Consider the following 71,818-nt stretch of genomic DNA (forward strand, 5'->3'; position numbering starts at 1 on the left):
CGTTTTGAAAAATACACTGATAATTCCTGGGCGTCCCCCCCAATGGGTGTGGGCAAGGGACGGCTTGGTACGCTGAGTGTTTTAGCCGGCTGTTTCTGAGTAGTAATGTGATGGGACGGCAAGTGTAATCATATCCTTTGCGCTGTTGACTGGAGTCCCAATGGGTGTAGTGTTGCGTGAAACGGCGTCAGCCGCCTGACGTGTCTTCAGACGGGTGGAAGTGCTTATTGAATGCTTTTGCGACTGTTCGGTGACCACGGTTGTAGGTGAGCGGTTGCCTTTCCCTTCTATAAATAACGTCGTTGCTCCTCTGGTTTTTTCACATCTCTTCGCTGTTCTTTACTGCATTCTTCTCTTCCCTTCTGTCTGCTTCCGCCATGGGCAAGGGTAACAAACGCAAGCGTGAGCCGACTCCTCCGTCGGAGGACTTCGGCGACTCGGAATACTCGGAGGAGGAGTTCTCCTCCGAGTCCGAGGGGTCTCCGGCTCCCGTCTCTCCCCCGGCGTCGTCTGATGATTCAGACGACTCCCAGGGGATTGCCGCGGAAGTCTGGACGTACATCCGGGCCGTCGAGCGCTCCGGGCTCGAGGGCTCGGATGAGTCGGAGTTCTCCTCGGACGAGGAGGACTCGGACGGCGGCGAGGACGAGGATGACGACGACGACGACGACGATGACGACGGTGGCGACGGCGACGGTGACGGCGGCAAGGGCAGCACTAGAGGCAGCAGCAGCAAGGGCAGCACCAGGGGCGGCGGCGGCAACGACAGCACCAGGGGCGGCGGCGGTAGCAGCAACAGCAAGGCCAGTGGCTAAACGCCACTGGTCTTTAGATATTAGTATAGTGTAGTTAGAATAATGTAGTAGTAATGTAGAGTAGTATAGTGTAGTGTAGTAGTAGTAGTAATGTAGTAATAGTAGGGAAGCACCAACTCGCAAAGAGTTGGTTTGTAAGCTTATTATCTTCCCTTTAATGAAAAAATGACGTTGGCCCCTTCTCGATGACTCGCTTTCCCTTATTATAGAACTGATTTTTTTGAGACAGTAGATGAATAACTTGTGCATCATACTGACGCTTTCAGAAGTAGCTGCCGAGTAGTCTTGCAGTCGGTATCGGTGTTTTAGAAGCAACGCCGAACGATTGAAGGTCGGCGTCAGCATTTTAGAAGTAATACCGAGCAATCGAACACGAGATCAGCGTTTTAGAGGCAACGCCGAGTGAGTGAAGGTCGACGTCGGCATTTTAGAAGTAATACCGAGCGATTGAACACGAGATCAGCGTTTTAGAGGCAACGCCGAGTGACTGAAGGTCGACGTCGGCATTTTAGAAGTAATGTCGAGCGATTGAATACGAGATCAGCGTTTTAGAGGCAACGCCGAATGATTGAAGGTCGACGTCGGCATTTTAGAAGTAATGCCGAGCGATTGAATACGAGGTCAGCGTTTTAGAGGCAACGCCGAGTGATTGAAGGTCGACGTCGGCATTTTAGAAGTAATGCCGAGCGATTGAATACGAGGTCAGCGTTTTAGAGGCAACGCCGAGTGATTGAAGGTCGACGTCGGCATTTTAGAAGTAATGCCGAGCGATTGAATACGAGGTCAGCGTTTTAGAGGCAACGCCGAGTGATTGAAGGTCGACGTCGGCATTTTAGAAGTAATGCCGAGCGATTGAATACGAGGTCAGCGTTTTAGAGGCAGCGCCGAGTGACTGGAGGTCGGCATCGGCTTTTTAGAGGTAATGCCGAGCGACTGAATATGAAATCAGCGTTTTAGAGTCAACGCCGAGTGATTGAAGGTCGACGTCGGCATTTTAGAAGTAATGCCGAGCGATTGAATACGAGGTCAGCGTTTTAGAGGCAGCGCCGAGTGACTGGAGGTCGGCATCGGCTTTTTAGAGGTAATGCCGAGCGACTGAATATGAAATCAGCGTTTTAGAGTCAACGCTGAGTGATAGCCGACCGCATGAGTTATTTTGAGGATGATAACCGAGTGATAAAGTGGCACGTCGGCTTTTTTGGAAATAACTGCCAGATGACCACGTGGCATGCTGGGGTTTCGGAAATAACCGCCGGGTGATGACTGGGCACTTTTTGAAACGGTATCTGGCTCGAGAATATCCCATAAGAGTTGCGCTTTTAGCCGCCTTTGCTTTCCGTGCCCTAGTTCTTGCATTCCCGCATCTGAATCTTCTCTGCCACTCGCCTCCTACTCTGTTCGCTGGTGAGAAGCGAGATGGCGCCCAAGAGGAAAACTGCGAACTCGTCTGCTGCGGTGATCCCTCCAATCGACCCCAACAGCCAGTTGCCCTTCGCAGGTAACCATATGTCCATTATTTCCGAAGCTGAACTTCTCCACCTCGTCTCCATCGGGGTTCTTCCTCCGCGGGAACTCTGTTCTTGGCGGATTTGCCACGAGACTACTGTCCCAACAGAGGATACCCACGAGTCTGTAGTTTACGCTCCTTTTCTTCTCCGCGGCCTCGGCCTTCCCATCTCTCCTTTTTTCCGCGGCCTCCTTGATTTCTATCACATCAACTTGACCCATTTGAACCCTAATTCCATTCTGCAAATCTCCATTTTCGTTCACCTATGCGAAGCCTTTCTCGGCGTGCTGCCGCATTTCGGTTTATGGAAGTATCTGTATCATTGTCGCCCTGGGATGGCCGGGGGACAACATCAGTTGGTCGGAGGTGCCAGTTTGGAGATGCGCCGTGGGCGGAAAACTGAGTATCTTGAGATTCCCCTCAAGGATAGCATTAAGGGGTGGCGTCTAGAGTGGTTCATAGTTGATAATTATGGAAATTCTCTCCCCTCCCGGTCGGGAAGACAGCCAGACGTTCGCACTCCGAGCTGGACCGAGTCTCCCACAGATCAAGAAGTGGCTGAGGCAGGTGTGTTGCTAACTGAAGTTGGACTGCTGAAAGAGAGAGGTCTAACTGCTGAAGCTGTGGTCACTGACTTTGTTTTCAAGAACATTCAGCCACTGAAAGACAGGGCCTATCCGGCATATCTGTATCGAGGGCTGGCCGACTCAACTTGGGTTACCAATAGGAGAATTCCTTCTGTAGACTTGGTAAGCCGACTTGAAATGATCCTCAGGGGTAAGGTTTCAAATGTTGGTGCTCCAGTGGCATACTCGGCCTGGAACCTACCTCCTCCCAAAGCTTTCACCCTTTTTGTGTCAAATCCGCCTGTGACTGATGACAATTTGGGCCTTAGAGTGCGACCCTCTGCTGAAGAAGTGCCTGCAACTGGCCTTACTGACGCTGACCCCAATGGGTGTACCCAAACCGCTGCTGATCCCAATGTGGGTGCTCCATCTGTTGCTGATCCCAATGGGGGTGCTGCTTGTGTTGCTGATCCCAATGGGGGTGCTGCTTGTGTTGTCACTGTGGAAGATGAGGAGGAAGAAAATGAAGCTCCTTTAACTCGGAAAAACAGTCGGCAGTTTATCGCCAGCGGTGGAAGTAGTGGAGTTCCTTCTCCTGCTTTGTCTGCCCTCATTGGTCTGCAAGAACTGTCCCTGGCCAACTTTGATCAAACTCTTGAGGATATGGTTCCAGAGGACTTGTTATCAGAGCCAGCGGATGATAATGCAACAGAGACTTGTGCTGCCGTGCCTGATGCTGGGTTGAGGTCATCCCGTGCCTCGTCGACCTTAGAGCGCGATCTCGAGGGTCGGGATGCTGACTTGGATTGTCCTGGTTCCATGGAAGTGGCTGAAGGCCCGTCAACCTTAGAGGTGGTTACTGCGGAGAGCCTAGACCTCAAGAATGGTGCTGACACATGCCCAGCCCCCGAGGGTGTTGCCGGGGATGACTTAGCTTGGGTGAAGAATGTAAGCCACTGCCCAGCCCCCGAGGGTGCTGCCGGGGATGATCCGGCTCAAGTGGGTAGTGCCAACTATGACCCAGCCCCCGAGGGTGCCCGAGCAGGGTCTCCTTCCTGCACCTCTATGGACGTTCATGCGGGTTTGCCTCCACATTCTGGCTGCATGGTGGTAGCCCAAACTCTGGATCAAGGAGTCGCTTTAGAGGGCAGCATCCCCGCTGATCTGGCGTTTGGCTCTGTTGAAGGCACTGAGCTGATTCCTACTGGTCCGTTGCAAGCTGCTTCGGGTGGTGGTCTTGCGCCTGGTTATCAGCTGATTTCTCCTGATTTGGGGATCCCCTCGTTCTTTTCCAACCTCCAGGTACTGTGTTGTACTTTAGCTTGATCTTTACGTTGCATGGACTTTTGTCATTATGTTCACCTGTTCTTCTCATCAGGCTTTGGTGGATGGGATGGCCAGCCAGCTGAGATCGCAGGGTGCTTCCATCCCAGAAGTGGCTTCGTCTCTTGAGCGTTGGAATCCAGTGTCGCTTCATCGTCGTGTATCCGAGTTGGAGGCGACTAATGCTGGTTAGTGCCCTTTTTCTTCTTCTTCTTTGCCTTTGTTCGTGGACTGTTTTACCTTCTGACCTCATTTTGTTTGATTACCTCTTGATAGGAATGACTCGGCAGATTGCAGTTCTTGAGGAAAAACATTCCCGAGATCATGCTGAAATGGTTCAATGGTGCGCTGACTTCGAGGAGAAGTACTCTCAGAGCCAGACTGAACTAAGTCAGGTCTCCGCTGCTTTGGATGACGCCAACGCTCTGAGTTCTTCTCTTCATGCTCGGCTTGACTCTGAAAAGGTAACTTACAAAACCGTGCCTCGCCTTGCTATGCTCTTATTACTTGCTTGGATTCTGAAGGAGTTGATTTTTGTTTGCAGGAAGAAAAACGTATCCTTGCTGCTTCTCGTGACAATCTAGACAGATTGTATCGTGATTCTAGCAACTCGCCGACCATCTTGGAGAGGAGTCACCGCTTTACAATGGAGGAACTGGACAACCAGCGCTGTAGGCTGCAAGAATCTGCGGACGAAGTGACCCGCCTTAAGCAATTGATATCGGCGAAGGATGCCACCATCAAAGGACTCCGAGCTTCCAAGAAATCCATTGCCCAGGAGTTAGAGGCTGCTCAGCTGGCTGCTAAAGTTGCCGAAGAAACTACGACTACTCTCAAAGCCCAGCGCGATAAAGCCATGGATAAGGCTATTCGTGCTGGACGAATCTTGATGAGGAGACCCGGCGTGGTTGTTCCTGAAGACATAAAGGCTGACGTGAATGCTGCCCCTAATTCCTCGAATCGCCCTTCTTCGTCGGTCGTTCCTGAGAAAGACATTGGGAAATAGAGAAACATTTTGCGTGCTCTGAGCGCGCGGTTAACATGATCGAGTATTTAGAAGACATCTGTTTATCATTCGAATGATATAACTACTCTCTTATTGTATCAGAATTTATTGGTTCGTAAATTTGTGGTAATGACGCATGATGATTATGAAATTTGTTCGCGGGACTATGGAAGTCATCCCTTGAATCGCATAAGCGCGAGTATGTTGCACCGGCTTAAGCCACCACTGACTTTAGCCGATAACTCCGTTAGTAGGGCATAGTGGTCACCCTGAGTTAAGTAAGCGTGAGCATGTCGCACCGCCTTAAGTCGTTGCCGACTTAAGTCGATTGCTCCGTTTGTAGGGCATAGTGGTCACCCCGAGTTAAGTAAGCGTGAGCATGTCGCACCGCCTTAAATCGTTGCCGACTTAAGTCGATTGCTCCGTTTGTAGGGCATAGTGGTCACCCCGAGTTAAGTAAGCGTGAGCATGTTGCACCGCCTTAAGTCGTTGCCGACTTAAGTCGATTGCTCTGTTTGTGGGGCATAGTGGTCACCCCGAGTTAAGTAAGAATGCAAGTCAATCGTAAATAAGCCGAGTATCTTTGAAATCTCTCTTTATTGATGACACATTTCCACTTTACAGAATACATTGTCGCCCCAGCAGTTTTGAAATACAGCCTAGGGATAAAACTTTCTGAGGTGCTCTATGTTCCAGGAGTTCCCAACTTCTGTGCCATCCATCTGAGTGAGGCGATATGATCCGGGCCGAGTGACTTCTGCCACTATGAAGGGTCCTTCCCATAAGGGTGATAACTTGTGCCGTCCCTCTCCCGTTAGAATTCGGCGGAGGACGAGGTCTCCTATCGAAAAGAACCGTTGCCGCACAACCTTGTCGTGATAGCGCCTTAGAGTCTGCTGGTACCGTGCTGATTGGATTACTGCATTCAGCCGTTCTTCCTCAAGTACATCAACGTCCTCCAGCCTGGTGGCCTCGGCTTCTGCTATGCTTTCGAAGATCAACCTTGGCGCCCCAAACTTGAGATCAGCAGGTAGCACTGCCTCCAATCCATAGACCATGAAGAAAGGAGTGTTTCCATGCAGGGCTCGGCTAGGTTGGGTTCTTAAGCTCCAAACAACATAAGGCAGTTCTCTTATCCATTTTCGTGCGAATTTTTCATTCTTATCGAAGACCCTTTTCCTGAGTGCCTCCAATATCATTCCGTTGGCTCGCTCAACCTGCCCGTTGGCTCTTGGATGTGCTACAGATGCGTACTTGATCTGAATGCTCTTTTGCTCGCAGAAGTCAAAGAATTCTGAACTGGTGAAGTTGGATCCCAAGTCAGTGATGATACTGTTTGGTATCCCGAATCTGAATATTATGCCTTGTATGAATTCCACGGCCTTAGCAGAGGTTAAAGAAGCAATGGGCTTGAACTCTATCCATTTAGTGAATTTGTCAATCGCCACCAATACATGAGTATATCCCCCTTGAGCTTTCTTGAAAGGTCCAATCATATCCAGTCCCCAGCACGCGAAAGGCCAGGTTACTGGTATGGTTTGTAGCCGCTGTGCTGGCATGTGCTGTTGCTTTGACAAGTATTGGCAAGCTTCGCATCTCTGAACTAACTCGGCTGCATCGTTCTTCACCGTCGGCCAATAGAATCCTGACCTGAAAACCTTCCCGACTAGTGTTCTGGATGCTGCATGTATCCCGCATTGCCCTGCATGGACTTCCACCAGAAGTTGTTTCCCAGTGGACGGGAGAACGCACTTCATGAGGATGCCTGACGCGCCCCTTCTGTACAATTCCTCCCCAATGAGTGTATAGTGAGCCGACTGCCTGACAATGCGCTCTGCCGAGTTCTTGTCGTCTGGTTCTTCTTCATTCTTTATATACTTAATAATCGGTCTTCTCCAGTCGTCAGAATCTGACTCGAGTTGATTTATGATGTTGCACTCTTCTTTTTGATCCATTGAGATACTCGGCTGCAGAATTTCTTGCACGAAGACTCCGGGTGGGACCTGAGTTCGACCGGATCCGAGCTTGGACAGTACATCGGCTGCTGTGTTCCGATCTCTTTCTATATGATGAAATTCCAGACCCTCGAATTTATCTTCCAGCTTTCGGACGGCAGCGCAGTATTTTCCCATTGAATCACTTGAACAATCCCATTCCTTGTTTATCTGGCTGATGACTACCAGAGAATCTCCGTATACCATCAATCTCTTGACGCCCAGTGATATGGCGATGTTCAATCCGTGTATCAAAGCTTCATACTCGGCTGCATTGTTAGAAGCCGGGAATAGCAACTGGAGAGCGTACTTGAGGTGCTCGCCTCCAGGTGCGGTGAGGAGGATCCCTGCTCCTGCTCCCTGCAGCTTCAGCGAGCCGTCAAAATACATTCGCCATACTTCTGCAGTTTCTGGATTATCTGGTACTTGCTGTTGTGTCCACTCTAATACGAAATCAACCAGTGTTTGAGTTTTAATGGCAGTGCGAGGTCGGAACTCGATGTCGTGGGATCCCAGCTCGCAAGCCCACTTGGCTATTCGGCCAATGGCTTCCTTGTTGTGAAGAATGTCCCCTATTGGAAAACCAGTGACTACTATGACTTTGTGGTCGTCAAAGTAGTGGCGCAGCTTGCGGGCAGTTAGAAGTACTGCATATAATAGCTTCTGAACCTGAGGATACTTTTTCTTCGAGGGGCCTAGAACTTCACTGATGAAGTAAACAGGATGTTGCACTGGATAGGCATGTCCTTCTTCTACTCGCTCGACTACCAACGCGGTGCTTACCACGTGAGTCGTGCAAGAGATATACAGCAGCAAATCTTCAGCCGGTTGAGTCGGCGTAGCTCGCCGGGGTGGTTTCAGTACTGGTGGTGTTGTCAAGAATTTCTTCAGTGCGTCTAGAGCTTCTTGTGCTTCTGAAGTCCATTGAAACTTATCCACCTTCTTGAATAGCTTGTAAAATGGCAAACCTTTTTCTCCCAACCTGGATATAAATCTGCTCAGAGCTGCCATACATCCAGTGAGTCGCTGAACCTTCTTTTGTGACCGAGGAGCTTCCATCTTCATGATAGCTTCAATCTTATCTGGATTAGCCTCAATTCCCCGGTGGCTGACGATAAACCCGAGCAACTTTCCTGCTGGTACCCCGAAAACACATTTTTCAGGATTGAGCTTCCATCTATATCTTCTCAAGCTGTTGAAGACCAGCTGTAAATCTTCGATGAAGTTTTCCGAATTCTCCGTTTTGATCACCACATCATCTACGTAAGCCTCCACACGCTTGCCCCAGTGATCGGCTTAGCATGTTTGAATGGCTCTCTGATAAGTCGCTACAACGTTTTTGAGGCCGAACGGCATGGAGGTATAACAGAAAGCACCAAACGGAGTGATGAACGCCGTTTTTTCCTCGTCTTCTTTTGCCAAACTAATCTGATGATACCCGGAATAGCAATCTAAGAAAGACAGCATAGAACATCCAGCGGTGGAGTCCACCACCTGATCTATCCTCGGGAGCCCGAAGGGATCCTTCGGACAGTGTTTGTTGAGATCAGTATAGTCGACGCACATGCGCCAATCCACTTTATTCTTTTTGAGTACAAGAACAGAGTTGGCTAACCACTCGGGGTGTAATACTTCTCTAATAAATCCAGCCGCGACCAAGCGAGCTAACTCGACACGAATGGCCTCTCTCTTGTCGGGCGTGAAACGACGTAGCTTTTGCCGGATTGGCCTCGCTTGGGGGTAAACCTTCAACTTGTGCTCGGCCAGTTCTCTTGGGACTCCCGGCATATCCGCAGGTTGCCATGCGAATACATCTCGGTTATCTTGCAGGAACTGGACGAGCGCGCTTTCCTATTTGTCGTCCAAGCTGGAGCTGATGATGGCCGTCTTGCGCTCATCAGCGAACCCCAGGTTGATTCGCTTGGTTTCTTCAGTCGGCCGCATAGAGGTCGCGGCCTGAGCTTCGTTTGCCGGTACTGCGAGGTCCTCCTCAGGCTTAGAGTTTGCCAGTGTAGAAGGAACCGTTGACGGCTTGGTGGTGAGGGCTGCTTGGATGGCCACTCGGAAACATTCTGCGGCGCCTTGGAAGTCGGCGCGCACAGTTATGATTCCTTGCGGTCCTGGCATCTTCAGTATCATGTATGTATAGTGCGGAATGGCCATGAATTTGGCCAATCCCGGCCTTCCGATGATGGCGTTGTACCCGCAGTCGAAGTTTGCCACTTCAAACCTCAGGAACTCGGTTCTGTAGTTCTCCGGAGTTCCGAAGGTGACCGGCATGTAGATGTGGCCCAACGGGTATTCCCCCTCCGTCGGCACGATGCCGAAGAAGGGAGTGTCCGACTTGTGGAGATCTTTGAGGTGAGCCCCCAAGCCCTGGAGTGTCCGGGGGAAGGTGACGTTGATGCTGCTCCCCCCGTCCACTAGCACCTTCTTCACCCGGCTCTCTCGGATCACCGGATCGACGAGGAGCGGGTATTTGCCCGGATGGTCGAAGTTGAGCCATTGATCCTCCCGAGTGAAAGTGATCAGGTGTTCTGACCACCGGTATGGGGCGGGAGGACCGGTGGTCGCCACCAGTATCTGACGGTCGTTGAGCTTTTGTTGTCTTTTGTTCTCCTGCGACCCATGTCCGCCGAAGATGACGTTGACCTCCCTGTCGACGCGTGGGAAAGCTCCTCCTCCTCCCTCCTCCGGATGATGAGGTTGTCGTGGTTCATCCGGTCCTCCCCTCGGCGGAGGAGGAGGTAGAGGTTGGAAGGGTCGGCCATGCCCAACGGAGTGCTTGAAGTCCCGGCAGTTGCGAAGAGTGTGGCGCATGTCCTTGTGGTATGGGCACTGGGCGTCGAGGATGTCATCCAGCGTGCGCTCGCCTCCGCGAGGTCCTCCTCGGGCGCGAGAGGCAGGTGGTCCGGCAGCGTGTACTTCTTCGCGAGGCCTCTTCTCCCAGCGTTTGTCAGGTGGTTGGTTCGCGTCACGTCGTGGTGCTGCCGGTGCAGGCTTCACTCCTCCGATGAGGTCCTGAGCTCGCTCGTCGGCGGTGATGTAGAGGTCGGCTTCCCGGAATAGCTCCTCAGAAGTAGTCGGCGCCTTCTGTAGTATGGCTCGGACAAAAGCCGAGTCGTTGGATCCTCGGTAGAAGTCCTCGATCACGGTCGCCTCCGTGACCTCGGGGATGCGATTTCTCATGGTCTGGAACCTTTTGAGGTACGACCGGAGAGTCTCATCCCCCCGGCGCTTGATGGATTTGAGGTCCCATGGTTGCGCTGGCTTGTCGGAGAGGGACTGGAAGTTGGCGGTGAAACGTCGACTGAAGTCTCCCCAGTCGTCGATGCAGTGTCGGGGTAGATGTCGTAGCCACTGTAGCGCATCTTGCCCAAGGACGATGGGCAGATACGTGGTCATGACGTCCTCTGATGCCCCGGCAGCCCGAGCAGCGGTGGTGTAGACGGCTAGCCAACCTCCTGGATCCTACTTAGGTTCATATTTGTCGACATTGGATACCTTGAAGTTGGGAGGCCATTGGATGGCCCTAAGGCGCGGAGTAAGAGCAGATACTCCGCACGTGTCCTCCTGTCGTCGGGGACGATGTCTGTCCCGGGGAGGGGAGTGGTGGTCGTGGTTCCTCGACCGTCCCCGGGTGGTACCGCCAGTTGAAGCTGTTGCCGACTCAGTCCTGGTAGCCTGGCTTTGAGTCGGGATGCCATGATCCCGGTCATACTCCTCCCGACGGCGAATTTCGTTTTCATGCCGCCGTTCGTGCGAAGCATTGATAGAGCTTCGCGCGTCTCGGCGACTGTTGATGGCGTGTCGTAGATCGTTCGGCGGGTGAGCGAGCGGTAGAAGATGGTTGGCTGCCTGAGTGAACAGGCGTCGGTATCCCTCGGCGTCGGGAGTCCGAGGAAGTCCGTCTGCTATCCGAGCTAGTACGCCTCCGACTTCGCTTGGCGTGTTCATAGCTCGGGCGAAGTCGGGATTCAGGTTGCGTCCGAAGAGCGGATTCTCCCGGCGTTGCCTTGCATCTTGCTCGGCTTGTTCCTGAGCCCGTCGGCGATCACGTCGTCGGGAGTTCCTTCGTTCTCTGAAGACGCGTTCTTCCGGAGTTTCTCCTATCTCCGAGACCTCGTCTCGCGAGATAGGCTGCTCCGGATCCCGTTCTCCGGCCGCGTGATGTCGTCGAACGTTCCTGCGTCGGTTCCTCCGTCGGCGGGATTCTCGTTGAGGTGGTTCTTCTCCAGGCGCGGTCGGTTCGTCGTCAGAGACGGCGGGCGACTCCACTCTCCCGATGAAGAGGACGTCGGGGTAGAATGGTGCTGCTGTCGTGGCGACTTTCTTTCCGTTCTCCTTTGAGGCCGGAGGAACGGAAAGAACGACTTGCCTTTCCCTGGTCTCCTTCTTCCTCGTGATCCGTGTCCATTCTTTTGTTGGGGAAGTAGACAGCGGAGTCTTCCGGGTCAGCGAGCTCCCAGCTCCAGCCTTTCCGGAGACGATCTTTTTCCGAAGAGCCGGAGGTTGCGTCTCTCCAGCATTTCCGGAGTTCGTTGGAGGAGACTTCTTTTCCGGCGGATCCGCGATACGGTGTAGAATTCCCTCTTCATCTGCTACAGATGAGATCGTCCCGAAGCAGAATACGGATCCAGGACGCATGGCGATCTTGCTGTAGAACGTGATGGCCATTGAGCTAGCTTGGATCGTCGACACACCCCCTACCTGGCGCGCCAGCTGTCGGTGTTTTGGGTCCGACCGCACACCCGGGGTTGCCCCTCAAGGTGTTTTCTAGGAGTAGGACGGTGTCGACGACTGTAGCAAAATGGTTCGTGCCGATCACACGAGGGACAGTGGACAAGATTTACAGGTTCGGGCCGCTTAGAAATGCGTAACACCCTACGTCCTGGTGAGTATGTGAACGTGGTTACAAGGGGGCTCTCTGGATTGAAGACACAGAGAGTTGAGGTGGGTGGCTAAGTAATGTAGGGTCGATCGATCTGAAGGGGTGCCCCCTAGGCCTTATATACTCGACCGTGGGGCAGTACACGTGGATATGATAACAACAAGTAGCTAAAAGGTAGTGAACCTCTTGAGTTTATCCCTACGTAACCCTCGCCGACTTATCCTCGCATGGCTCCGTTGCATGGGGGCTTCAGCGCGGGAAAGTCGGGTCTCTGTTGCGATTTACTCGTTCGACGTTGTGGGCCGCCCGGGTTTGCACCAATCCGGTCTCACGTCTTCTCTGCTTTGTTGGTTGTCTTTCCCCAGGCCCACGAAAGAACGACCTTACGATTTATTGGGCCTTTGGGCCTTTCGTGAGGTTTTTTACTCCTTTAGTGGACCCGGGGGATATCTATCCCCCACACTCGGCAGTATGGATGAAGAGGGAAACGAGGGAGAGAAATGGTCGAGCGTGGCCCTCGGCCAGATCACGACGCTGAGCTAGGTGCTACGTCGGCTGCCAGCTCGGGTCATGGCACCGACCAGAGGGTCCGAAACTTGGTATACTTCCTTTAGGGGGCTAAATGTAAAATTTCTTCATAAAAAGGGCTAAAATGCAAAAAAAAATCGGCATCATAGACTCGTGAAAACTTGAACATTTTGATTCCATTTCCATAGAACATACATGCTGGAAATATGAAGCCCTGATATAGCTTACTCAATTGACATTGACAACCTTGTCATTTTGTCAATTTAATAGCTTGGTTCTTATGAACCACATAATGTCATTCGGTCTTCGTGTTTCTTCATTCATCTATGATTTTAGTTGATTCAATTGTCAATATTTTTTAATTTCTTTCATCTCTCCTGAATGCAGCACCTCGCAATATTGTTGCCTATTCTGGCTCTGGTGCATTTTTCTTCTCTACGGGACAAGATATATACTGCAGGATAATGTAAGTTCCAACAACTTTGCCATCCAGCTATTTGCTCTTCCAATTTTTCCCATATTTGTGTCTTTTTTGTCGGTAGCGTCCGAACTGCGGAAAAAGCTTGCAGATACTGAAGTGGACATAATCAGACCTATATAAAACTTCTTCTTTCACAGACTTAAGGTGAACTCTGATTAACTTTATTATCTATCTTTATTGCACACAACTCAACGTCTTGTTCCTTGCCTACAGTTTAATTTGGTTGCTTTTAGTAAATTTTAAGCTAAAATGACCTAGAACTAAGGTGTTACAAATTTGAAATAAGCCAAATTATGAGGGATTTAAAATGTGTGTTAAACTATGAATGCATATACCTTATGCTAAAACTGCCTAGCATAATTTGAGGTCCATTATTCAATTTATAAACCCTTGACCCTTTTGCTAGTTGACAAACCTGAATTCAGTTACCTTTGTCCTTAGGTTTAAATAATGAGCTTTCCTGTTCGCGAGAGGTCATCGATCCTTGAGTACATATATTTGACATACATAACTGAAAACCACCGGCATTGCAGGACTTGATGCATGGAACTTTCATCTCGAGTTACAATATCAACAATTAATAATTTTGCTGCCATTGTAAATCATCTGTTTTTGGTCTGCTAAGAGCATATCCAACAATGCCTCAAACTAGTGCCTTAAATTGAAATATGAGGCTCTACATAGGAAAAACTACTCCAACAGTGCCTTATTTCATAAATTTTTGTCAAAAAACTATAGGGCATCCTCTCAAGTGACTCAAATATACTACACCGTAGTGGGCTGCCCTATAATCTAGATCTGGGGCTTTACTGTTGGAGCGAGGTGTTTTGTTGGTGCCCTAAATTCTATAAAATATACTTATTTTCAAATTATAGGTTATTTTTATAGGTCACGTTGTTGGAGATGCTCTAAGGGGTGTACGTATGGTTTATAGGAATTAATTTTTAGTCTTTTTATTTATTCTATTTTAGTCCCTAAATTACTAAATACGGAAACTAAAACTCTATTTTATTTTATTTTAATTTCCGTAGTTGTTAATTTAGAAACTAAAATATAATAAAATAGAAAATTAGTCTCTAGAAATCAAACACCTGCTTCAGCAATATTGAATCGCCGCCATTTGACCTTTGTCCCCGTCACGTTTAAATTGGTGAAGGTGAAAAAAAACCCGTTGTCTGTAGCTGCTGCAGTCAACTTGCCCAACACCCATGCAGGAGATAATTGCCATTGTAGACGAAGAGCGGACGAGATTCGACGAAATGGAGGCCATGGCGTTGGTTTCTCTGTTCTGGAGACGCAGACGACAGCCAATCGCCAAAACGGAAAGGTGACAGCGCTTCGAGCTGTGTAAACAAGTATTACTCTCCTATCCCCGTTTACCGTTCGCCTGCGCAGACGCCGTTTCTTCTTCGTGAGTTGGACTGCTGGAGCTCATGGGGTCGGCCTGCTCGCGGCACCTGGCGAACTCCTCTCCTCGCCGATTTGGACTGCTGGAGCTGGCGTCTTCGTGAGTTCTCCTCTCCTCTCCTCTCCTACTGCGGCTGCTTCCGGTTTCGTCTTCGTGAGTTCTCCTGCTATCCTCGGTCTCCCATGGCTATCGTATGTGAACCAGTCTGTTCCCCTCACCGAACCCGGTGGTGAACTTAGGCCACAAATTCTCCTGCTATTCAAATGTTCACAAGATTGCTGAGTACTTAGACCAACACCATAAATTCCTTTGGTACAGGAGTGGTTTCAACAAAGATATCAAATGTGATTACATCACAAATAACATGGCTGAGGTTTATAATAACTGGGTTAAAGACCACAAAGACCTTCCTGTGTGTGATTTGGCTGAGAAAATTAGGGAGATGACAATGGAGCTGTTTCATCGTAGGCGAAGGATTGGTCGTAAGCTTCATGGTATTATTTTGCCATCTGTCTTAGCGATACTAAAGGCTCGTACTAGAGGGTTGGGCCACTTGTCCATTGTAAAATGTGACAACTACATGGCAGAGGTACGAGACAACACTAATTGTATGACTAAACATGTCGTGAATGCAGAACTGAAACAGTGTTCTTGTGAGGAATGGCAACACACTGGGAAACCGTGTCAACATGGTCTAGCCCTAATAATAGCCCAAGATTCCAGAGATGTAGGTATGGAAAATTTTGTTGACGATTATTACTCTACTGAAAGATTCAAGATAGCATATTCTAGAAGGGTGGAACCAATTGGTGATTGTTCGTTTTGGCCATCAGTTGATTTCGCCAGTGGAGTGTTTGCACCAATAGCTAGAAGAGGTCTTGGAAGGCAACGAAAAAATAGAATTAAAAGTTGTCTTGAGGGTGGGAGTGCTAGAAAAAAAAGTAGCAACGACAATGAAAAAAACCAAAAAACGACTCAAAAGGCAATACACTTGTCCTAACTGTGGTGAATTGGGACACCGACAATCAAGCTACAAGTGCCCTTTGAATGGGACAAAAAAAGGCTAGTTCTCAACTTACTTCTATATGTTCAATTTATATTAGTACTGTTGAACTAAATGTTTGAGTATTTTTTTGAGTAGGAAAAGGAAACCACGGAAGAACACCACAAAAAATTGGATCCCTAAAGAGCTGCGGACTTCTTCACAGAATGTACCAGAACAACCAGAGCTTGCAGAGGAAATCACTGAACAAGAGCTAGGAGAACCACAGCCAGAGACAGAACCATTGGGTCTTGCACTCTTCCAGCCACTCGGTGCACAAATCACTGAACAAGTGGCCGATGAACAAGTCGAGCAAGCTCCACCTGCTTCTCCACCACCGACAAGGAAATGGCTAGTGAAGAAAATCACCCCCAAGAAAAGACTGAGGATGAGTGCTCAGAAGAAGCAGTATTAACTGCTAAGAGTAACCACTGTGTAAGCTGTATTTGTTGTAAGACTGCTATGTAAGACTGCTAAGAACAACCACTATGTAAGCTCCACCTGTATTTGTTGTAAGTCTGCTATGTAAGACTGCTAAGAACATTGTATTCCCAGTTTCAGTTTTAGTTGCCAGTTCGGTGCTTCCCAGTTTCAGTTCAGTTATCTGGTAACGCCCAGTTCAGTTATCTCGGCTTGTTCATCTGGGTTTGTCGCTTGCCCAGTTTAGTGGTCCACCTGAGTTTGTCGCTTGCCCAGATAACGCCCAGGTAACGCCCAGTTGGGTCACTAGCCAGCAATCTGGTGACATACCAAAGGACCTGGGTTCGTCGCTTGCCCAGATATCGCCCAGATAACGCCCAGTTCAGTTATCTGGTCACTTGCCCAGATAACGCCCAGTTCGGTCACTTGACCAGTTTATCGCCCAGTTCGGAAAACAGATGAAGAAATGGGTCAGACAAACAGATTGTCTGAACACGACAACAAACAGATAACAGATAACAGATAACTGTCGCCCATTAGTTCTTACAACCGCATCTCCACAACACAGAAAACAGATAACACTAATGTTCTTACAAACGCCATTCATCTTGTCTGAACACGACAACAAACACTAGGGTTCATACAACAGATAATACTTCATACAACAGATATCAGTTCCGTCCTTCCAAAATATATCCTAGACAGACCAAAATGACACCAGAATGAAACCAACCCACCAAAGGCAACCTCATGTCCACAACTACATGTTACGGTCGTTTATCTCTTCGAACCTGTAGTTTATGACACGATTGTGCTCTTCGAATGAGACATTAGCTTTAATCTCTTCCCACTTGAAGTCTTCAAAAGCCATTTCCCATAGCTCTGGATCTTCTGTACTGTAGCCATCACCAAGTTCATCATCATCTAGAGGATGTTCATCATCTACGGAAGGGTTGTCGTAAAGATCCCAAGTTGGATTCTTTGTTTCTAAATCTTCTTCAGAGACAATTGAAGTTTTGTCTAGCTCCTTGCACACATGTTCCAGATGCCCGCGAACCTTTCCTATCTTGCCACCTTGTACCTCTGGAATAGTCGAACATAATTTTTGAACCGAATGCAACAGTTTATATTGCCTCCTCATTTCTTGAATAGCATATCTCAACGAATTCTTTATGTTCACATGATACTTGAAGTCGACAAGATCCTGTGCAACAACCAGATGACAATCCATTTCTATCAACAAAAAAATGAGTGTATGAGTTTGATAATCCATACCACATTCGATGAGGCCTTAACTGCTTCAACCTTGTCCACGACAATGGCGGCGAACTGAACCGCAGCCTTGGCCTCCTTCTCAGCAACAAATACCGCGCATCTCGCCTCCGAGGCCGCAACGGCAGCAGCACGAGCAGCTTCCACAGCATCAGCAACAACTTTGCTCGGTGGAAAATCCATCCGCACAGGAGCAGAGAAATTACGGCTAGGGTTTCTGGATTGAGGAAGGGGGCGGCATGAACACGGAACGGCGGCTAGGGTTCAGCAACGCGTTAACCATACAAGGCAGAGATGGGAGATCGGTGCAGCATTGTCGGATTGAGGAGAACTCACCGCTGAGAAGAGGAGACCGCAAGCAGCCGCAAGAGGAAGAAGAGAAGCAGGCGGCGATGTCGACCCCGAGAGCAGTCCAATTCGGCGACGGAAGATATGCGAATGGTCACAAGAGGAGTACAAGTGACGCCATCTGCGCAGGCGAACGGTAAATGGGGACAGCAGAGTAATACCTGTTTACGCAGCTCCAAGCGCTGTCACCTTTCCGTTTTGGCGATTGGCTGTCGTCTGCGTCTCCAGAACAGAGAAACCAACGCCATGGCCTCCATTTCGTCGAATCCCGTCCGCTCTTCGTCTACAATGGCAATTATCTCCCCCTGCAGTCTTGGACGCAGGGAATACTTGAAACCCCGGCTCCCGATGGATCTCCTCTCTGCTGCGTACGGTGCTACCTCTGACGATGAGGATGCCGCGGACCGACCCTTCTCCATGCCGGTTGCCACCAGGTCCGCCTCCTTCTCTCCACCTCCCATGAAGCCGCCGCGGTGGGAATCTCACCCATACCTCCCTCCAACCCACTGCTTCCCGCAACCACCTCTGCCCGACGCAGCGCTGCCACTGGCATCTCCATCCAGCGGCAGATACATTTCCAAGAGGGAGCGCGCTCTCCTGGCCTCATCAGGGGCACATATTGAATCCGGATCATCCCTGCCTCTGACGAGAGTGGATTTTGAATCTGCAGGTGAGCTTTCTGGGGTCCCATTGCAGCTGATTGAAAGTTGCTGAATTTATCCTAGTAAAATTTGTCCCTGATTGCTGATTAGATAGCTGCTCTCATGGGACTGCTTCACCAGACTGCTGGCTGGGTTCAGGATAATTTTGTGTGATTAATTCTGACATAAATTGATTTGTCAGTAGTGTAGTGGATCTCAGGATGAATTTAATCTTCTATGATTATATGTCTAAAATGGTTTAAACTGTTTGAAGAACAACGTTCAGGGGTCTGGGATAAAGGCCGATAAAAAAGCTTGTTCCTATTGCCCAATTGTTGTCTGAGAAAACCTCTGTTATCATGATGATTACTAGTTTAGGGAATGACACATATATACTTTAGTATATTTATATGTTGCTTGAGCAGCTCATTTTCTATCTTCCGTATTTTCTGTAACTGTGAACATGTTGTTACAGTTGGCTCTATCACCTATCCAAATCTACGAGCTGACATTTTGCATTCTTTGCGATGCCAACCGAAACCTGGACCAAGCACAAGTTTCCCTTTGAGGCTCTCAGTTTGTTTGAAGGGTCACACTAAAGCAATCAATTGTGTAGATTGGTCACCGACTCATGGTTAGTAATTATTCTTACATAGTTCTGCTTCCATGATCTTTACTATTCTGTTTCACTTATGTTATTAATGAGTAAATGTTCTTGTTCTTAGATCTTTATGAGTTGTCATCCATTCTCTAGGGTCATGCATTAGATATTAAGAGAATGTTGAATTGTCCCTCTTCTAGTGTAATACGTAATACATTCTTTTTCAGTAGTCATGGTGATTTGGCATATGCAATTTGAGAAACAACAAGGTGGTTCAACATGATACATTTCTCTACTTCTCTTGTAGTAACTAGGAAACAAGTGGATGCCCAGTGTTGTGCTGGTATTCAAAGTATTGTCTATAAAATTTAGCTACGAGAAGTTTTTTTTCCTATTCTACAAGAAAATGAAATATTAGGGGTTGCACTAGGTTGTCCTTCTACCATACAAACATGGATTTCTCTACCAACATGTTTGGAATGTTCTTCAGGCAGAATTCTAAATTCTCTCAACAATCTGACTACTAGCCATAGTTGATTAGCACTGAGCCAACCACTGATTTCAAGTCGGGCGACCAGCTAGTCGACCGACAGGACCGACCAGGCGCCTAATCGCGATTAGGGCGACTAATCGGCCGACTAATCGGTTCTGGTCGGCCTCTGGTCGTCCCTAGTCGTCCTTTGTATATTCCTAGGCATATAAGCCATATATATATGTATATATGTATTTCTAGGCATATAAGCCATATAGAACTGAAATTAAATTGGAAGTTCGGAACTGAATTACTGAAATATAACAGAATGTAACATAACATAAGTGAAAGTGTGAAACAATATACTGAATATAGAGTACCTGCTAGTCTGCTACCTAGAGCAGATCAGCATCCAAGCAAAAAGCATCAGCAGCAGCTTTCCCTCCTCCAGATTCAGATTCATCTTGGTCCATATCTCTAGTTGCTTCTAGTGGTTGTTCTTGTTGTTCTTCTGCATCTGCTGTAGCATTACCATCTTCTTGAGCATCACTATCATCTTCTCCAATATCTTGTGCTGCTGCATTTCTTGAACGCTTCCTTGTCCTAACATAGGTTCGTTGAGGCCGAGAACTTGAAGCAGCACCTGCAGCAGCTAATCTTGGCAAATTTCTGCCTTGGAGAGCATGAGTTGCCCCTAATGCCTCATCCACAGCATGCCATATGCTGCTATCACCATCAGCTTCATTATTTTCTTCAACCCATTCATTTTCCCACATAAACTCTTCAAGCACCAGTGGGTTGCTTCTTTTTCCCTTGGATCCCAGCTCTCTTAGTGTGCGAAACCTATTTTCCATCTTTCTGTTGTAACTGACATAGACCAATTTATTAAGCCTCTGGTGTTCTAGTCGGTTCCTCTTTTTTGTATGGACCTGAAAATGCACAATTGCACATAGCCACATAATGATCAATCAACAAGCAAACCCTTTTTGCTAGGCTTTTTGTAATACAGTACTTAGTTTAGTTACTTACTGCTGCAAAGTCTGACCAATTTCTCTCACAACCAGAAGCTGCACAACAGAGGCTTATAACCCTTTTTGCTAGGCTTTGTAGTTCATATGCCAGTCCTCCATATGCACCCCACCATAGGACTGTTTACTAATCTTTGTTTGCTCATCCTCATCACTGACCATCTTCCACAAAACATCATTGAACATAGCTCTAAGTCTTGCAGCTTGCCTTCTGTCTTTCTCCCTCAAGGTAAAGAATTTACCTGGATTCAAATAAAGGGCTACCCCATATAGTTTCTGCTCCATCTGAGTTTCCCACCTCTTCTCAAAGCATGAGATGACTTCAGCAAGTAATCTTGGCTTCTCTTTTAGTGACTCTTGTATGGTGGCTTTTGCTTTGTCCATAGCTGCCATTATCTCTGGAGCTGCTGGCGTCTCATCACCGTCAGCAATCCTTAAAGCAATGAGAAGAGGTTGTGAAGCCCGTAGACAATTTTCAAGAGTTTGCCAAAATGATACAGAAAGGACAATATTTTCAGCTTGTACACCTTCCTGAAGTAGGGAAAACTTAGAGCCATTCCATTCATCACTAACAAACAAGCCCTGTAATCTATTCTTATGCTTGTACATGCTTGCCAAAGTCAAGAATGATGTTGCAAATCTAGTGACACCCGGCCTAACAAGGTCCCCGCCTAGCTTTTCTCTCATTAGGCTGTGAAGTCGCCCATGCTTGTATAGGAACCTCGAAACCTTCTTTGCCATATTGATGCAAGTGTTGAACTCCTTGATCTTGCCAATATCCTCCAACAATAGATCCAAACAATGTGCTGCACAAGGAGTCCAAAACAGATGTGGAATTCTGTCCATTAGGATCCGCCCTGCTGCTTTGAAATTGGCTCCATTGTCAGTTACCACCTGGACAACATGTTCTTTGCCCACCTTCATTATTTGCTTCTCCAACAGATCTGCCAACATATTGGCATTTGCTACCTCACTTGATGCATCAACAGAACCTAGGAAGTATGTCCCTGCTGGACTGTTGGCAAGGAAGTTGATCAAATGACGTTGTCTTGTGTCGGTCCACCCATCTGACATAATTGAGCAACCATATTCCTTCCAAGCCTCTTCGTGCTTATCTCTCAATGTCGATGTTCTCTTCACTGCCCTTTCAAGCCAAGGTACTCTAGCCTCATGATACGATGGGCCATGATATCCAGGACCGTACTGACCAATAGACTCCAACATAATCTTCCAACTTCTTGAGTTTACGACATTCAATGGAATCTTGTTCTCATACAGAAAATCAGCTACATGGTCGTCAACAATTTGCTGTGCTTGTGTCCCTTTCTTTGTGCAGTGCTCAAGGGTGGACTGAGAAGTTTTGTTTTTATGCCTCTCTGCAACTACTTCTTCTGGAGTCTTGCAGAGCATGGCACTCACTGATTTGCTTGCCTTCTGGGTACTTGGTTTTGGAGGAGCAGATACAAGAAATGAGGACATGGCAGCTTGGGCAATTTTCTTTTTTGTTTGCTTGTTTTTTGTCCCAGAACTTGGTTCAGGACCTTCATCATCCCGCTCTTCTCCCTCTTCACCTTCTTCAGTATTAGCAGTAATCACAAGTCTCATGTTCCTTTTTAAATACATGTGCATTTCCTTTGAAACCAGTTCTGGTACTCTAGCACACTTCATGGTGTCACCAAACCCACCGGCAAGATGCTGCTTGAACCTTTTGATTCCGGAAGGAACAATCTTCGAACAGAAAATACACTGAACAAAATCCTTCTTCGTTGTGTCTGGCCACCACCCAAACTTCCATCCTGGGTCCTGTGACCTTGCCTTTCTTTTTGGGTCAGTTGCTTGTGCACTAAGCTCAGGAGGGAGTGCTGCAATAGCCTTTTCAGCAAGGCTTTTTGAGTCTGCAGCAGCTGATAATGCCGAAGCAGGGCCTGTGCTATCAACATTTGAGGTCACGGGAGGAACATAATCACTTGCAGTTGCACTGCCACTGCCAACCACATTGGACCCGGGGAATAAGACCTCAACATTAGCACCTCTTCGTCCACCGGCAGCATGAAACTCTGAACATGTCAACAGATAGAGGTCAAGTCAATACTAGGCACTAGATATGCTACTGCTGGGCTGATGGAAACTGGTTGGCAGAGATGAAGCTAAGTACTACTGAAGTAAGGCAGTAGAACATAGAGGTATAGAACTGCAGAGTGCTGCGCAGAATGTGAAACTGCCGTGCTGCGCAGAATGTAAAACTGCAGAGTGCAGAGGGCAGACAAGGGGGAAGGAGGGGAGCAGGGATGACCTTCGGATGACGAGCTCATCTTGTTCCTTGTAGATGAGCAGGGGGCAGGGACGACCTTGAGCAGGGGGCATGGACGACCTTGAGCAGAGGGGCAGCCGCCGGCGATGGTGGAGTCAGTGGACGGTGGAGACTGGAGGCTAGAGCAGCAGCCGCCGGACAGAAACTTGAGAGGGGCGCAGGCACAGGGAGGATTTAGGGTTTAGGGCGCCAACAGATGTATGCGGCTACTGGGCCAAAAAAATGGTGAAGCCCAATAGCACAGCCACATTTAGCCCACGCGCACTGGTCGACCAGAATCTAGTTAATCGGACGACTAATCGACCGATTTGGACGATTAAGCGACGATTAGGACGACCAAGAAACCTGATCGCGTCGTCTCTCTGGTCGACCGCTTACAGGCGACCAGCCCGACTAATCGCGATTAATCGCGATTAGTCGGACGATTTGTAAACAGAGGAGCCAACTAGACTCACAATACGAATGATGATTGTCAACGCTTGAAAAAAGCCATACCCCTGCGCCTTGGCAACTGCCAAGACACTTTCAAGAATTTTGGTGTATGAAGCTATTGAGGGGCCTACTATGTTGAGACCACTGCTTCCAAGGCTCCAAGCTCTAGAAACTTCCCTTGGCACTAGCCAGAGGAGGAGCTTAATGTCGGGAGGCTTAAAATTAGGGCACCCCAAATGAACATCTATGCACCAAGGCTTGTGGAGTCACAGGATACCAAGGTCTATTGGGCCCCGGGATGACCTAAGAGCTCAGGGCACATAACGCCTCAAGAACACCCATAGGAGGAATAATGAGTCCCCGGAGAGCCTTGAGCCTCGAGGCAGTAGTTAGCAATTTAAAGCCTGGGCCCCCACATGTCTCGAGGCACTCATGGAGAAAGCCCATGTGGCCCCTCGTGTCCCAGGCACTCATGAGAGTAACTTCCCAGGGCCTTCGCACCCTAGGGCATGATGGGACATAAGCGTTTGGGGCAGTTTGGGCCCCAAAACTTAGACACTAAAGACCTTCTACTAGCCCCGAGGTCCTTAAGCTTCTTGACCTTGCCTCGCTGAGGTGGTTAGCCCCGAGCCTTTCAGGGCCCAATGCACCGAAAAGACAAAGGACTCAATGCGTCTAAATGTAATCCTATCTCATGACAGAAGGATATGTCTAAGCCCATTGGGGACAGTATTACCCTAGGAAATGTGCCCCACACTTAAGGGCCTGAGGATAAGTCTATTGCGACGCTTAATGGATAAGTTTTAGGTACAACACATTAAATGTGTGATGGATGACATCACATGCCTGATAAGCGTGTTGTTGCCATGGCTTCGGCTATAGGACACTTGAGATCACTATACAATACGTGCATCGATCTTGTAGCCACGTGTGCACATGCGAAGCATTATCGAAGTACAAAAGACAACGACTACCAACTACATCGTACCGGACGACACAAGCTCCTAGTATAACCAGAGGCATGTATCCTAGTACAACTCCAGAAATAGGATAAAAATGGCGTAGTTGGGCCTTAGCTGGTGGAATTCATGGTTCGTGTAACATCTCTTCTCCCTTTGACTATAATAGGGAGGTGATGAGCAACATTTAAGGGGCCCAATTGAAGGGACTCCGACCTAGGGCATTCAATTCGATTTGACCCAAGTAGTTCAAGTTAGAGGTAACAAGCTTAATGTGGAACACACTCTTGTAGGCAGGCATAAAGGGGGTTTAGGACCATTAGGCTAGATTTCCCACCACAACATCCTTTATGTTCATCAATCATCGAGTATCAAGATAACGTAGGGTATTACACACTGTGGTCTGAATCTCTCTAAATGTCCGTGTGTTGACTGTTGACTCCCACTTGTCCCCAGATTCAACATGACCACTAACTTGTGTTGTGCTCCCTCCTAACGCTCTCTCTGATACTTTGTGTAGCCTGGTGTTGTTACGCTATGACAATGACGATATGAAAATACAGTTCGTCTAAGAAATCTACAAAAGGTTGTCATTGAAATATTAACATCTTTGCTTTGGAATCCTTATATCATAACTCTTTAGATAAGGCTATTAGGCCTGGATTGACCATTCTGATTTCTGAGCTTATGCAAACCAAATTATATCACCTCCACTGGCCCCTTGATCTTCACCTTCGATTTTGTACTTCTAATCTTCTATGGAAATGCTTACAATCCATGTTTCTTGGTAATTTGATGTCAAAAATAGGGGTGCTCTTCAAATATCATACTCCTTCCGTCATAGAATAAATGCATATCCTGCATCCTGAGGAGCCAATCCTTTTAGAGTTTGTCTAAATATATATAAAAATGTACTAACGTTTATTATGTATAATAAGTATCATTAGATTGAGCATGGGATATTCTTCCATAATAAACTTATTTGGAGATGCAAATGTTGATAGTTCGAGATGTGCATTTATTTTTGGACGGATGGTGTATCTGGCAATATCTTCATGGAATTTTCCATGTTATTTCTTCATGCTTCACTTTTAATTAACACTATTGTAGTATGATGCACATGGCGATTTCATAGGAAGTCCCAATGCATGAGATGAATTGTTTCATAAAATCACCAGTTTCAAATAATGTTGGTTGGTTAATTGAGATATTGCTTTTGACACACAGTACAAAATACTCATGATGATTTTGCATAGCTTTTATTTAAATTAGTCTCACTCAATAGACATTCACAAAGGAAAGTATTTGCAGGGCATCTTCTTGCTTCTGCTGGAATGGATCACACGGTTCATGTATGGAATGTATGGGACAAAGGGAATACCACTGCTCGTGTTTTGAAACATCACACTGCTGCTGTAAAGGATGTAAGGTGGTCACTTCATAGGCCCTTTTTACTTTCTGGAGGGCTTGATTGTTCCTTACAGCTAGTTGATGTTGTTGAGGGAAAAGTAATGGAAGTATTCAAGGAGGATCAAGCTGTGGAGGTTATCAAGTTCAATCCAAGCAACCCCGATCTCTTCCTATCTGGTGGGTCCAAGGGTTCCCTTAAACTCTGGGATATTCGATGTGGTCTGGTAACAAAAGAATTTCAGAGAAGCCTTGGAACCATCCTTGACATTGACTTCAGTGCTGATGGAAGACAATTTATCTCTTCAACTGACACAACCAGAAGCAATATTAGTGAGAACACTATAATTGTTTGGGATGTCCTGCGACAAGTTCCTTTATCTAACCAGGTATTTGGTGTATTGTTGTATATTAGTTCAAGTGTATGTGGTTCTGATGCCATCTTTGTTCGTATCTTATGAACATGTCGCTTCTATTTGCATGCACTCAACAATGTGGTACAACATTTAAAAAAAAGGTCAAAATTTGAAACCTGGTTATTGTTTTGTTATTTAAGCCCTGTTAGAGATTATCTGTACAATGTCCACTTGGATATATATGTGGTGACAAAGGCAACGTCACAGTATTCTATCCTGGTGCACAGGCACCACGGTGCAGCAAGATTTTGTAAATAAGATGTCTAATATTTATCATACATCATATAAGAAGTATTTATGTGTTCCTTGAGTGCTGCAACACCTTGATTTTAATGCTAACTTCGCCCCTGTGTGGTGATATGTACAAGTCCAACATGTCTCAGGAGTCAGGATATTCATGAGAGAAGTACAGCTTGTCTGAACATGCTGCAGCGCCAATGCGACTGGAGCATTGTATCAGAACATATTCTAGAAACCATCATTAAGTTGTGACCCTATGTTGCACTGAAATATGAATTTAGTAGTTTGTTTGTATATATTTACATGTTGCTCATTGTTGAATATCGGTCTGCCAATTATTGAAAAAAAATACATTTACAATTCTTTGTTTCATAACCCATGCTTTATCTGCTGAAGTAAAAAAAACTCGGCTGGGGAGGAAAAGACCGCCCTCGTGGTATTATATTAAGAAGAGACCGAAACAATGGTCCTGGCCGAGAAAATCCCCGAACCCTAGCCCCCCATCACTAACGGGCCGGCGTCAACCGTCCACTCTGCAACGGCTCAACCGGAGGGTGACGCACATGACATAACCCGAGAGCGGATGGGGCACAACGAGGGGACTTTTTTAACCAAGCCTGAAAATTCGCCCACGAGGGGAATCGAACCCAAGACTTGGAGGTGCTACTCGAAAGTCATTAACCACTAGGCTAGAGACCCTTTCACGCTTTATCTGCTGAAGAAGGTACCCTAAATTACAAACATGATTGGTCTAGTACTGTTAGTTGCATATATATGTGTCTTTGTAGCACTACCTCCTTTCAGTTTTATTTAAAGTTGGCAAATCTCTGGTCAAACATTCTAGCATCAGAACATCTACATATTTAAAATTATCAAAGTTGGATGTATGAAAATGTCATCAATATATTTGTCATTAAACTTAATTTTTTTATACTAAGGTTCTGTTTGAATGCACTAGAGCTAATAGCTAGCTGTTAAAATTAGCTGGTGGCATCCAAACAACTCAGCTAATAGTTTGACTAGTAGCTACTTTTAGTTGGAGACATCCAAACACCCCCAACTAAATAGTTCAGCTAACTATTAGATGCACCCTCAATACCTATTAGTTCATTAGCTGATTCAACCTACCTAAAATCAGCTAAGGTGCTGTTTGGTTCGCATATTTGTAACGTGATGGGTAACTGATGACGTTAAATTATGTTTGTTTAAGTCCAACTGTAATTGGATACCACACTAGAAAGTGATACCGACCTATTCAAATTCATTACTGTTGATATTTGAGCATGAGTCATTATCATTACCATTTACGGTACATTTTATGAACCAAACGACACCTAATAGTTAGCCAGCTAATTGTACTCGTAATTTCTTAGCCAACTAACTATTAGCTCTAATGTATTTAAAGTCAGAGTGTTGTAAAGTTGCAGATAATAAGTAACAATCAAAGTTACATTTTGAAAACGTAAATAAAAAATGAAGAGTTTCTTTGTTTGGTCCTTATTTTTTCCCCCATTTTCCCTTTCTGTTTTCCCCCTTTTTATATAAATAAAAAATAAACATCACGTTCTAGTCCATTTCTTCCGTCTTTAGTCCAGGGATTTTATTTTGCAGTAACAGTGATTGGGCTCCTGCCATCCTACCATCAGGATGGAAATTAACAGAATCCACCATTTGTATTTGTATATGACAGGTTTATACCGAAGCATTCACATGCCCGTGTGTAAGGTACCACCCACGTGAAGCATCATTTGTTGCACAGTCCAATGGGAACTACATTGCTATTTTTTCAGCAAGGCCACCCTTCAAGCTGAACAAGTACACGCGGTTTGAAGGACATGGAGTGTGGGGTTTCCCTGTGAAGTGCAGCTTTTCCCTTGGCGGGAGAGAACTCGCATCTGGTTCATCCGATGGGTCCATTTACTTCTATGATTACAGGTCGGCAAGGCTTTTGAGGAAAATAGAAGCCTTCAAAGAGGCGTGCACTGATGTCGCGTACCACCCAGTAATGCCTAATGTGATCGCTGCTTGTAGCTGGGCTGGTGAAATATCTGTCTTTGAGTGACATGATTATAATGCTGTGTGGAGAAGCATCAGCAGTTCAGAACCGCTAGCATATATATATATATATATATATATATATATCTTCTGTGACTCAAACACCAGTTAATGGTCATAGCAGATTCCAAAATAAAAATAATTTGCTGTATGGAGTTCATCGTCTGAATTTCAGTCTCAGCCTCGCCTATGAACAGATTATTTGTGGTTTCAAACAAAGCCTTGTTCTTTCTGTTCAAAGTAGATGAAACATCATAGCACATTGATTGTAGTGGCAACATGGACCGAGAAGAAGATAAGTGAGTTGAAGAGGCTGCTGAGCGGGCAAAGCGTATAGGTATTTTTACTGAAATTTAGCTTCGGTGTTTTTTTTGTTGCTTCGAATTAACAACTTGTTCTTTACTACAGCTGAACTTTCACCGCCGCCTGAGCCGTATGATCCCGAAGTCGATCCGGCCATGAAGGAAGCATTAGAAACGATAAGGATCGCCAACGAAGCTGTCAACAGACTCCTAAATGAAGCTACCGATAAGATATTGAAAGAGGACTGAATTCTTGTGTACTAAAAAATGTAATATTCGTGTATGAGTCGAACATCGAACGTTTGTATGTATATTAATGTAATATATTTCTTTTGCGATGCATGAAATCTATGTACATACCGTTTTGAGCCTTCGGCGAAAAAACATCTTACCTTCTTTTCATGTTTCGCCAAGAAAAATTGCCACCTCTATTGATTGAATACTTCGTACTTTTGCCATGACTGTTGTATAATAGCATTGCTGACGAAGGTTTTCCTGTTGTGTACAATTAAATTTGCCGAAAGTGTATTTTGTGCTTCAGCACATTGTTCCATAATTCATCAAATATTTTGAGAGGAGCATTTATTCCCCCTCCACAACTTTGTTGCTGATGCGATATGATGTATGATTTAATGCTATGCGAAATGATATGATGATATGATGTAGCATAATGCCTATGCCGAAGACACACTCCCACACGAGAACACACCCAGACTCTGCATCCCCTTTGGAACTACTTTGGAGTCTCTTTACCTTTTACCTAGGTGGCATTTCAGCTCTGCATCCCCTTATGAACGACTTTGGAGCTAAGATCTGCATCACCTTAGGAACGACTTTGAAGCTTCTTCACCTCTGACTTAGGTGGCATTTAAGCTCTGCACCCCCTTAGGAACGACTTTGGAGCTTCTTCACCTTTTATTTAGGTGGTATCTTAGCTCCGCGTTCTCTTAGGAATGACTTTGGAGCTTTGAAACTTACTCTGCGCTCCCTTAGGAACAACTTTGTAGCTCCGGAATTTACTCTGCGTTCCCTTAGGAACGACTTTGTAGCTTCGGAACTTACTCTGCGCTCCGTTAGGGACGACTTTGACAATCGATGATGTAACGTAAGTATTATTATTACATCGAATTGGATATTAATTCTTCATGAATTGTCTTTCTTGCAAGAAAATATAAAGGCAGAAAAATTTAAGATACATCATATTAGGATATTGTTTGGCCGCAGCACTGTAGCCTCTAGTAGATGTGCTTTGATTCAGGCACAGTGCTATTGACTATGCGAGCTTCGAACTCCTCCCGACGGTCGCGCTGTTGCTGAGCGTGGTGGTGCCCTTCTGACTGTTGACTACGGACCAAGGCAGGCGCTAGCGGTGGCAATTGGGCCTAGGAAGCTTGGGAATGGCTTGCCGAAGCGACAGAGGTCGTAGGCTGTTGATTGCCTACGTACTCCGGGATGTAGGGAGAGTAGCACGAAGCGGTATGCAAGACCTGCTTCGGCTGATTCTGTCGTGCTTCAGCTTCGGCAATTTCTTTCAGCTTCTCGATCATGACTTGACACGCCCTTGTATTATGCCCCTTATCTTCTCCGTAGAATAAACAAAACAGTTTCCTGAGCTGATTTCCAAATCTTCCTCTGAAGCTTCTTCCCCCTCTACCCCTTGGAGCTGGTGGTCTGAAAGAATTTTGTTGCACCCTGATGACTGAGAGCTGTGTTGTTGCGCTTGGGTATGGTTCCCCCTGTCGTCGCTTGCACTGGGATTATGGATCGATCTGACATGCCTAGGGTGGAATCTTCCTCCGAAGCCCCTGGCCATCTCAGAGTATCTGTAAGCTTCTTCCCTTCTTTGCCGAAAATCATTGTCGGCTCGGATATATTCATCCATCTTCTGGAGGAGCTTCTCCAAGGTCTGTGGTGGCTTTCTTGCAAAGTAATGCGCCGTAGGTCCTGGCCGGAGCCTCTTGATCATGGCCTCAATGACGATCTCATTGGGCACTGTAGGTGCCAGAGCTCTCAAGCGCAAGAACCTTCGGACGTACGCCTGCAGATACTCTTCCTGATCCTGGGTACACTAAAAAAGAGCTTGGGCAGTGACCGGCTTCGTTTGAAAACCCTGAAAGCTAGTAACTAGCATATCCTTTAGCTTCTGGCCTTCTGCCATGATGTAATTGTCCCTGGTCGAAAAGAGGAATACCAAGTTTGAGCCACATTTCTGACTGCCATGACGAAGGACTTCGCCATGACCACAGTATTGCCCCCATATGAGGATATGGTTGCTTCGTAACTCATTAGAAATTGCTTTGGGTCTGAGTGCCCGTCATACATGGGGAGCTGAGGTGTCTTATATGTCAGCGGCCACGGGTGGCCTGCAATTCTGCTACCAAGGGAGAAGCATCATCAAAAGCAAAATTGCCATGGTGAAAGTCACCATACCATTCATCATCATTGATTGTACTTTCTTGTCGACGCTCCCTGTGTTGGGGCCTTCGGTCTCGATCATCCTGAGTAAGATGCACATTTCTTTAGCAGCTTCGTCGATCTTTTTCTGAAGGTCGGCGAGCCGAAGCATCTTTTCCATTTTCTTTTGCACCTGTCGGTGGATGGCCTCCAAATCCCTGATCTCTTGGTCCAGCTCCTCCTCCTGAGGTGTTGGGCTAGTACCTTTCTTCTTCTGGCTCCTAGCTTCTCGCAGGGAGATTGTCTCCTGATTTGTGTCTAGTGGCTGCAGGGCAGCCCCTAGCACTGTTGTTTTCTTCGGCGACATGACGAAGGTCGATGCTTGCTGAAGGTGGTCGTTCGAGTTCACCGGATGTGGGCGCCAATGTTGGTTACTTGTTCTCAAATGCTACAGATCAAGAACAAGGCAACACAATTGTTAATGGTTAAAGACCTTCGTCCTTCGAAGCATTATTTTCTTTCGGATATAATGAGCTTTAGACGAAGGTCATGAAGAACGTAGCTTCATCATTTCAATATGTAAATATGAATATAAATATAAATATGAATAAGAGTGTGAAAGCACACTAAAGAATGAAAGATAATGATTTTATCCTCACAACTTATTTATATTCATATCCACATATCAGAATCAATAAGAGTGTGAAAGCACACTAAAGAATGAAAGATAATGATTTTATCCTCACAACTTATTTATATTCATATCCACATATCAGAATCAACATTAATGATATTTATAATACAATTGTACCTTTGGTTCGCCAGAAGATACGAATGTAAAGTTGACGCGAGAGAGAGATTACAATCCAGCGTGAATAGTACGGTGTTACTGTTCATCTATTTATAGGCACAGGACGCAACCCGGATAAGATTACATTCATACCCCTGACATTTACTCTTAGTTATAATACAAGTTATCGAGTACTAAGTAGTCTTTTCCCCCTTAGGTCGGTTTCGTCTTCCATCCAAGCCGAAGCTCCTTGAGCCACAGCTTCGGCGTCCATCCACGTCACCTTCGGGTTGCATATTCTTATCACACGATTTTATCATGAGAGAACTTTCATCCCAAACCGAAGCTTCCTGTAATAGTGTATATCATACTGAAAACAAATGGTTAGTCACACTTTTGAGGACTTTCGGAAGAGGAAGGCCCCCAACAACTATCATTGTGGGCAACAGATTTAATGGTGATATAACAATATAGCCTAGTGAATCAGCGCTACCGTCCGTGTAAATTGATTCTATAGTGATTGTTGTATTCAGTTTCTTACCACATGTACAAATTAGGCCCTGTTTGGAAACAAAGTTTTTGAGAACCACAATATTTAAAATACTACAACATACTTTAGTCAAGACAATACGATAGTTTAAAATGCTATAGTTTTAAAGCTGAGGTCCAAACCTAAGTTTACAATATGTTAAAACAACTATAGTTTTTGTAATGCTTCAGTTTTAAAAATAGAGATTTTAGCTAGCTTGCCAAACACCATGATGTATATAATACTGTAGTATTTTTCTAAACAGTGAAAAAACTTCACTCCCAAACACCACCTAAAATACTTCTGTTCCCCCTCTTAACCAGAACAGTATAAACTGAGCCACCTTTTGTATCATTGAAGTTCTTAAAAATGCAAGGTACAAGGGAGATGTCCATTGCATGATACTGAGCTATGGTTTAGAAGACCACACACATCCAGTATTTGGGTGGCTTTTCCCCAACTTTGGTTCGATTTAGCTGGGGAACTTGTAAGCCATTCTTCAAGGATGCAGTTGGGGTTACATGGTGTGTCCAAATACTCAACCTTTATGTGCCCATTTGTGATCATGTGTTTGTTTAGTGTGTGTTTCTTTGAACTGCAAAACATGGTTCTGATCAATAATATGATTTACCACATGATATTATTAAGAACTCACTATTAAACCGTTTGGTGCATTAAATCACAGATCCATTGTCGTCCAGTCCGGTTAGGATACCTAGCTTTCACCTAGGCGACTCGGATTCAAATCCCGGCAATGGAATTTTTTTCCTTTCCATTTTTTTAAATGGGCTTATTTTGGTGACACCCGTGGGCCAAACCGTTTTCAGCCCATGCACCACAGTCCATAGTACACTTTTTGGTAAAAAAAGGCCGAATCAGCCGCAGTGCTGGAATTTTTTATTCCAGAGAAGCTAAAGAACCAAGACACAAAATAGCAGAAACAACTTGGCCCCGTCCCTATAATAAATCACAAAGCACCCGTTCCGCCGCGGCACCCGCCTCGCCTAGCCGGTGTCGCATGTCCCTCGTTCGCGCACGCCCAGCTCGCCTCCACCTCACATGCCGGAGCACCGCCGCATCGTCGGAGATCCGCCGTGCCGGTGATCCCTGGAGTAGGAGCGGACGTGATGGACCTCATCCTGCTCTCCTGCCCACCCCTGCCCGCGGTGGGTACCGACGGCGACCTCCTCGAGCTCGACATGCTCTGGCCCACCGCCCCGTCCGCAGTCCACAGTCCATAGTACACTTTTTGGTCAAAAAAAGGCTGAAGCAACCGCAGTGCTGCAATTTTTTTATTTCGGAGAAGCTAAAGGACCAAGACGCAAAATAGCGGAAACAACTTGGCCTCGTCCCTATAATAAAGCACAAAGCACCCGGTCTGCCGCGGCACCCGCCTCGCTTGGCCTAGCCGGTGTCGCGTATCCCTCGTTCGCGCACACCCAGCCCACCTCCACCTCACATGCCAAAGAGCCGCCGCATCGTCGGAGATCCGCCGTGCCGGTAATCCCCGAAGCAGGAGCAGACGCGATGAACCGCCTCCTGCTCTCCCTCCCACCCCTCCCCACGGCGGGCACCGACGGTGACCTCCTCAAGCTCGACGTGCTCTGGCCCGCCGCCCCATCTGCAGTCCACAGTCCATAGTACACGTTTTGGTCAAAAAAGGCCGAAGTAGCCGCAGTGCTGGAATTTTTTTATTCCGGAGAAGCTAAAGGACCAAGACGCAAAATAGCAGAAACAACTTGGCCCCGTCCCTATAATAAAGCACAAAGCACCCGGTCCACCGCGGCACCCACCTCGCCTAGCCTAGCCGGTGTCGTGTGTCCCTCGTTCGTGCACGCCCAGCCCGCCTCCACCTCACATGCCGGAGCGCCGCCACATCGTAGGAGATCCGTCGTGCCGGTGCTCCCCGGAGCAGGAGCGTACGCGATGGACCGCTTCCTGCTCTCCCGCCCACCCTTCCCCGCGGCGGGCGCTGACAGCGACCTCCTCGAGCTCCACGTGCTCTGGCCCATCGCCTCGTCCGCAGTCCACAGTCCATGAGAGCACCTAGAGGGGGGGGGGGGTGAATAGGTGATCCTGAAAAAAAAATCAAAAACTAATAGCCACAAAATTTAGTTATAAGTGTTAGTACGGCTAAGTAGCTTGAAGCAAGCTCTTGCGAACACAAATAATCATAGAGAGGAGCAACACAAGAGACACGCGATTTTATCCCGTGGTTCGGCCAAGTAACACTTGCCTACTTCCACGTTGTGGTGTGCCAATGGACGAGGGTTGCACTCAACCCCTTTCAAGTGATCCAATGATCAACTTGAATACCACGACTTTCTTACTTATAGTCTTCTTCCCGTTTGCGAGGAATCTCCACAAGTTGGAGCCTCTCGCCCTTACAATATTGATCACAAAGAACGCACAAGAGTAAGGTTGGGAAGAGCAACACACACAAGACTCAAATACTCAGCACAACCACGCACACAAGTCACGACTTGAGCTCGAAACACAACACACGGAGTTCACGACTCAAATGGAGCTCAAATAACTATCACAAAGAATCGAATGCGTGAAGTTGGAGTCTTGGAGTCTTAGGATGCTTAGTGAATGCTTGGGGTTGCTCCTCCATGCGCCTAGGGGTCCCTTTTATAGCCCCAAGGCAGCTAGGAGCCGTTGAAGACCAACAAGGAAGGCTATCCTAGCCTTCTGTCGAGTGGCACACCGGACAACTACTGTAGCCTGTCCGGTGCACGATTCCCTTCCAAATCGGGCACAAATGACCGTTGCAGCTCCGGGCCCGTTGGCGCATCGGACACTGTCCGGTGCACACCGGACAGTCCGGTGCCCCCTGCCGACCGTTGGAGCTGCCACGCGTCGCCCGTGGATTGCGCGGTCGACCGTTGGCGCTGGCGACCGTTGGCTCACTGGACAGTCCAGTGAATTATAGCCACGTCGCCTTTTCCCTTTCCCAAGAGCGACGAGTTCGCCGCGGACGACTCACCAGACAGTCCGGTGCACCACCGGACAGTCCGGTGAATTATAGCCGTACGCCGCCGTCGAGTCCCGAGAGCGGTCTTTTCACGCGGACCAGCCTGGTGCATCGAACACTGTCCAGTGCACCACCGGACAGTCCGGTGTGCCAGACTGAGCTGGAGTTTGCTGCACATAGCCAACTCTTTTTCCAATTCTTTTCTCACTGTTTCTAGCACTTAGACAAAACACATTAGTACTCAAAACAATGTACTAAGTCTAGAAACGTACCTTGTTATATGATTTGCACTTCTTGCTTGTTTGACACATAGCAACTCACTCACTATGTGTTGGACACTTAATCACCAAAACATTATAGAAATGGCCCAAGGGCACATTTCCCTTTCAATCTCCCCCTTTTTGGTGATTTATGCCAACACATTAAAAAGCAACAAAAATAAGTGCAACATCAATGCAAATGAGGACCAAATTGTTTTTGACTATAATTTGGCATATTTGGATCATTCTTTGCCACCACTTGGTTTGTTTTTGCAAATCAAATTCATTTTCCTATCTCTAAGTCAAACTCACTTGTTTGGGCACAAAGAGAGATAATCCAAGAGTGAAATTGATCAAGTGCCAAAAACTCCCCCTTTTTCCCATAATCAAAATTCCCCCCATAAGAGACCAAAATTTGCAATTAGAGTATTTTGACAAATCAAAAGTTCTAACTCTATTGTTTTCAAAATTCACAAGTGGTAGCTGATCCATTTGCTTTAGCCTTAATTTCTCCCCCTTTAGCATTAAGCACCAAAACAAGATCATTCTTGGCCCTTTAACCCCATTGCCTCACCAAAAATGTCAATTAAGAGCAAAAAGGCAACTAGAGCATAAGAATGAACTTGGAATTAAGTACACTAATATGGGAGTGCAGTGGAAGTCTTTTCATTGTCCAAGTTCACCTTTCATTTTCAATGCACTTTTGAGACTACATCAAGTATACTCAAACAAACAGATTAGTCTCAAAGGTTCAAGTTGTAGCACATCTCCCCTAAATATGTGCATCATTCACACATGGACTTGTGAGGTCCGGGGATCCCTTGCACAACTTGAACACCATAAATAAGCAACAAATCACATAAATATATGAAGTAACATGATCAAAGGCATAGACTACATGTATGCTATAGATCAATCCAAGTTACGCGAATCTAAGACATTTAGCTCACTACGCAACCTGCAAAAGATTTTCTCATCCAACGGCTTGGTAAAGATATCGGCTAGCTGGTTTTCGGTGCTAATATGGTACACCTCGATATCTCCCTTTTGTTGGTGGTCTCTCAGGAAGTGATGCCGGATGTCTATGTGCTTAGTGCGGCTGTGTTCAACAGGATTATCCGCCTTGCAAATTGCACTCTCATTGTCACATAGGAGTGGGACTTTGCTCAGATTGTAGCCAAAGTCCCGGAGGGTTTGCCTCATCCAAAGTAGTTGCGCGCAACACTATCCTACGGCAACATACTCGGCCTCAGCGGTGGATAGGGCAACGGATGTTTGTTTCTTTGAACTCTAGGACACCAGGGACCTTCATAGAAATTGGCACGTCCCTGATGTGCTCTTCCTATCAACCTTGCACCCGGCATAATCGGAGTCTGAGTATCCAATCAAGTCAAAGATAGACCCCTTTGGATACCAGATCCCGAAGCAAGGCGTAGAAACTAAATATCTAAGAATTCGCTTAACGGCCATAAGGTGACATTCCTTGGGGTCGGATTGATATCTAGCACACATGCATACACTTAGCATAATGTCCGGTCTACTAGCACATAAATAAAGCAAGGAATCTATCATAGACCGGTATGCCTTTTGATCAATGGACTTACCTCCTTTGTTGAGGTCAACATGCCCGTCGGTTCCCATCGGTGTCTTCGCGGGCTTGGCATCCTTCATCCCAAACCGCTTGAGAAGATCTTGTGTGTACTTTGTTTGGGAGATGAAGGTGTCGTCTTTGAGTTGCTTCACTTGGAACCCAAGGAAGTAGTTCAACTCACCCATCATCGACATCTCAAACTTTTGAGTCATCACCCTGCTAAACTCCTCACAAGACTTTTGGTTAGTAGAACCAAATATTATGTCATCGACATAAATTTGGCACACAAAAAGATCACCATCACAAGTCTTTGTAAAAAGAGTGGGATCAGCTTTCCCAACCTTGAAAGCATTGGCAATTAAGAAATCTCTAAGGCATTCATACCATGCTCTTGGGGCTTGCTTAAGTCCATAGAGCGCCTTAGAGAGCTTGAACACATGGTCGGGGTACCTGTCATCCTCAAAGCCAGGGGTTGTTCCACGTATACCTCCTCCTTGATTGGCCCGTTGAGGAAAGCACTCTTCACATCCATTTGAAACAACCTGAAAGAGTGGTGAGCGGCATAGGTTAATAATATTCGAATAGACTCTAGCCTAGCCACAGGAGCAAAAGTCTCCTCGAAATCCAAACCTGCGACTTGGGCATAACCTTTTGCCACAAGTCGAGCTTTGTTTCTTGTCACCACCCCGTGCTCGTCTTGCTTGTTGCAGAACACCCACTTGGTTCCCACAACATTTTGCTTTGGACGTGGCACCAGGCTCCAAACTTCATTCCTCTTGAAGTTGTTGAGCTCTTCCTGCATGGCCAACACCCAGTCCGAATCCTGCAAGGCCTCTTCTACCCTGAAAGGCTCAATAGAAGAGACAAATGAGTAATGCTCACAAAAATTAGCTAAACGTGAGCGAGTTGTTACTCCCTTGCTTATGTCACCCAGAATCTAATCAACGGGGTGATTTCTTTGGATCGTCGCTCGGACTTGAGTTGGAGGGACCCGTGGTGCTTCTTCCTCCATAACTTGTTCTTCTTGTGCTCCCCCTTGATCACGTGCCTCTTCTTGAGGAACCTGTCCATCATCTTGAGTTGGGGGATACACCATTGTAGAGGAAGATGGCTGATCTTGCTCTTTTTGTTGTTCCTGTGGTCGCACATCACCTATCGCCATCATGCGCATAGCGGCCGTCGGAACATCATCTTCATCTATGTCATCAAGATCAACTTGCTCTCTTGGAGAGCCATTAGTCTCATCAAATACAACGTTGCTAGAGACTTCAACCAAACCCGATGATTTGTTGAAGACTCTATACGCCTTTGTATTTGAGTCATACCCTAGTAAAAACCCTTCTACTGCCTTGGGAGCAAATTTAGAATGTCTACCTTTCTTCACCAGAATGTAACTTTTGCTCCCAAAAACACGAAAGTAAGAAACGTTGGGTTTGTTACCGGTAAGGAGTTCATATGAGGTCTTCTTGAGAAGGCGATGTAGGTTGAGCCGGCTTATGGCGTGGCAAGCTGTGTTCACAGCTTCCGACCAAAACCGCTCGGGTGTCTTGAATTCTCCAAGCATTGTTCTCGCCATGTCGATAAGCGTCCTGTTCTTCCTCTCTACCACACCATTTTGCTGTGGTGTGTAGAGAGTGGAGAACTCGTGCTTGACGCCTTCTTCCTCATGATACTCCTCCACTTGAGATTCTTGAACTCGGACCCGTTGTCGCTTCTTATCTTTTTCACCTTGAGCTCAAATTCGTTTTGAGCCCTCCTTAGAAAGCGCTTCAGGGTCCCTTGGGTTTCTGATTTATCCTGCAAAAAGAACACCCAAGTGAAGCGGGAAAAATCATCAACAATTACAAGACCATACTTACTTCCCCCGATGCTAAGGTAGGCAACGGGTCTGAAGAGGTCCATGTGAAGAAGCTCCAGTGGTCTTGATGTTGTCATCACATTCTTGCTGTGATGAGTGCTTCCCACCTGTTTTCCTGCCTGACAAGCTGCACAAGGTCAATCTTTCTCGAAACAAATATTGGTTAGTCCTAACACATGTTCTCCCTTTAGAAGTTTATGAAGGTTCTTCATCCCAACATGTGCTAGACGGCGATGCCACAACCAGCCCATACTAGTCTTAGCTATTAAGCATGCATCTAGATCGGCCTCCTCTTTCGAAAAATCAACTAAGTAGAGTTTGCCGTCTAATACACCCTTAAAAGCTAGTGAACCATCACTCCTTCTAAAGACAGATACATCAATATTTGTAAAGAGACAATTGTAACCCATGTAACACAATTGACTTACAGACAGGAGGTTGTAACCAAGTGACTCTACTAGAAATACATTTGATATGGAGTGCTTGTTGGTGATGGCTATCTTTCCCAAACCCTTGACCTTGCCTTGATTCCCATCTCCAAAGATAATCGTATCCTGGGAATCCTTGTTCTTGACATAGGAGGTGAACATCTTTTTCTCCCCCGTCATGTGGTTTGTGCATCCGATGTCGATAATCCAGCTTGAGCCCCGGATGCATAAACCTGCAAGGAATTTAAGCTTGGGTTTTAGGTACCCAACTCTTGTTGGGCCCTACAAGGTTAGTCACAATAGTTTTTAGAACCCATATGCAGGTTTTGTCTCCCTTGCATTTGGATCCCAATTTCCTAGCCACTACTTTTGCATTCTTACATGAAAGAACAAAAGAAGTGTTGCAAGCATGGAAAACAGTAGTAGATTCATTACACACTTTCCTAGGCACATGATGCACAACATGATTTCTCCTAGGCCTACTTATACCATGAATAAAAGTAGAACTAGAGGCAAACATAGCATGTAAATTAAAAGCATCATGATCATAACTCCTATTATAATGAGCACGATTAGCAATTTTCCTATCATAAATAAAAGCATGGTTCCTTTGAGTACTACTTGCCATAGGGGCCTTCCCTTTCTCCTTGTTGAGAATGGGAGCCTTGTGGCTTGTTAAGTTCTTGGTTTCCCTTTGAAAACCAAGTCCATCCTTAATTGAGGGGTGTCTACCAACAGTGTAGGCATCCCTAGCAAACTTTAATTTATCAAAATCATTTTTGCAAGTCTTAAGTTGAGCATTAAGACTTGCAACTTCGTCATTCAACTTAGTAATAGACATAAGATGTTCATTACATGCATCAACATCAAAGTCCTTACATCTATTACAAATACTAACATGCTCTACACATGAATTTATTTTACTAACTTCCTCTAGCTTAGCAGTTAATTCATCATTTAAACTCTTTAAACTAGATATAGTTTCATGGCAAGCAGATAACTCAGAAGATAGCATTTCATTCCTCTTAGTTTCTAAAGCAAGAGATTTTTGAACACTAATAAATTTGTCATGCTCTTCATACAAAATATCTTCTTGCTTTTCTAGCAATCTATCTTTTTCATTTAGAGCATCAATTAATTCATTATTTTTCTCTACTTTAGCTCTATCTAAACCTTTAAATAAGCTAGAGTAATCTACTTCATCATCAGAAGAATCATCATCGCTAGAAGTAGTGTACTTAGGGGTATCTCGAACATGTACCTTCTTTTCCTTGGCCATAAGACATGTATGACGTTCGTTGGGGAAGAGAGAAGACTTGTTGAAGGCCGAGACAACGAGTCCTTCGTCGTCGGAGTCGGAAGAAGAGCAGTCTGAGTCCCATTCCTTTCCAAGGTGCGCCTCGCCCTTTGCCTTCCTGTAGCTCTTCTTTTTCTCCTTATTCCCGCTCTTTTCTTGTCCCTGGTCACTATCATTATCGGGACAATTTGCAATAAAGTGACCAGTCTTACCGCATTTGAAGCAGGAGCGCTTTCCCCTTGTTTTACTCTTGGAGGGATATTCTTTGCGTCCTTTGAGTGCGGTCTTGAAGTGCTTGATGATAAGCGCCATTTCATTCTCGTTGAGCCCGACAACCTCTACTTGTGCTACCTTGCTTGGTAGCGCCTCCTTGCTGCTTGTTGCCTTGAGCACAACGGGCTGCGGCTCGTAGACGGGTAGTGGACCATGCAAGGCGTCATCCACATATCGTGCCTCCTTTACCATCATGTGCCCGCTCACGAATTTTCCGAGTATCTCCTCGAGCGTTATCTTTGTGTACATGGGGTTTTCACGGATAAGATTCACAAGATGGGGGTCAATTACCATGAATGACCTTAGCATGAGTCGAACGACATCATGATCCGTCCATCTTGTGCTTCGATAGCTTCAGATCTTGTTGATGAGGGTCTTGAGCCTGTTGTACATCTGAGTTGGCTCTTCTCCCCTGATCATCGCAAATCTCCCCAGCTCACCTTCTACCAGCTCCATTTTGGTAATCATGGTGGTGTCGTTTCCCTCATGAGATATCTTGAGGGTGTTCCAGATTTGCTTGGCGTTGTCCAAACCGCTCACCTTATTATATTCATCCCTGCAAAGCGAAGCTAGCAAGACAGTAGTAGCTTGTGCATTTTTATGAATTTGCTCATTTATGAAAACGAGATTGTCAGTACTATCAAAATGCATTCCGTTTTCAATGATCTCCCAGATACTAGGATGGAGAGAAAATAAATGACTACGCATTTTATGACTCTAGAAAGAATAGTCTTCTCCATCAAAGTGGGGAGGTTTCCCAAGTGGAATTGATAGCAAATGAGCATTTGAATTAAATGGAAGACGGGAGTAATCAAATGAATAGTTTTGATTGAACATTTTCCTTTTTGAAGAGTCGTCATCGTCGTCGTGTGGTGAAGAAGACGAGGCATCGCTGTCGTAGTAGATGATCTTCTTAATGCGCCTCTTCTTCTTCCCTTCTCTCTTCTTTTGACTCGAGCCTGAGTTAGTAGGCTTGTCGTCTCTTGGCTCATTGAGGACGGACTCCTTTTCCTTGTCGTTGACCACCATCCCCTTTCCTTTAGGATCTATCTCTTCGGACGGTTAGTCCCTTAGATGAAGAGTACGACTCTGATACCAATTGAGAGCACCTAGAGGGGGGGGGTGAATAGGTGATCCTGAAAAAAAATCAAAAACTAATAGCCACAAAACTTAGTTATAAGTGTTAGTACGGCTAAGTAGCTTGAAGCGAGCTCTTGCGAACACAAATAATCACAAAGAGGAGCAACACAAGAGACACGCGATTTTATTCCGTGGTTCGGCCAAGTAACACTTGCCTAGTTCCACGTTGTGGTGTGCCAATGGACGAGGGTTGCACTCAACCCCTTTCAAGTGATCCAATGATCAACTTGAATACCACGACTTTCTTACTTATAGTCTTCTTCCCGTTTGCGAGGAATCTTCACAAGTTGGAGCCTCTCGCCCTTACAATATTGATCACAAAGAACGCACAAGAGTAAGGTTGGGAAGAGCAACACACACAAGACTCAAATACGTAGCACAACCACGCACACAAGTCACGACTTGAGCTCGAAACACAACACACAAAGTTTACGACTCAAATGGAGCTCAAATCACTATCACAAAGAATCGAATGCGTGAAGTTGGAGTCTTAGAGTCTTAGGATGCTTAGTGAATGCTTGGGGTTGCTCCTCCATGCGCCTAGGGGTCCTTTTTATAGCCCCAAGGCAGCTAGGAGCCGTTGAAGACCAACAAGGAAGGCTATCCTAGCCTTCTGTCGAGTGGCGCACCAGACAGTCCGGTGCGCCATCGGACAACTACTGTAGCCTGTCCGGTGCGCGATTCCCTTCCAAATCGGGCACAGACGACCGTTGCAGCTCCGGGCCCGTTGGCGCACCGGACACTGTCCGGTGCACACCGGATAGTCCGGTGCCCTCTGCCGACCGTTGGAGCTGCCACGCATCGCCCGCGGATTGCGCGGCCGACCATTGGCTCACCGGACAGTCCGGTGCACCACCGAACAGTCCAGTGAATTATAGCCACGTCGCCTTTTCCGTTTCCCGAGAGCGATGAGTTCGTCGCAGACGACTCACCGGACAGTCCGATGAATTATAGTCGTACGCCGTCATCGAGTCCCGAGAGCGGCCTTTTCACGCGGACCAGCCTGGCGCACCGGACACTGTCCGGTGCACCACCGGACAGTCCGGTGTGCCAGACTGAGCTGGAGTTTGCTGCACATAGCCAACTCTTTTTCCAATTCTTTTCTCACTGTTTCTAGCACTTAAACAAAACACATTAGTACTCAAAACAATATACTAAGTCTAGAAATGTACCTTGTTATATGATTTGCACTTCTTGCTTGTTTGGCACATAGCAACTCACTCACTATGTGTTGGACACTTAATCACCAAAACATTATAGAAATGGCCCAAGGGCACATTTCCCTTTCAGTCCATAGTACACTTTTTGGTAAAAAAGGCTGAAGCAGCCGCAGTGACAGATTTTTTTATTTCGGAGAAGCTAAAGGACCAAGACACAAAATAGCATAAATGACTTGGCCCCGTCCCTATAATAAAGCATAAAGCACCCGTTCTGCCGCGGTACCCGCCTCGCCTAGCCTAGCCGGTGTCGTGTGTCCCTCGTTTGCACATGCCCAGCCCGCCTCCACCTCACATGCCGGAGCGCCGCCGCATCACCGGAGATCCGCCGTGTTGGTGATCACCGGAGCAGGAACAGAGGCGATGGACCGCCTTTTGCTCTCCCGCCCACCCCTCCCCGCGGCGGGCGCCGATGGCGACCTCCTCGAGCTCGACGTGCTCTGGCCCACCGCCACGTCCGCAGTCCATAGTACACTTTTTGGTCAAAAAAAGGCCGAAGTAACCGTAGTGCTGGAATTTTTTATTCCGGAGAAGCTAAAGGACCAAGTCACAAAATAGCGGAAACAACTTGGCCTCGTCCCTATAAAAGAGCACAAAGCACCCGACTTGCCGTGGCACCCGCATCGCCTAGCCTAGCCGGTGTCGCGTGTCCCTCGTTCGCGCACGCCCAACCCACCTCCACCTCACATACCGGAGTGCCGCCGCATCGCTGAAGATCCGCCGTGCCGGTGATCCCCGTAGTAGGAGTGGACGCGATGGACAACCTTCTGCTCTCCCGCCCACCCCTCCCCACGGCGGGCGCCGCCGGCGACCTCCTCGAGCTCGACGTGCTCTGGCCCGCCGCCCCGTCCGCAGTCCACAGTCCATAGTACACTTTTTGGTCAAAAAAAGGCCGAAGCAACCGCAGTGCTGGAATTTTTTTATTCTGGAGAAGCTAATGGACCAAGACGCAAAATAGCGGAAACAACTTGGCCCCGTCCCTATAATAAAGCACAAAGCACCCTGAAAGGGAAAATGGGTTAACCATTTCCTATAATTAATTTTGGTGGTTGATGTTCAACACAAACACATGGACTAACTAGTTTGTGTAGAATTCATGTATTACAGGTGCATAAGGTTCAACATAAACAAAGAAAGAAATCAAGTTAGGGATACAATATTATTGGAGCAAAAGGACTTGAGTGTGATGAAAATTGGCGCACCGGACTGTCTGGTGTGCCATCGGACAGTGTCCGGTGCACCATTCCCTTACAACTCCAAACCAGCCACTCTCAGGAATTCTAGGGCGCGCTCCGCTATAATTCACCGGACTGTCCGGTGTGCCACCGTACTGTCCGGTGTGCCAGCAGAGCAATGACTATCCAGCACCAACGATCGACTCTGCCAAGTGAACAGTGCAGAACAGTACCGTGCAGAAGTCAGAGCAGCAAAGTCAGAGGGCACTGGACTATCCGGTGTGGCACCAGACTATCCAGTGCAGCTAGAAGACAAAAGCTCCAACGTTCGACAATCTCCAAACCCTAACGGTTGGCTGACGTGGTGGCGCACCGGACAGCGCATAGTACCTGTCCAGTGGCGCACCAGACTGTCTGGTGTGCCCATCGCCTGCAGCCTTGGCCAACGGCTACAAGGTGGTTGGGGGCTATAAATACCCCCAACCACCACAACCTTTGGCATCCAAGTTTTTTAGAGATCACATTCAATACAAGAGCTAGTGCATTCACTCCAAGACACATTCCTCAAGATCAAACCCTCTCCAAGTCTAGAATTCATCTAAACCATTTAGTGACTTGAGAGAGAGTGTGTTCGTGTTTTTTTGCGCTCTTGTTTCTTGGATTGCCTTTCTTCCTTTCTCATTCTTGTTCTCAAGTGACTTGTAATCAAAGCAAGAGACACCAAAGTGTGTGGTGGTCCTTGTGGGGTCTTAGTGACCCGATTGATTAAGGAGAAGGCTCACTCGGTCTAAGTGACCGTTTGAGAGAGGGAAAGGGTTGAAATAGACCCGGTGTTGGGGACTTGTTCTCAAATGCTATGAGATAAGAACAAGGAAACACGAAATATTAATGGTTAAAGACCTTCGTCCTTCGAAGCATTATCTCCCTTAGGATATAATGATCTTCAGACGAAGGTTATGAAGGACGTACCTTCATCATCTCAGTATTATAATAATGAAAGTAGAAGCGTATGAAACATGGAAAATAACATGGATAATCATATGACATCATTTTGGATATTTTTATTATATCATCATGAACAAACATGAACAATATCGAATTACATTTGTACCTTCGGCTTGACAGAAGGTGAAAATCCAGGTGACGTGCGAGTGAATACAAGACAGCGTGAACAGTATGGGGGTACTGTTCATCTATTTATAGGCACAGGACGCAACCTGTCAGAAATTACATTCATGCCCTTCATATTTACTATTGACTTATGGACAACTATATGAGGACTAAATAACCTTTTCCCTTTAAGTCAGTTCCTTGTTCCGCCATTTAGCCGAAGCTCCTTTGCTTGTAGCTTCGGAGCAACACCAGCCTTTGTCACGACCATGCTCTTCACATTGTGCATACTTTTAACCCGAGTCCGAAGGTGCCTGTTCACATGTCACACTTAAAAGACATTGTTAAGTCGTGTTTTTGAGGACCTTCGGAAGACGAAGGCCCCCAACAGTAGCCCCTCGCAGTATTAATTTGTTTGAGATAACTAATTTAGTCTGCGACATGGACGAAGGCCTTAAGCCGAAGGTCTGAAAAAACACCTTCCCTTTGCTAGAAGAGCAATAGTCAATGACGGACGACCCCCCAATTTGGAACGTGCTGAGCGTATAAATAAGAACTCACACCAGCTGCATTTGATACACTGCTTGTGCCATTTGCTTTATTTTCTCAATTTCATAGCTCTTTGCTCACTAACACTTGCTGGTTTTTCGAGCTCTCTGAGCTTCGGTAAAAAAGACGCATTTTCGTCATTTCTGAAGAAGAAATGTCTCAAGACAAGAAGGTTGCTGCTGAGACGAAGCTAACTGAAGAGGATAGGCTTTTTGAAGAGAAGGCTGTGAATCCCTATATTGCTAGATTTTTTGAGTCAATGGCAAAAACAAATACAGAGAAGATTACTAAGGAGATACTGGAGGGCCTGTCTGAAGATACTGGTGACAGCGACAGCTATGATGCAGAAAGTGGGGGCGAAGATTCTGAGGATCGGCCCTGGAGACCAAGTCATTCGATATTCGGAAAATCGACCATCAAACAAAGTCATCTTGAGAACATGAGAGGAAGATACTTTCGGGATATGTCTATTGTAAGGGCTGGTGGAGACAACAACGTCCCTGCCCCCGAGGAAAACGAAGTTGTGATTTACCGAAGCTTCTTCAAAGCTGGGCTTCGGTTCCTACTGAGCAGGTTTGTAGTTGAAGTGCTGAAAACCTACCAAATCTTCCTTCATCAGATGACCCCCGAAGCCATATTGAGGATGGGAGTCTTCGTCTGGGCAGTAAGAAGCCAAGGGCTAGAGCCAAGCGCTAAGTGCTTCTGCAGCATGCACGAACTTCTATATGAGACGAAGGCCATGGGTAAAGAACAGTATCACAACAACTTTGGTTGTTATGGATTTATCGCCCGTCCCAATGCAAGCCACCCAGTGCCAACATTTCGGAAGAGATGGCCCAGAACTTGGATGGAAGAATGGTTTTATGTGAAGAACGACTTGACAGCGAGGGAGGACATCAAGAAGGTTATCATGCGCCCCATATGGTCCCGCTTCGGTCTTCAAAAACCGAAGGTTGAAATTGATGACGCCACCGAAGCGTGTCAGAAGGTGTTTGGTACTGTCTGCTCCTTCATTGGTACTAGAAATTTAATTTAGGAGCATATAGCATTCAGAGTATGGCCGCTTGTAGAGAGCTAGGAAATGCCGAAGGAGACCATCACCAAGTCTAGCGAAGGTGATCTGGTCCGGCTAAAGTATACATTCAGGTATGGGGATAAGTTCGATGACCAAACGATGACTGCTAAAATGCATCAAAGTTACAAGTGATGAGCTGCTTGGAGCTTATTCCAAGGTAGAAGATAATGCGCTATCTACAGCCTTCGGAGGTCGGGGAAAAAAGAGAATGAACAGAGTTTTTAACGCCATCGGCTTCGCCTACCCCGACTACCACTACCCGCTGTGAGGGCAGGGGAAGAAGAGAAAAGCTGCTGCTTTGGCCGCCCCAGCTGAGCCTGTGTCGAAGGCTGCGGGCAAAAAGATGAAGGTACTTACCCACCGGTCGCGTTACATTGAACCGGCTGTGGTGCCTGAGTTTGGCGGGGAGGCCTCTTCAGCTGCTGAATCAAGAGAAATTGTTCCTCCCATGCAAAGGACTGAAGAGCCGGCTATAATGCCGAAGGCACCTTTGGTTGAGCTAGTTGAAACGAAGGTTGACAAAGATAAGGCTGAAAGGTCAAAAACTGAAGAAGTAACAAAGATGCCTAGGATTTTAAGTCCTTCAACAGAAGCAACAGCGCTGAAGGCACAAAAGAGTTCTGCCGCAACTCCTAAGAGAAGGAGGATGGTAAATGTGCTAGATGTTGTATTAGAAACAACAAAAACCTTGAATCCTGCTCCTGCCAGAAAAATTGCCGAAGCTTCTAAGGCACAACCCGAAGCTGAAACGAAAAAGGCAGAAGTCGAAGCTACAATAATTCAAACTGAAACCAAAGCTGGGCCTTCAGATTCCGTTGAGATAAAGCCTGCCGAAATTGAAGAAAAGGCAACAGAAGAAAAGGCCACAGAGCAAATTTCGTCTGAAAAGGTTGCAACTCCTGCTCCCGAAGCTTTAAAAGAGAGCATTGATTACATCATTGGCCATGCTTCGAGAAAGGGACTTTCTCAAGAAGAAAGACGAGAAGCACAACATTATGCCCAAAAATTGAAATACCCGAAGGGGGCATTAGTGTTTAATGGCAGTGGGGAAGAAGATTTTCTGTACTGTCTCCCGGATAATAAAGAGATATCTGTTTGCCGGGAGATAGGTAGAAGCATCGGATTCCCGAAGCTAGAAGATGGCCTTTCAATATTATCAAAGGATGAGCTCGCTGATAGTTTGGCGTATAATAGCATAAAGGTATAAAAGCTAATTTTGTATTTTGAAAACAAAATATTTTATTTACTATAGTTAATTATGTCTTCCTCTTGTAGGGCTTAATTCTTAGCAATGCGCTGAGAGCTCAGAAGAACATTGAAGACGAAGGATATACGATGGCTCTGAACAACCTTCGTTCAGAGGTAATTGAACTAAGAAACGAAGATCTTGAAAAAGACAAAATACTGATTTCATTGGTTAACAAAGTGAAAGAAGATGAGGCTAGTTTCAAGACTCAAGCTAAAAATCCAGAAGAATGAAATCGAAGACCTTCGGAAACAATTGACCGAAGCCAAAGAAAAATGCGGTCTTGCAGAAGCTAACCGAGATATCAGTGAATATTGGAAAAACCATTTAGATAAAACAATTGAAGAACTTCACGCATCCAAAGAAATATGTTTTGAAAAATCCTTGGGCTGCGTGGAAAAAAATAAAGGCTAGCTTCGCCAACGTCGATGCCTATTCCAACGAAGATAACTTCATACGAGGTGACCCTGAAGGTGTTATCGAATGGATATGTGGATAGGCCGAAGCTTTTGAAGAAATTTTAAGCGATCGCGGGGATGTCTGTGCGTTCTCTGGTGCGAGAGGAATTTCGGCCATCCTGGAGAAGGCGGGGTGCGACGATGTCAAGACCCTGGCCCAAGCCGAAGCAGCCTTCTCCGTGGATGACACAAAGGACCCCTCAGTTGAAGCAAGCTTAATGGGCGGAAAATTTTACACTGACATCTGGGCAAATGGTGGCCAAGAAATAGCTCACGAAATTATGAAGAAGAGTGAAAAAGATATTCCTGACGCCCGAGTGGAAGCGAAACAAGCTGAGGAAGCTGCAGAACGTGAAAGACGTATAGGTATTGTTTCGCGGCATCTAGCTTCATCATTTGTTTTTGTGACTTCGAACTGATTAATTTTTTCTACTGTAGCTGAACTATCTCCTCCACCGGAACCGTTCGACCCCCTAGCCGACCTAGAAACGAAGAAAGCAATAGAGATCATCAATATGGCCGAATCTATTGTTGACGAAGTTGTTAACAAGTTATTAAATGAAGTTGCGGAGAAGGTCCAATAAGAGGACTAGTACTTATTGTAAAAACATTTTTAGATGATCAATGTAGCTTTGCTGTAACAAGATTGTAATATTCGATGTGCATATTTTTTAATCTAATATGTAAATTATTTGTAATTCAGTTCTTTGCGATGCATGAAACTTTATATACATACCGTTTTTGAGCCTTCGGCGAAAAAACACCTTCCCTTCTTTTCATGCTTCGTAAAGAAAAAGATCCGTGCTTCGTGAAAATATCCATGCTTCGTAAAAACATCCATGCTTCGTATACAAGGAATCCCTTCTTTTGCAACAGAGCTGACGAAGCTGTATTTTTCGGCTTTGTGCCTTGGCATATTTTCATTTTTACAGAGCATCCTCTGAAGATCGACTTCGTAGTCAATTCATGTCATAGGTGCGATATGATGTATGATGTGATGCTATGCGGGATGATGTGATGATATGATGCAAAGAATGATGCCAATGCCGAAGACTCACACCCACACGCCCACACTGAAACACACAATCTCTGCGTCCCCTTAGGAACGATCGAAATCTCTTTGTCGTTTATTTTTCGGCTTCACCGCTTATTTTTCGTTGTAAGTTCTGCATTCCCTTAGGAACGTCTTTTGAACTTCTTCACCTTCTATTTCGGCGGTATAAGTTTTGCATCCCCTTAGGAACGTCTTTTGAACTTCTTCGCCTTATATTTCGGCGGTATTTGGCTCTGCATTCCCTTAGGAACGACTTTTGAGCAGAAAACTTACACTGTGCTCCCTTAGGAACGACTTTTTATAGCTTCGGCAAAACTTACGCTGCGCTCCTTTAGGAACGGCTTTTTGTAGCTTCGACAAAACTTTGGCTACATTTTTTAGCTCTGCATCCCCTTAGGAATGACTTTTGAGCTTCAACAATTTTTGAGCTTCATAATTATTTGGAGAAGATATATTTCATTATGATAAAAGTGGAACTAATACAAGAAATTAAAACTAGTTCTACATTGTTTGTTCCTTATTGAAAAACAAAATGACATGGAACATAAAAGTACTTCAGGGGTAGGATATCGCTCAATAAATGTGCTTTGATTCTGGCACAATACTATTGACTATGCGAGCTTTGGATTCCTCCCTGACTTCTCGTTGCTGCTGAGAGTACTGGCGCCCTTCTGGCTGGCTTCAAGAATAGGTCGGCTGTAGTGGTGGTGGGGGTGGGAGTTGTGGCCAGGAAGCCTGTGAGTGGCTAGCCGAAGCAACAGAAGCTGTGGGATGATTGCCCACATACTCTGGTATGTAGGGAGAGTGGCACGAAGCAGTGTGCAAGACCTGCTTCGGCTGACTCTACCGAGCTTCGGCTTTTGCGATCTCCTTCTGCTTCTGGATAGTGATTTGGCACATTCTTGTAGTATGGCCCTTGTCCTCGCCACAGAATAAATAGTAGATCTTCCTGGGCTGATCCCCAAACCTTCCTCCAAAGCCCCTGGCGCCTCTGCCCCTTGGAGCTGGTGGCCTGAAAGAGCTTTGCTGTTGGGCCAAAGATTGTGAGGTGTACTGTGACCTCTGAGACTGGCTCCCTTTGTCGTCGTTCTGACTGGAGCTATGAATTGACCTGACATGCCTCGGGTGGATTCGTCCTCCGAAGCCCCTGGTCATCTCAGAGAATCTGTACGCTTCCTCCCTTCTTTGGCGGAAGTCGTTATCAGCTCGAATGTACTCATCCATTTTTTGAAGTAGCTTCTCCAGGGTCTGTGGAGGCTTTCTGGCGAAATATTGAGCAGTAGGTCCTGGCCTAAGACCCTTGATCATGGCCTCAATGACAATTTCATTGGGCACTGTAGGTGCTTGTGCTCTCAGTCGCAAGAACCTTCGTACATATGCCTGAAGGTATTCTTCGTGGTCTTGCATGCGTTGGAAGAGGGCCTGAGCTGTGACCGGCTTCATTTGAAAGCCTTGGAAACTGGTAACCAGCATGTGAAAGGGAAATAGGCTCACACCTTTTCCTAATTGATTTTGGTGGTTGAATTGCCCAACACAAATAATTGGACTAACTAGTTTGCTCGAGATTATAAGTTTTACAGGTGCCAAAGGTTCACAACAAACCAATAAAAAGACCAAGAAAGGGTTCAAACAAAGAGAGGAAAAGACTACCAAAGTGTGCCCTGGTCTGGCGCACCAGACTGTCCGGTGCACCAGGGAACTCGACTCCAAACTTGCCACCTTTGGGATTTCTGGGAGCCGCTCCGATATAATTCACTGGACTGTCCGGTGTAGCACCGGACTGTCCGGTGTGCCAGCGGAGTAACGGCTACACAGCGCCAACGGTCGTCTGCAATGAGCAGTTAATGCGCTACAGTGCGCGCAGAAGTCAGAGCAGAGCCAGAAGGCGCACCAGACAGTGAATAGTGACTGTCCGGTGCACCACCGGACTGTCCGGTGGCCCAGCTGTCAGAAGCTCCAACGGTCAGAACCCAACGGCCGGGTGACGTGGCTGGCGCACCGGACTGTCCGGTGCGCCATGCGACAGAAGCCTCCACCAACGGCTCCTTTGGTGGTTGGGGCTATAAATTCCCCCACCCACCCACCATTCATTGCATCCAAGTTTTCAGCCTTCAAACCTCATACAAGAGCTATAGCATTCAATACAAGACACAAACAAAGAGATCAAATCCTCTCCCAAGTCCGGAATCACTCCAAACAAAATAGTGACTAGTGAGAGAGACAATTGTGTTCTTTTGAGCTCTTGCGCTTGGATTGCTTTTCTTCTTCCTTCTTTCTTGTGTTCAACTCACTTGTAATCAAAACAAGAGACACCAAGTTGTGGTGGTCCTTGTAGTGGACTTAGTGTCCCATTTGATTGAAGAGAAAGGCTCACTCGGTCTAAGTGACCGTTTGAGAGAGGGAAAGGGTTGAAAGAGACCCGGTCTTTGTGACCACCTCAACAGGGAGTAGGTTTGCAAGAACCGAACCTCGGTAAAACAAATCACCGTGTCATCCGCTCTTATTCGCTTGTGATTTGTTTTCGCCCTCTCTTTCGGACTCACATTTAATTCTAACGCTAACCCGACTTGTAGTGTGTGCTTAAGTTTATAAATTTCAGATTTGCCTATTCACCCCCCCTCTAGGCGACTTTCAATTGGTATCAGAGCCCGGTACTTCATTAGAGCCTAACCGCTCGAAGTGATGTCGGGAGATCACGCCAAGAAGGAGATGGTGATCGGCGGGAACAAGCCCACAAGCCCCGCTACAAGCCACGGGAAGGCTCCATCAAGGGAGTCCGGCAACAAAAAGAAGGAAGGATCCCCCTCGCGCATTAGGATGCACAAGGATGGCGAAAAGAAGAAGAAAATGAAGAAAGTGGTCTACTACGAGACCGACTCTTCATCGCCAACTACCTCGGGATCCGACGCCGCGTCGATCACTTCTAAGCGCCAAGAGCGCAAGAAGTATAGTAAGATCCCCCTACGCTACCCTCGCATTCCTAGACATACTCCATTACTTTCGGTCCCATTAGGCAAACCACCGACGTTTGACGGTGAAGATTATTCTAGGTGGAGTGATATGATGAGATATCACCTAACCTCACTCCACAAAAGCATATGGGATGTTGTTGAGTTTGGAGTACAGGTACCATCCGTAGGGGATGAAGATTATGATGAGGACGAGGTGGCCCAAATCGAGCACTTCAACTCTCAAGCAACTACTATACTCCTCACTTCTCTAAGTCGAGAGGAGTATAATAAGGTGCAAGGGTTGAAGAGCGCCAAAGAGATTTGGGATGTACTCAAGACCGCGCACGAAGGAGATGAGGTGACCAAAATCACCAAGCGGGAAACGATCGAGGGGGGAGCTCGATCGCTTTATGCTCAACCAAGGAGAAGACCCGCAAGCCATGTACAACCGGCTAAAAACCTTGGTAAACCAAGTGCGCAACCTTGGGAGCTCCAAGTGGGATGACCATGAAATGGTCAAGGTTATTCTAAGATCACTTGTATTTCTTAACCCTACTCAAGTACAATTAATTTGTGGTGATCCTAGATGTAAGCTAATGTCTCCCGAGGAAGTTATAGGAAAATTTGTGAGCTTTGAATTGATGATCAAAGGCTCCAAGAAAATCATCGAGCAAGGCGCCACCTCAACTCCCGAGGTGCAACCCGTCGCCTTCAAAGCAACGGAGGAGAAAAAGGAAGAGTCTACATCGAGTAGGCTTCCCATCGACGCCTCCAAGCTCGACAATGAGGAGATGGCGCTCATCATCAAGAGCTTCCGCCAAATCCTCAAGCAAAGGAGGGGGAAAGACTACAAGTCCTGCTCCAAGAAGGTTTGCTACAAGTGTGGTAAGCCCGGTCATTTTATCGCTAAATGTCCTTTGTCTAGTGATAGTGACAGGGATAACGACAAGAAGGGAAAGAGGAGAGAAAAGAAGAGGTACTACAAGAAGAAGGGCGGCGATGCCCATGTTTGCCGCGAGTGGGACTCCGACGAGAGCTCCACCGACTCCTCCTCCGACGAGAACGCCGCAAACATCACCGTCACCAAAGGCCTTCTCTTCCCCAACGTCGGCCATAAGTGCCTCATGGCAAAAGGACGGCAAAAAGAAGAAGGTAAAATCTAGAGCTTCCACTAAATATGCAACTTCTAGTGATGAGGCTAGCTCTTGTGATGATGAGGATGATTTGCTCACCCTTTTTGCCAACTTAAACATGCAACAAAAAGAAAAATTAAATGAATTGATTAGTGCTATTCATGAAAAGGATGAACTCTTGGATAGCCAAGAGGACTTCCTAATTAAAGAAAACAAAAAGCATGTTAAAGTTAAAAATGCTTATGCTCTAGAGATAGAAAAATGTGAAAATTTAACTAGTGAGCTAAGCACTTGCCATGACACTATTTCTAGCCTTAGAAACGAAAATGCCAAATTAATTACTAAGGTTGAGAAATCAAATGTTTGTGATATTCAATTGTTAATCTTAGAAATGATAATGCTAATTTGATTGCTAAGATTGACAAATTGAATGCATCCCTCTCTAGCCTTAAAATTGAGAATGAAAAATTAATTGCTAAAGCTAAAGATTTAAATGTTTGCAATGTTTCTATTTCCAATCTTAGAGATGAGAATGCTATTTTACATGCTAAGATTGTTGAATTAAATACTTGCAAACCCTCTACATCTACCGTTGAGCATGTTACTATTTGCACTAGATGTAGAGATATAAATGTTGACGCTATTCATGTCACCTAGCTTTAATTAAACAACAAAATGATCACATAGCTCAACTTAGTGCCAAAATCATTGAGCATGACTTAGAAAATGAAAAATTTAAATTTGCTAGAAACATGCTCTATAGTGGGAGACGCCCTGGCATTAAGGATGGCATTGGCTTCCAACAGGGAGACAATGTCAAGCTTAATGCCCCTCCTAAAAGATTATCTAACTTTGTTAAGGGCAAGGCTCCCATGCCTTAGGATAACGAGGGTTACATTTTATACCCTGCCGGTTATCCCGAGCACAAAATTAGGAGAATTCACTCTAGGAAGTCTCACTCTGGCTCTCATCATGCTTTTATATATAAGAGTGAGGCATCTAGTTCTAGACAATCCACTGAAGCTAAATTGCCTAAAAAGAAAACTCCTACTGCATCAAATGATCATAACATAAGACTCTTGATGCTTCCTATGTGCTTACTAACAAATCAGGCAAAGTAGTTGCCAAATATGTTGGGGGCAAACACAAGGGGTCAAAGACTTGTGTTTGGGTACCCAAGGTGCTTGTTTCTAATGTCAAAGGACCCAAGACCGTTTGGGTACCTAAGAACAAGGCCTAAATTTGTTTTGTAGGTTTATGCATCCGGGGGCTCAAGTTGGATCATCGATAGCGGGTGCATGAACCACATGACAGGGGAGAAAAGGATGTTCTCCTCCTATGAGAAAAACCAAGATCCCCAACGAGCAATCACATTCGGGGATGGAAATCAAGGTTTGGTCAAAGGACTTGGTAAAATTGCTATATCTTCTGACCATTCTATTTCCAATGTTTTTCTTGTAGATTCTTTAGATTACAATTTGCTTTCTATTTCTCAATTATGCAAAATGGGTTACAACTGTCTTTTTACGGATATAGGTGTTACTGTCTTTAGAAGAAGTGATGATTCAGTAGCATTTAAGGGAGTGTTAGAGGGTCAGCTATACTTAGTTGATTTTAATAGAGCTGAACTCGACACTTGCTTAATTGCTAAGACTAACATGGGCTGGCTCTAGCATCACCGACTAGCACATGTTGGAATGAAGAATCTTCACAAGCTTCTAAAGGGAGAGCACATTTTGGGACTAACAAATGTTCATTTTGAGAAAGACAGGGTTTGTAGCGCATGTCAAGCAGGGAAGCAAATTGGCGCTCATCATCCACACAAGAACATCATGACAACCGACAGACCGCTTGAGCTACTCCACATGGATCTATTTGGCCCGATTGCTTACATAAGCATCGGCGGGAGTAAGTATTGTCTTGTAATTGTGGATGATTATTCTAGCTTCACTTGGGTGTTCTTTTTGTAGGAAAAATCTCAAACCCAAGAGACCTTAAAATGATTGTTGAGACGAGCTCAAAATGAGTTCGACTTAAGGATCAAGAAAATTAGAAGCGACAATGGGACGGAGTTCAAGAACTCACAAATTGAAGGCTTTCTTGAGGAAGAGGGCATCAAGCATGAGTTCTCTTCTCCCTACACGCCACAACAAAATATTGTAGTGGAGAGGAAGAATAGAACTCTACTTAACATGGCGAGGACCATGCTTGATGAGTAGAAGACTTCGGATCGGTTTTGGGCGGAAGCAATCAACACGGCTTGCTACGCCATCAACCGTCTCTACCTTCACCGAATCCTCAAGAAGACATCATATGAACTCCTCACCGGTAAAAAGCCCAATGTTTCATATTTTAGAGTCTTTGGTAGCAAATGTTTTATTCTTATTAAAAGAGGTAGAAAATCTAAATTTGCTCCTAAGGCTGTAGAAGGCTTTTTACTTGGTTATGATTCAAACACAAGGGCATATAGAGTCTTTAACAAGTCCACTGGACTAGTTGAAGTTTCTTGTGACATTGTGTTTGATGAGACTAACGACTCTCAAGTAGAGTGTTGGGGCGAAGGCAAAGACGCCACCCTTCGCTCGAGGCCTTCGCTACAGTCGTTGGTCCGACGGAGACAAAACGGGCAGGGACACCCTTCGCTCGATACGACATCAGACGAAGGCCTGCGATGAGGTCATCCCACCGTGCGGCCTCGCCCAGCTCGGAGGCCCACGTACGATCCAGCCCATTGTAACGGGCCCTGCGTGGCCGCTGCGTGTTACGGGCCTAATTTGTAAAGGCATTCCTGTAATTACAGTCTGTAACCCTGCTTTATGGGAATATTCTGGGGATAACCTAGGTGTCTGAGGGCACATGCGTCCTTGACACAAGACGCTGGGCGCTCAGATACCTATAAATACCCCCGCACAGTGCCCGTGAGAGGCCAGATTAACAGAGCTATTGCCATCTTGCGTGAGAACCCTGTTAACGTCATTGTTCACCCTTGTTGGATCCCCTTGCAAGCGAGAGCAAGTTCCAACATTTGGCGCCCACCGTTCGTGCTACGAGAAAACCACCCGCGATGGCACCTAAGAAAGCTAACTCGAAGGCTGACGAGGCTGCGAAGGCAGCACTGCTTGCCGCAAGAAAGGGACCGGAAGACCCGCGTTTCCCCCAGCGCGACCACACCTTCCCGCACGCCGCACCATTCCAAGGGGTCAACTACCTCGACGAGCAAAGTCCCCTGGCGCCACACCTGCAAGTGACTCCTTGGCCAGCTAACTTCCGGGCAGGGACCTATTCCAAGTACAACGGCAGCACCGACCCAGCACAATACATAATGAGTTATCAGGTCGCCGTTGCATCTTCCGGAGGGGACGACGCCACAATGGCGAAGTCTTTCATCATCGCCCTAGAGGGCCCAGCTCTCACCTGGTTCACCAGGTTGCCTCCGCTGTCCATTGATTCCTGGAGAAGCCTCCGGGACAAGTTCCTGCTCAACTTCCAAGGGTACCGCCCAGACACCGACGCCTTGGCCGAACTCTCGCTCTACAAGCAGCTGGAGAAGGAGACTTTGCGGGAGTATTACCGCAAATTTTTAACACTCAAGTCACAGCTGCCCTCAGTCGACGACCATATCGCTATCCACTACGCTATCAGTGGCCTTCGCGCCGGCGTCCTTTACAGCCACTGCATCAGAGATCCGCCCAAGAACCTCCAGGAATTATATCAGCTGTTTGAAAAATACGCCAAATCCGAAGAGCTCCACCAGCGCAAGGTTGAGTCCCAAAGGAAGCCGAAAGATGCTCCACAGTCCAGCCGCACGTGGACGAGGACTCCGCAGCCAGACTCCGGTCGAGACGGCCGCAATCAACAGCAAGTGCACAACATCGCCAACCAACTCCCCGCTGCTGACACCCCTCGTCGCCAGGAATATCCCCCCAGGGCCGCGGAAATGGAACTCGCGGTAGGGGTCGGGGGCGTGCGCAGCCGCCGCGCCGATTCTACTGCCTCTTCCATGGCAAAGACTGCGCCCACCAAACCAAAGACTGCCTAGAAACGAAGGCCACCAGAGACAGGATGGCACGGGCGCAACCAGCCGACAACCCCAGAGTTGTCGCACACACTTACCAGCAACCCCCTCCACCATATATCCACGCCCCCGCCCCACATCCACCGCACCACGCTTACCAACACCATCAGGAAGTACAAATCGTACCTCCCCCACCCCCACCACCACACTAGCAACATCAAAACATCCCCCACGCTCCAAAGCAGGAAGACTTCGCCGATCAGCCATATCGTGGAATCATTCACATGATAACTGGGGGGTCCAGCACTGACTTCGACACAAAGCGGCAGAAGCGGGACCACTACCGCAACATCAACCACGTCGCCGTCACTGGCCCAGTCGTGCAGACAAAGTGGTCCCACATACCGCTAACCTTCGACGCACGAGACGTCGACCTGCGCAGCGCCCCCCACTGTGACGCCATGGTTATCAATTGCAGCGTGGCAGGCTGGGACCTGCACAAAGTCCTAGTCGACAATGGCAGTCAGGCGGACATCATCTTCCTCCACGCCTTCGATCGCATGGGCATAAGCCATAGCCTGCTCAAGCCTTCGGACAACCCGTTGTATGGCTTCGGCGGCAAAGGCACCTTTCCTGTCGGCAAAATAGAGCTGCCTCTCTCCTTTGGTGTAGCACCCAATGCCCGATGTGAGCAAGTAACCTTTGATATTGTGGATATGGTATATCCATACAATGCCATCATGGGCAGGGGCTCCATCAATAAGTTCGAAGCAGCCATTCACGGACTGTACCTATGTATGAAGATACCAGGTCCGTTAGGCGTTATTACGGTCTACGACAATCAACAGACTGCGCGCAACATAGAGCGGGACTTCGTGCCCGGTCAGAGAAACGTGCACTGCCTCACGCCCCAGCGCGAGGTCCCCGCGCCCGCCAGCCCAACCGATAAACAGCACGGCAAGGCACAGCTGTAGAGCAACGACGGGACCAAGACTGTCCCCCTCGACCAGGCCACGCCCAAGCAGACAGTCACTATCAGCGAAGACCTCACTTCGCATGAAGAGGAGAAGCTCCTCTGCTGCCTATCCAAGAACAAAGATGTCTTCGCCTGGTCAGCCCTCGATCTGGTCGGGGTCAGCCGTTCCATAATTGAGCACAGCTTGGGAATCGACCCTTCAGTGAGGCCGAAAAAACAGCGGCTTCGCAAGATGTCCGACGAGAAGACAGAGGCCGCCAAGGCAGAAGTGCACCGCCTCCTGGAAGCCAAATTCATCGAGCCGGTGGCTTACCCCACGTGGCTCTCCAATGTTGTGATGGTGCAGAAAAAGAGCGGGAAGTGGCGAATGTGCATTGACTTCACCAGTCTCAATAAGGCTTGCCCAAAGGACAACTTCCCGTTGCCGCGGATCGACAAAATAGTCGATAGCGCGGCCGGATGCGAAGTCATGTCACTCCTCGACTGCTTCTCTGGTTACCACCAAATATATATGAAGGAGGAAGACAAGGCCAGCACCAGCTTTATTACACCCTTCGGCACATATTGCTTCATCAGAATGCCAGAGGGACTCAAGAACGCCGGGTCCACCTTCTCCAGGCTTACCAAGACAGTGCTCAACGGGCAGGTTGGCAGAAATATATTCACATATGTGGACGACATCGTCGTCGCCAGCAAGAGCAAGGCGGACCATCTCACTGACCTCGCCGAGACATTCGCGAACATGCGAGACACACGACTCCGCCTAAACCCGGAAAAGTGCGTCTTCGGCGTTCGCCAAGGCAAAATATTGGGCTACCTGGTATCGCACCGCGGCATCGAGGCCAACCCAACCAAAATTCAAGCCATCATAAACATGAGGCCTCCGCAGTCCGCTAGAGACGTCCAGCGCTTGACGGGGAGATTGGCCGCCCTCAACAGATTCATCTCCAGATCCGCTGAGCGAAGTCTCCCTTTCCTCAAAACTCTCCGTGGCGCAAAAGACTTCGCTTGGGGACCAGAGCAGGCAGCAGCCTTCGCCTCGTTAAAACAGTACCTGTCGGAGTTGGCGGTCCTGACAAGCCCCGACTCTTCACTACCTCTGTTGCTCTATGTCGCGGCTTCGCCGCATGCGGTCAGCGCGGCACTGGTGCAGGAGCAGACAGTTGAGGGCGCGATCAGGCAGTGCCCAATTTATTACGTCTCCGAAGTGCTGACGCCGTCCAAATGTAACATGACAGAACTGGAGAAGATTGCCTACGCAGTCGTTATGTCTTCGCGCAAATTGCGCCATTATTTTGAAGCATTCAAGGTCCGGGTCACCTCAGACAGGGGACTCGGCGAATTGTTCAGAAACCCGGAAGCATCGGTGAGGATTGCTAAGTGGGCGGCCGAACTCTCCGGCTACCACATCAATTTCGAGCCCCGGACAGCCATCAAGTCACAAGTCCTGGCAGACTTCGTCGTCGACTGGACTGGGCCAGTAACACAGCCGGACCCGCTCACAGAAAAGGCTTGTACGATCCACTGCGACGGCGCATGGTGCCATGCGGGGGCAGGCGCCGCGGCAGTCATCACCTCGCCAACCGGAGTCAAGCATAGATATGCAGCCCGCCTCAGCTTCGCTCTGGAATCTGACAAATGCACAAATAACATAGCAGAATACGAAGCAGTCATCCTCGGTCTCCGCAAGCTGAGGGCCCTTGGGGTCACCACCTGCATCATTAGAACAGACTCCAAGGTAGTTGTCGGCCAGGTCGAGAAAGACTATGCAGCAAAGGACCCCGCACTCATGCAATACCTCGCGGCCATCCGAAGTCTAGAGAGACAATTCAAGGGATTCACTTTGCAGCATGTGGACCGGGCCAAGAATGAAGAGGCCGACGCATTGGCCAAGGCTGCCGCCAGAGGCGAGTCCTTGCCCTCCGACGTGTTCTACCACATCATCGGCACACCAGCCGTCCGAAGCCCCGAAGGGCTCCAAATAACCAATGACAGCGAGGGCCACCGAATAGTCAACCTTATCATGACCGAAGACTGGCGGGCACCAATAACTCTGTTCCTACAGGGGTATTATCACCCAACCGACATCAACGAGGCCAAGCGCCTCAAACATCGAAGCCGGGACTTTGCACTGATTGAGGGCCAACTCTACAAGAAGGGGATCAGTCAGCCAATGCTCAAATGCGTCACCGAAACCGAAGGTGTCCAGATCCTACGCGAAGTCCACAGTGGTACCTGCGGCTCTCACGCAGGGCCAAGGGCCCTAGCTGCTAAGGTGATCCGCCAAGGTTTCTACTGGCCCGCAATGATCTGCGCCGCGAATCGGGTCACAAGGTCCTGCGAAGCCTGCCAGAAGTTCTCCCCTCGATCAGGCAGCCCTTCGCAATTTACAAAGCTGATCGCCCACACATGGCCTCTCCAGCGCTGGGGCCTGGACATCGTCGGGCCCCTACCCACGGCTCAGGGGAACCTTAAGTTTGCCTTCGTCGCTGTCGAATACTTCACCAAATGGATCGAGGCAAGGGCTGTCTCCACAATAACATCAAAGACTGCCCAAAAATTCTTTTGGCAAAACATTGTTTGCTGCTTTGGAGTACCGTCCGAACTAACAGTCGACAACGGCAAACAGTTTGACAGCCAAGACTTCAAGGACTTTTGCTTCTCCATCGGCACCAAGCTTGCCTTCGCCTCAGTCTATCACCCGCAGTCCAACGGGGTTGTGGAACACGCCAATGGAAAAATCTTCACAGCTGTCAAAAAGATGCTCCTCGACGAAAAAAGGGCAAGTGGGCCGATTTGTTACCCGAGGCGGTCTGGGCACTAAACACGACTGAGTGCAGGGCGACCGGGTTCACTCCTTTCCGCCTTCTATACGGATCAGAGGCCATGACCCCACAAGAAATAAAACATGGGTCCCCGCGAACAGTTCCTTCAGCAGTCCCCGACGTGGACGAGCCCACTTCAAAGGATCTCATCGATGGGGACCGAGTCTTCGCCCTGCAAGCTCTAAACAAATACCAAGCCCAGACAAAAGCATGGCGCGACCATGCAGTCATCCCAAGGGAATTCAGCGAAGGGGACCTCGTACTCGTCCGTACAGCCCGGACAGAGTCCAGGGGCAAGCTAGAGCCCAGGTGGGAGGGCCCCTTCATAGTCAAGACGAAAGCTTCCCCCAGCGCTTACAGGCTCACAATGCCAAGCGGCAAAGACCTGGAGCACTCCTGGAACATTGACAACCTCCGCAAATTTTTTGTTTGACTCTTCAGGGCTGATTCGCCCTTGTAATTCGCAAAAACAATTTTATTCTGGCCCGCACTCTTTTCCTCCCAGGGGGTGAGGTTTTTAACGAGGCGGAGCCATGTAATATACAAGTGAAAAATCCCCCGCAAAAACATGCGTCGAAAAAAGACCGCGACGACGGTCTTCGACATTCGACCAATACGAAGTCACCGCGAGGCTCAGCGCTAGCCACCCTCGCGTGCGACAACTCCGTGCAGAAGTCGCCTAAGGGTGCAGCCGGATTAGCACAACAAGTGCAAAAAATCGAAGTCTACCGCAAAGACTTACCGTGCAGAAGTCGCCTAAGGGTGCAGCCGGATTAGCACAACAAGTGCGAAAAATCGAAGTCTACCGCAAAGACTTACCGTGCAGAAGTCGCCTAAGGGTGCAGCCGAATTAGCACAACAAGTGCGAAAAATCGAAGTCTACCGCAAAGACTTACCGTGCAGAAGTCACCTAAGGGCGCAGCCGGATTAGCACAACAAGTGCGAAAAATCGAAGTCTACCGCAAAGACTTACCGTGCAGAAGTCGCCTAAGGGTGCAGCCGGATTAGCATAACAAGTGCGAAAAATTGAAGTCTACCGCGAAGACTTACCGTGCAGAAGTCGCCTAAGGGTGCAGCCGGATTAGCACAGCAAGTGCGAAAAACCGAAGTCCACTGCAAAGACCATCCGCGCCTAAGTTGCCCGAGGGCACAGCCGGACGAAGCGTAACAAAAGCAAAAACGACCACACCAAACTGTCCGCACCAAGACCGACTATATACGCACCAGTCCAGCATAACAAATACACCTGACCAAGCACGTAACGCCTTCGCGAGCATAGCCAAATGTGCGAGGGCACACAACTTCATCATACAAGCCTTTACACATGTACAAGCGAGGGCATCACACTCTACATCGGCTCAACCTTCGGAATAATTCCCATCTCCCTATAGTTAAATAACATTATCCTAAGCTCCTCACCCGCAAAAAGACTTCGCAATTCCCCTTCACCTGTACTCGCGACGGCAGGCAAGGACAACAGTTCCTGCCGGCCAGCCCTACTCACACGAAGCCGACCGCCCTCCGCCCCGCTCACCCTATGCTTCGCAACCGCCCTTCGCCGCATGCGCCCAGTACTTGGACCAGGCACATCTTCTGTGTCCGCAGCGTGCGGTGAAGCCCCCGCCGCTGCCACATCCAAGGCCGCAAAGTAGTCCAAGTCCTCCTCCGACGACTCCTCAGTCCACTCAACCGAGCTCCCAGAGTCAGCAAAATCAGAAAACTCAGATGCAGACCCATCATATTTATTACCACCATCCACGGTCGAAGCCGCCAAAAAATTAGTAGTGGCGGTTGCGTGCGCAGGCCCAAAATCTTGAACCTGCGCAGCAACCAAAATTCAGCAACATATCCAAAATTCCCTAACTATCCACACCCACTACGCCACCTGCGAAGACCCAGCCGTCGCGGGAGCCTCCGCCGTCGCCTCCGCTGTCGCCTCCGCTGCCACCGTCGCAGGATCTTCAGCCCTCGGCGCAGCGGCTGCGGGGGCATCAGGAGCGCCTTCGGCGGTCTCTGGGGGCGGGTCTCCGCCGGCCGCAGCAGCTGCGGGGCATCCGGAGCGCCTTCCGCAGTCTCCGGGGCGGCTCCAGGGCGGCCCCGGACACGGCCTCCGCCAGGATCGGCTCCGGGTCAGGCAGCGCGCTGTTCAACGCCCTGAAGTCATCCACCCTCTCGCCACGCGCCGCCTAAGACACAGCACACAAATTCAGCAAACCCACACATAGCCCACATCCAGCAAACGTCAAACAAAAGCCAAACGTTACCTGAGCCCTCGCCGTCTCGGCCCGCTCCCTGACCACCTCGCGACCGTGCGGACCCCACATCCGGTCGTAGATGGCTCCGGCGGATTCCTTCACTATGGGGTCCTCAACCTTGTAGATATCTCGCTCAAAATCTTCATCAGCTTGGTCGAAGACCTCAAAGTGCCGGCACCCTTCGCGAGAGAGCGCGTTCATCGCCCCCTCGCAGGTGACCAGGGAGGCATACGACATAAACCCCTCCACGATAGTGGGAAGTGCCTGCAACTCCTCCTGTACCCACACCAGGCAGCAAAGTCCGGGCTCTCGGTCCGGCACTTCGAAGTCACCGGTCCGCGCGCCCAGCTCATGGTATGAATCCATAAGCTGTTTGCGCGTCCGCTCAGCCTCCGCGCGCGTCGCGGCCTCGGCCCTCTCCACACGGCTCTCCAGGGCGCTGAGTCACTCCTGCAACTGCTCGGCGCGCTCCCTGGCAAGATTGCCCTCCGCCCGCGCCAGATTGGCCTCCGCCTGCGCAGCCGGCGCCTTGGCGAGGGCCTCGTTGGCCTCCCTCCTCTCCCCCGCCAGTTGGCGCCGGAGGTCAGCCTTCTCCCCCTCCAGTGCGGCCACCTTGTCCGCCAGCTTGCGGCACTTACTGTCGGCGGCCGATTTTTCCCGGACGGCGTCAGCATGTTGCGTACGAAGTCTCTCGACTTCGGCAGACACAACTACCGTGAGGGCCCCCGACGCCGCGCAGTCTGCGAAGTCAGTCGCCTGCAAAACACACGTAAGACCGCGGCCCCAACAAAGCCGGTAAAAAAACCCCGAAGTCTAGCTCAACGGACCTGACTTAGCGCCTCCTTCATCTCCTTCAGCCGGCGGGACACAGCGCCCGCCTCGTCCCTGACAGCCGCGAGTGCCGGCATCTCGCCTCCGGCACTAAGAGCACCGCCCTTTGCCTTCGGCACTACGGCAGCAGCCGTGGTCGCCGCGGCAGGCGCAACAATAACAAGTTGGCCTTCGTCCGACCCTGCGACGCATCAACGAATTAAAAAAAACGAGCCAACGGCTTACCACCAAGATAGTCGTCCACACTAATATCAGTGGCGAAGTCGGCGACGGCAACCCTCGGGCCGCCTTCGCGACCTCCGGCACCTTGCTGGACGCCGACAAAGCCTTCGCGGGCATGGAACCACCGGCGCCAGCCGCAGCCTCCGGCGCCTTGCTGGATGCAGGAACAGTCGACTTCGCCGCCAGCGGCGGCTTGCCTCCACCGGGGGCAGCAGCCTTCGCAGCCCCTCGCTGCCTCTTCGGCCTGGCTTCATGAAGCCTGACAACCGCCTGGCGCTTCTGTGCAGCTCCCTGGCGATCCTTGTCCATCACTGCCGACACAACAGCAGCAATATTCCGCCCGTAAGGAAACACTTTCCATTCACGAACCATGTGGGATGTAAAAAAGTCTTCGCCGGCCGCGCAGGGGATAGGAACATTCCTAGGCCACCAACCCCCGGTAATCCTCAGCATCCGCGCCGAAGACTCCCGGAGCTCGGGCGAAGACATCCTTCCCCCCGGGGCCGCGCATGTCCTCATCAACTCTCTAGCAAAACCATCGGAAACCCCAAGTCCTCCCATAACAGTACCTAGTTTCCTCTTCTTAGAGGATGGGGTGGCCGCCGGCGCAGGGTCGTCTCCAGACTCTACCACCGGCTTCTTCCCGCGGCGGTCCACATCATCTTGGCCCGGATAGCCGTTATACGGCAGTCGATTCAATTCAAAAACCCTGTTCAAACGGTCATTCGACCCGCGGATATCCCAGCTACGCTGGCCCTCTGTCCTCGGCACGTACCGACCAACGATCCGCACCGCCCCATCCTCCGCCTCACACACAAAGGCGGCCGGATCGCGGCTTTGCAGATCCAGCGCGAAGGCAGGACTTCGCACCATCTTCCCACCATGGGAAGGCATCTGGCGAGGGCACACTTCGCCCAACGCCCAGCCATGCGCCAAGGGCCATACCCCGTACGCCACAAATTCTTCAACCAAGTCGCGCCCACTGCTCAGGCTGGCGGCGCACCGAACGGCCCCTTCGTCCGCATCCTCCTCCGCCACCTCAAAGGGCGGGTATGCTGAGTAAAAATGCGAACACATCTTGGACACGGGGAGCCCTTCATGGTCTTCAACGGTACCCTCCGCGACGTAAAACCAAAACTCATTCCAATTGCCCCACTTGTTGCGAGCGCAAGGAACCATCTCGACTACCTCCATCGTGGTCTTGCCGGTCTTCGGCGTAAACGTACAAGACCCAAACTGGGCAACTTCATCTCCAATCATCCTCTTCTGCCAGTGCAGGCAATAGTACTTCGCAAAGACCTCGACTGATGGCTGTCCGCCGTACGAAGTCGTCGCCCAGACATACTTCGACAGAGCCACCACGACATTCGGCGTCAGCTGATGTATCTGAACGTTGAATATGCGCAGGACTTCTCCAACAAATCGGTGCGCAGGCAGGCGGAGACCGCCGGCGAAGAACGCCTCGAACACAACCAACTCGCCTTCCGGCTCGGGGACTTCCTCCGTCCCCGGGACACGAGCAACTCCGCCGCCAAAGTAACCCAGCCGCTGCATATCTTGCACGCGGACTGACGACATCCGCGACACACCAAAATTCACCGTATCGCCGGCGCGCAACTCCTCCGCCACCAAAGTACTCAGCGTCTCCTCAGACGAGGCGTCGGCCGGCGGCGAGGCGTCGGCCGGCGGCGTGGCGGCAGCAGAAGAAGAGGAGGTCGGCATCGCTACGTACCGTCGGCGGCGGCGGGCGGTTTGCTTCACTCGAGCCAGATCTCCGGCGAACAAGAGCAGGGAGGGCAGACGAGCAGCAAGACGGTGGAAAAGGCGGGTAGGGTTTTCACGGAGCGCGGAAAGTGGAGTTCAAAAATCGCCGACCCTCGCCCCCTTTTATACACAGGCGCGGCGCTTCGGGAAACCCGCAGTCCAACAGTACGGTGTTAATCAACGGTCATGTCAAAAACCCCCGCAGAACCACTTCGAGCGAGGGCAGCGTCTCCGCCATCTAGCGACGTCTTCGGCACCAGATGACTTTGTCGAACTGGTCCCTCGGAGGGCAAATGTTGGGGCAAAGGCAAAGACGCCACCCTTCGCTCGAGGCCTTCGCTACAGTCGTTGGTCCGACGGAGACAAAACGGGCAGGGACACCCTTCGCTCGATACGACATCAGACGAAGGCCTGCGACGAGGTCATCCCACCGTGCGGCCTCGCCCAGCTCAGAGGCCCACGTACGATCCGGCCCATTGTAACGGGCCCTGCGTGGCCGCTGCGTGTTACGGGCCTAATTTGTAAAGGCATTCCTGTAATTACAGTCTGTAACCCTGCTTTATGGGAATATTCTGGGGATAACCTAGGTGTCTGAGGGCACATGCGTCCTTGACACAAGACGCTGGGTGCTCAGATACCTATAAATACCCCCGCACAGTGCCCGTGAGAGGCCAGATTAACAGAGCTATTGCCATCTTGCGTGAGAACCCTGTTAACGTCATTGTTCACCCTTGTTGGATCCCCTTGCAAGCGAGAGCAAGTTCCAACATAGAGCAAGTTGATCTTGATGAGCTAGATGATGAAGAGGCTCCGTGCGTCGCGCTAAGGAACATGTCCATTAGGGATGTGTGTCCTAAGGAATCCGAAGGGCCTCCACATGCACAAGATCAACCATCTTCCTCCATGCAAGCATCTACACCAACCCAAGACGAGGATCAAGCTCAAGATGATGAAGATGAGGATCAAGAAGATGAGCCACCTCAAGAGGAGGGCAATGATCAAGGGGGAGATGCCCATGATCAAGACAAGGAAGATGATGAGGGTCAAAGACCGCCACACCCAAGAGTCCACCAAGCAATCCAACGAGATCACCCCGTGAACTCCATCCTCGGCGATATTCATAAGGGGTAACTACTCGATCTCGTGTTGCTCATTTTTGTGAACATTACTCCTTTGTGTCTTCTATTGAGCCATACAGGATAGAAGATGCATTAAGGGATTCGGATTGGGTGTTGGCAATGCAAGAGGAGCTCAACAACTTCACGAGGAATGAGGTATGGCATTTAGTTCCACGTCCTAACCAAAATGTTGTAGGAACCAAGTGGGTCTTCCGCAACAAGCAAGATGAGCATGGTGTGGTGACAAGGAACAAAGCTCGACTTGTGGCCAAGGGATACTCTCAAGTCGAAGGTTTGGATTTCGGTGAAACCTATGCACCCGTAGCTAGGCTTGAGTCAATTCGTATATTACTTGCCTATGCAACTTATCATGGCTTTAAGCTTTATCAAATGGACGTGAAAAGTGCCTTCCTCAATGGACCAATCAAGGAGGAGGTCTATGTTGAGCAACCTCCCGGCTTTGAAGATAGTGAGTACCCTAACCATGTTTATAAACTCTCTAAGGCGCTTTATGGGCTCAAGCAAGCCCTAAGAGCATGGTATGAATGCCTAAGAGATTTTCTTATCGCTAATGGCTTCAAAGTCGGAAAAGCCGATCCTACTCTCTTTACTAAAACAATTGCCAATGATTTGTTTGTATGCCAAATTTATGCTGATGATATTATATTTGGGTCTACTAACAAATCTACATGTGAAGAGTTTAGTAGAATTATGATTCAAAAATTCGAGATGTCTATGATGGGAGAGTTGAAGTATTTTCTAGGATTTCAAGTAAAGCAACTCTAAGAGGGCACCTTCATTAGCCAAACGAAGTACATTCAAGACATACTTGCCAAGTTTGGGATGAAGGATGCCAAGCCCATCAAGACACCCATGGGAACTAATGGGCATCTCGACCTCGACACGGGAGGTAAATCCGTAGATCAAAAGGTATACCAGTTGATGATAGGATCTTTACTCTATTTATGTGCATCTCGACCAGATATTATGCTTTCCGTATGCATGTGTGCAAGATTCCAAGCTGATCCTAAGGAAGTTCACCTTAGGGCCGTAAAACGAATCTTGATATATTTAGTTTATACTCCTAAGTTTGGCCTTTGGTACCCCAGGGGATCCACTTTTGATTTAATTGGATATTCCGATGTTGATTGGGCAGGGTGTAAGATTGATAGAAAGAGCACATCAGGGACTTGCCAGTTCTTGGGAAGATCTCTGGTGTCTTGGGCTTCTAAGAAACAAAATTCTGTAGCTCTTTCTACCGCCGAAGCCGAGTATATTGCCGCAGGCCATTGTTGTGCGCAATTGCTTTGGATGAGGCAAACCCTCAAGGACTATGGTTACAAATTAACCAAAGTTCCTCTTCTATGTGATAATGAGAGTGCAATCCGCATGGCGGATAATCCCGTTGAGCATAGACGCACTAAACACATAGCCATTCGGTATCATTTTTTAAGGGATCACCAACAAAAGGGGGATATCAAGATTGCATATATTAACACCAAAGAACAATTAGCCGATATCTTTACCAAGCCATTAGATGAGCAAACATTTACCAAACTTAGGCATGAGCTAAATATTCTTGATTCTAGGAATTTTGATTGATATTTTGCACACATGGCTCATTTATATACCTTTGATCATGTCTCTTTCATGTGCTATGACTAATGTGGTTTCAAGTGCATTTCATGCTAAGTCATAGATTGAAAGGGAATTGGAGTCTTCGGTGAAGACAAGGCTTCCACTCCACTCCATCGAATTATTCATCCTTCGTCGTCACTCCACACCGCTCTCCATTTTGGTATAATCTTCACTCGTATATTATTTACCAAAGGGGGAGAGAGTAGTTACAAGGGCTTATATTTCACTCATAAGTATCTGTTTCTGGCGATTCATGCCAAAGGGGGAGAAAGTATTAGCCCAAAGCAAAAGGACCGCACCACCACCAATTTCAAAAATATAGTCTTTCAAGTTTGTGTTAAGAGAAGATTTTTTTCAATTGGTATCTTATTTGTGATATAATTTCAAATTGGTACACCCTCTTCAAAATTAATATCTAAAACCCTCTTGAACACTAAGAGGAGGATTTTATTGAGGGGGAGTTTTGTTTAGTCAAAGGAAAAGCATTTGAAACAGGGGGAGAAAATTTCAAATCTTGAAAATGCTTCTCAAAATCTTATTCATATACCTTTGACTATTTGCAAAAGATTTTTGAAAAAGAATTTCCAAAACATTGCAAAACAAAACAAGTGGTGCAAGCGTGGTCCAAAATTTTAAATTAGAAGAAAGCCATCCATGCATATCTAGTAGAAATAATTATTGGTTTCATTCCAAGCAACCTTTGCACTTACCTTATGCAAACTAGTTCAATTCTACACTTTTATATTTGCTTTGGTTTGTGTTGGCATCAATCACCAAAAAGGGGGAGATTGAAAGGGAAATAGGCTCACACCTTTTCCTAATTGATTTTGGTGGTTGAATTTCCCAACACAAATAATTGGACTAACTAGTTTGCTCGAGATTATAAGTTTTACAGGTGCCAAAGGTTCACAACAAACCAATAAAAAGACCAAGAAAGGGTTCAAACAAAGAGAGCAAAAGACTACTGAAGTGTGCCCTGGTCTGGCGCACCGGACTGTCCGGTGTGCCACCAGACAGTGTCCGGTGCACCAGGGAACTCGACTCCAAACTTGCCACCTTCGGGATTTCTGGGAGCCGCTCCGCTATAACTCACCGGACTGTCCGGTGTGCCAGCGGAGTAATGGCTACACAGCGCCAACGGTCGTCTGCAACGAGCAGTTAATGCGCTACAGTGCGCGCAGAAGTCAGAGCAGAGCCAGAAGGCGCACCGGACAGTGAACAATGACTGTCCGGTGCACCACCAGACTGTCCGGTGGCCCAGCTGTCAGAAGCTCCAACCGTCAGAACCCAACGGCCTGGTGACGTGGCTGGCGCACCGGACTGTCCGGTGCGCCATGCGATAGAAGCCTCCACCAACGGCTCCTTTGGTGGTTGGGGCTATAAATTCCCCCAACCACCCACAATTCATTGCATCCAAGTTTTCAGCCTTCAAACCTCATACAAGAACTATAGCATTCAATACAAGACACAAACAAAGAGATCAAATCCTCTCCCAAGTTCGGAATCACTCCAAACAAAATAGTGACTAGTGAAAGAGAAAATTGTGTTCTTTTGAGCTCTTGCGCTTGGATTGCTTTTCTTCTTCCTTCTTTCTTATGTTCAACTCACTTGTAATCAAAACAAGAGACACCAAGTTGTGGTGGTCCTTGTAGTGGACTTAGTGTCCCATTTGATTGAAGAGAAAGGCTCACTCGGTCTAAGTGACCGTTTGAGAGAGGGAAAGGGTTGAAAGAGACCCGGTCTTTGTGACCACCTCAACGGGGAGTAGGTTTGCAAGAACCAAACCTCGGTAAAACAATCACCGTGTCATCCGCTCTTATTCACTTGTGATTTGTTTTCGCCCTCTCTTTCGGACTCACATTTAATTCTAACGCTAACCCGTCTTGTAGTGTGTGCTTAAGTTTATAAATTTTAGATTTGCCTATTCACCCCCCTCTAGGCGACTTTCAGCATGTCCTTAAGCTTCTGCCACGACGTGATAGTCCTTGACCGAAGAGAAGAATACCATGTTTGGGCTACATTCCAGACTGCCATGACGAAGAACTTCGCCATGACTGTGGTATTGCCTCCATACGAAGATATAGTTGCTTCATAGCTCATCAGAAACTGCTTTCGATCTGAGTGCCCATCATACATGGGAAGCTGAGGTGGCTTGTATGACGAGGGCCATGGGGTAGCCTGCAGTTCTGCTGCCAAGGGAGAAG

General features: G+C 47.8%; 2 protein-coding genes across 2 annotated transcripts; one reads left to right on the forward strand and one right to left on the reverse strand.

The window, feature by feature from the left end:
• Positions 1-16,418: 16,418 nt before the first annotated feature.
• Positions 16,419-17,456, reverse strand: LOC103651694 (uncharacterized). The gene is made up of 2 exons (XM_020546227.2): positions 17,257-17,456; positions 16,419-17,185 (listed from the first exon to the last, which is right to left on the reverse strand). The coding sequence occupies exons 1-2, from the start codon at positions 17,434-17,436 to the stop codon at positions 16,742-16,744; spliced, it is 624 nt and encodes a 207-aa protein (XP_020401816.1). The 5' UTR covers positions 17,437-17,456; the 3' UTR covers positions 16,419-16,741.
• A 376-nt stretch (positions 17,457-17,832) lies between these two features.
• LOC103651697 (WD repeat-containing protein 25) lies at positions 17,833-28,836 on the forward strand. The gene is made up of 5 exons (XM_008677402.3): positions 17,833-18,271; positions 18,718-18,876; positions 25,357-25,841; positions 27,799-28,500; positions 28,572-28,836. The coding sequence occupies exons 1-4, from the start codon at positions 17,848-17,850 to the stop codon at positions 28,168-28,170; spliced, it is 1,440 nt and encodes a 479-aa protein (XP_008675624.2). The 5' UTR covers positions 17,833-17,847; the 3' UTR covers positions 28,171-28,500; positions 28,572-28,836.
• The last annotated feature ends 42,982 nt before the right edge of the window (positions 28,837-71,818 follow it).

This window comes from Zea mays, chromosome 3 (assembly GCF_902167145.1).
Source record: "Zea mays cultivar B73 chromosome 3, Zm-B73-REFERENCE-NAM-5.0, whole genome shotgun sequence".
Classification (NCBI taxonomy): Eukaryota; Viridiplantae; Streptophyta; class Magnoliopsida; order Poales; family Poaceae; genus Zea; species Zea mays.

What these genes read in the sequence shown, in the direction of transcription:
- LOC103651694 (XM_020546227.2), bottom strand. Translation starts at nt 17,436, where the DNA reads ATGGATTTTCCACCGAGCAAAGTTGTTGCTGATGCTGTGGAAGCTGCT. An exon ending in TTAAGGCCTCATCGAATGTG is followed by an intron (nt 17,186 to 17,256) that starts GTATGGATTATC and finishes GTTGTTGCACAG; the next exon opens with GATCTTGTCGACTTCAAGTA.
- LOC103651697 (XM_008677402.3), top strand. Translation starts at nt 17,848, where the DNA reads ATGGCCTCCATTTCGTCGAATCCCGTCCGCTCTTCGTCTACAATGGCA. An exon ending in AGATTGGTCACCGACTCATG is followed by an intron (nt 18,877 to 25,356) that starts GTTAGTAATTAT and finishes AAGTATTTGCAG; the next exon opens with GGCATCTTCTTGCTTCTGCT. An exon ending in AAGTTCCTTTATCTAACCAG is followed by an intron (nt 25,842 to 27,798) that starts GTATTTGGTGTA and finishes TGTATATGACAG; the next exon opens with GTTTATACCGAAGCATTCAC.